General features: G+C 40.5%; 5 protein-coding genes across 5 annotated transcripts in view; 3 read left to right on the plus strand and 2 right to left on the minus strand.

Moving 5' to 3' along the window:
* Positions 1 to 13,306: 13,306 nt before the first annotated feature.
* Positions 13,307 to 17,554, minus strand: gatm (glycine amidinotransferase (L-arginine:glycine amidinotransferase)). Its single transcript, XM_085356769.1, has 9 exons — positions 17,429 to 17,554; positions 16,354 to 16,572; positions 16,056 to 16,251; positions 15,746 to 15,936; positions 15,385 to 15,522; positions 15,008 to 15,172; positions 14,846 to 14,909; positions 14,625 to 14,741; positions 13,307 to 14,510 (listed from the first exon to the last, which is right to left on the minus strand). The coding sequence occupies exons 1-9, from the start codon at positions 17,495 to 17,497 to the stop codon at positions 14,398 to 14,400; spliced, it is 1,272 nt and encodes a 423-aa protein (XP_085212895.1). The 5' UTR covers positions 17,498 to 17,554; the 3' UTR covers positions 13,307 to 14,397.
* A 5,172-nt stretch (positions 17,555 to 22,726) lies between these two features.
* On the plus strand, positions 22,727 to 37,889 carry LOC146639958 (long-chain fatty acid transport protein 2-like). The gene is made up of 10 exons (XM_085349167.1): positions 22,727 to 23,223; positions 26,982 to 27,191; positions 27,275 to 27,433; positions 28,692 to 28,816; positions 33,970 to 34,164; positions 34,434 to 34,524; positions 34,662 to 34,860; positions 36,834 to 36,931; positions 37,014 to 37,144; positions 37,254 to 37,889. Exons 1-10 carry the CDS (start codon positions 22,746 to 22,748, stop codon positions 37,428 to 37,430), a joined length of 1,863 nt encoding a protein of 620 aa, XP_085205293.1. The 5' UTR covers positions 22,727 to 22,745; the 3' UTR covers positions 37,431 to 37,889.
* LOC146639959 (uncharacterized) lies at positions 23,573 to 26,497 on the minus strand. The gene is made up of 2 exons (XM_085349093.1): positions 25,726 to 26,497; positions 23,573 to 25,608 (listed from the first exon to the last, which is right to left on the minus strand). The coding sequence occupies exons 1-2, from the start codon at positions 26,029 to 26,031 to the stop codon at positions 24,046 to 24,048; spliced, it is 1,869 nt and encodes a 622-aa protein (XP_085205219.1). The 5' UTR covers positions 26,032 to 26,497; the 3' UTR covers positions 23,573 to 24,045.
* A 4,571-nt stretch (positions 37,890 to 42,460) lies between the features above and the next one.
* On the plus strand, positions 42,461 to 47,383 carry LOC146639960 (long-chain fatty acid transport protein 2-like). The gene is made up of 10 exons (XM_085356780.1): positions 42,461 to 43,017; positions 43,320 to 43,529; positions 43,641 to 43,799; positions 44,013 to 44,137; positions 44,507 to 44,701; positions 45,518 to 45,608; positions 45,684 to 45,882; positions 46,120 to 46,217; positions 46,451 to 46,581; positions 46,672 to 47,383. The coding sequence occupies exons 1-10, from the start codon at positions 42,552 to 42,554 to the stop codon at positions 46,843 to 46,845; spliced, it is 1,848 nt and encodes a 615-aa protein (XP_085212906.1). The 5' UTR covers positions 42,461 to 42,551; the 3' UTR covers positions 46,846 to 47,383.
* Positions 47,384 to 64,308: 16,925 nt separating this feature from the next.
* LOC146639961 (long-chain fatty acid transport protein 2-like) overlaps positions 64,309 to 70,941 on the plus strand; it is a 7,379-nt gene continuing 746 nt past the window's right edge. The window contains exons 1-9 of the mRNA XM_085356791.1: positions 64,309 to 65,224; positions 65,527 to 65,736; positions 67,342 to 67,500; positions 67,714 to 67,838; positions 67,994 to 68,188; positions 69,262 to 69,352; positions 69,428 to 69,626; positions 70,457 to 70,554; positions 70,787 to 70,917. Of these exons, the coding sequence (XP_085212917.1) occupies positions 64,675 to 65,224; positions 65,527 to 65,736; positions 67,342 to 67,500; positions 67,714 to 67,838; positions 67,994 to 68,188; positions 69,262 to 69,352; positions 69,428 to 69,626; positions 70,457 to 70,554; positions 70,787 to 70,917 (1,758 nt within the window). The 5' untranslated portion in view covers positions 64,309 to 64,674. The remainder of the gene's footprint in view (positions 65,225 to 65,526; positions 65,737 to 67,341; positions 67,501 to 67,713; positions 67,839 to 67,993; positions 68,189 to 69,261; positions 69,353 to 69,427; positions 69,627 to 70,456; positions 70,555 to 70,786; positions 70,918 to 70,941) is intronic.

Here is a 70,941-nt window from a genome sequence, read left to right on the forward strand (position 1 = left end):
AAACACATTTACAATTTTTAATACACAGGAAAACGCTTGAATGCACATAATGAAGTTGAAGTCTATGCAAATATGTCTGAAAACACACACAAAACACACTAATGTATATCTAAATCCATTAAAAGGCTCTGTAATGAGAGATTATCACACTGACCTTGTTGCTGATAATGAAATGTTAAGCGACCATGGGGCGATTTTTTTACATTTTTGGTTAATATGATACACATTGTGCCACATAGTTTATAATAATTTTTTAAAAAGTAAGACCAACTATCACAACTTTAAAGAATTTATTGCGTTGCTTAAAAAAAAAATCCAAATATGTTTTTATATTTATTCTTTTATTCTCACATTTTACACTTTTGGCAATGTTTGTTCCTGATGAGCTGTTTTATTTTGTGAAACTCATTCGCTCACCTCTTTGGCAAGCTTCACTAACTCCGCAGCACTCCACAAAGCATATTTAGGGACTAAAAAACAAAAACAAAAAAAATGCAACAAATGTCTGCTTCATCCTGAAACCTCAAAGAGAACAATACCTCAGGTTAGCGCGAAAGGCCAGTGACCCCACGACCTCCCACTGAGCGTGGCCTAGTTCCTTTGAATTCAGAAAAGCAGCAAAATTGCAATGCTCTGCATGGAAATGTGTATTTGCAACAGGTCATATATTGTAGTGACTGTGCCCGTTGGTCTGAAGAGTCAGATTTCTAATGGCTTTCAAATCATTCCCTCTTCTGTCTCTTAGGCTTTGTGTGTATTCCTTCTTTAATATTTCTATTAGATAACTTTAAAATACTCAAGTACTTAAAGGCACCCGACACAAGAATATCATGACCATAATATGGTCTGGTACTTGTGTAGGACTTTTTCTACTCAATTTTAGCATTTCATTCACCAAAGTGCTTTTTTCGATGCCTAATTATGTTGCCGACATGGTGTATCTGATGCCCTCGTGTTGGCTTTGTTCCTACATCATCATAATAATGTTGGTCCAGGATCAACATCGCAACTTTACTGACCAATCATGTTGTTGTGATGTCATAACTTTGCAGTGTGTGTGGGGTGTGTGTGTGTGGGAGGGGGAGTATTTACGTGTTTTCTTTATTAAAAAAAAAAAAAAAAAAAAAAAAAAATATAAATATATATATATATATATATATATATATATACTCAACAAAAATATAAACGCAACACCTTTGTTACTGCTCCCATTCCCCATGGGATGGACGTAGAGACCTAAAATTCATTCCAGATACACAATATAACCATCCCTCCCAAACAGTGGTCACAAATCAGTCCAAATGTGTGGTAGTGGGCACATCTGCCATATTGAGATAATCCATCCCACCTCACAGGTGTGCCACATCAGGATGCTGATCTGACATCATGAGTAGTGCACAGGTGTACCTCAGACTGCCCACAACAAAAGGCCACCCTGAAATGTGCAGTTTTGTCTCACAGCAAAATGCCACAGATGCCACAAGCAATGAGGGAGCGTGCAACTGGCATGCTGACAGCAGGAATGTCAACCAGATCTGTCGCCCGTGCATTGAATGTTCATTTCTCAACCATAAGCCGTCTCCACAGGCGTTTCAGAGAATGTGGCAGCACATCCAACCGGCCTCACAACCGCAGACCTCGTGTAACCACACCAGCCCAGGACCTCCACATCCAGCAGGTTCACCTCCAAGATCGTCTGAGACCAGCCACCCAGACAGCTGCTGGAACAATTGGTTTGCACAACCAAACAATTTCTGCACAAACTGTCAGAAACCGTCTCAGGGACGCTCAACTGCATGCCCGTCGTCCTCATCGGGGTCTTGACCTGACTCCAGCTCGTCGCCGTAACAGACTTGTGTGGGCAAATGCTCACATTCGATGGCGTCTGGCACGTTGGAGAGGTGTGCGCTTCACGGATGAATCATGGTTCACATTGTTCAGGGCAGATGGCAGCTGAGAATGTCCCAGTTCTTGCATGGCCAGCATACTCACCGGACATGTCACCCATTGAGCATGTTCGGGATGTGCTTGACCGGCGTATACGACAGCGTGTACCAGTTCCCACGAATATCCAACTACCTCGCACAGCCATTGAAGTGGAGTGGACCAACATTCCACAGGCCACAATTGACAATCTGATAGACTCCATGCGACAATGTGTTGCACTGCATGAGGCAAATGGTGGTCACACCAGATACTGACCGGTTCTGGGTCCCCAGACCCCCAATAGCGCAAAAAACTGCACATTCCAGGGTGGCCTTTTGTTGTGGGCAGTCTGAGGTACACCTGTGCACTACTCATGATGTCAGATCAGCATCCTGATGTGGCACACCTGTGAGGTGGGATGGATTATCTCAATATGGCAGATGTGCCCACTACCACACATTTGGACTGATTTGTGACCACTGTTTGGGAGGGATGGTTATATTGTGTATCTGGAATGAATTTTAGGTCTCTACGTCCATCCCATGGGGAATGGGAGCAGTAACAAAGGTGTTGCGTTTATATTTTTGTTGAGTGTGTATATATATATATATATATATATATATATATATATATATATATATATATATATATATATATAAAATCTGGTTTGCTAGTGATCATTTTTTGAGAGCATTAGCTAACCTCTTGGCTGATGCTAACCAAATGCTAAGACAATGTCACTGGTCAGTTACAATGTTGGTAACTAACACTAAGACAGGGATATCAGATGCACTGGGGGCAACTCGTGATACAGTATCTTACCCAAGGATACTGTGAAACATAGGCTAAAGAAGACGGGGATCAAACTATCGACCTTTTAATTAGCAGACAAGCCCCTTTCCTATGTTGCCCCTGCAAATCCTAATAATCAGAGGTGTGGACTCGAGTCACATGACTTGGACTCGAGTCAGACTCGAGTCATTAATTTTATGACTTTAGACTTGACTTGAAAAAATGTTCTAAGACTTGTGACTTGACTTGGACTTTTACACCAATGACTTGGGACTTGAATTGGACTTGAACCGGTTTACTTGAAAAGACTTGATATTTTACCCCAAATATAAAATTTAACATGCATATTATATAGAGATTGAAAATGTGACGTCATTCACGGGTAGAACCGCAAAGGATTCTGGGAACTCGTGGCAAGCGGTACTAGCGCACGCAGGCTTTCAATTAAAATCAGTCACACAGCGATAAAAAGAAACACAAAAATGTCAAGAAGCCGTTGTATTATTAACTGCAATAGCCGGTCGCATGACAGCCACGGGAAGCCGACGGGTAAAGAGATCGGTTGTTATCGGATTACGTCGTTGAAGAGAAATTGTTCGAGCCATGTTTCCGAAGTAACAAAGACGCGACTGGATTGCAGCCATTCAAAGACCAAATATAACGTCCCAGAACACTCCAGCTCACAGGTTAGTCTGCTCCAAGCATTTACACGAAGGTCAGTCTGCTGTTGTAGTTAATGCGTCATTTTCATAACATAATTGGTGATATAGGTTACAAGCAAGTCTGGCGCTGAACAGAAATTGTCGCGCTATGCTCCTTTATTTATTGTGCATAAATAGTAAATTATCCTGACACAATATTGCGTTTCGCTTCTGTTATTATGGTACACTGATAAAAACATATACTTTTATTCACAGGATAAAACAGGTTTTTTGTATCACCAATTGTCCAGTACGATTACAGCATACAGTATTATTGTCACTGCTACATTTCTGTGATGCTACCAGAAATTATTTCCACTACTAATTAATTACCGTTGAGCTCAAAGGTCCTATTAATAAACGGTTAAGGAATGTGTATTTATGACGACAATTTGTGAGACTGGTAAACTTATGATACGTACGATGGTCTTTCGTTCTACACGGTGCATTTCAAGGTCCTGCACCCATCTGTCGGTAAACTGTACCTGGGCTTGTTGCAGTGACCTGAAGTTACTAAACTTCATGAGTGTGTGCACTCACTCCAAGAACCGTATAATTATAAATATGCATATAAATATGCTAAGATGAGATAGCTGACTTCATCCAACTAGCAAATGTTGTCCAGGCTACGTTGGTGATACAGTTTTTTTTAATGTGTATGATATTTTTGTCATGCGATTTTAAAGCTGGTCCTACAACCGCATCCAAGAATAACATGCAGCGTATCTCAGAACTGTCGGTGAAAATTATTATTGGAGCTAAGTTTAATTGAGCTGCATTTTAAAGAGGTGCAATTTCACAATTTGTGTATATTTTCTAAGTTCACTATTTTGTCATGTGTTGAGAAAAACACAGATTTTAAAATTACATGGTCTAATATTTACATTTAGCATAACTGCAACATTATTTTTTCTTTTTTTTTTTTTAAAGACTCGAAAGGACTTGAAATTCAAAGTTTCAGACTTGTGACTTGACTCGGACTTTTACACCAGTGACTTGAGACTCGACTCTGACTTGCCTGACATTACTTGAGACTTGACTTGAGACTTGAGGATAAAGACTTGAGACTTACTTGAGACTTGCAAAACAATGACTTGGTCCCACCTCTGCTAATAATAGCATAAACCCATGATGTTTAATGTTTTTCATCATTATTCAGCTACTGAATAAGGGTATGATATAAAACAGTAAACAGTCTGCCTTGTGTCATAAGCTTTGACTTCAGCTTTTGAACAGCTCTGAACGTACAGCTGGCCAAAAACAGACCTCAGTGCATGCTGGGTGCTCTTCATCAGAGAGATGAGCAGCTAGGGGCTTCTTATAGAATCCGCACAGCCTTACTGTTAATCCAGAGTACAGAGTTCTTTACACCCTTTTTATTATTATTTACGTGTTCTGACTCAGTTTTATCATAGCATATGTTTAAACTAATTTTGTCTCAGTTTCAAGGTTTAGCCTTTCTCCTTTATTTTGAAATTCCCTCATCTTTCATCCATATTGTTTTACTTCCTGCCTTTGTGTTTTTCCCTTCAGCTTTGCTTGTTACATGTGTCTTTTATCTAATCAACCCCTTTGTGTATTCATAGTCCCGCTTCTTGCCCTTTGAACTATCTGATCGTCTTTGTGCTTCTGGTGACGACTTTCAGCGCTTCCAGTCTGTGGTATGTTTAGATTTATTTATTTATCTTTTGTTGTACTTTAGTTTCTTTTTGAACTGGAGGCAACCTACTGCTAGCAGCACAAATATGTCCGAAAATACTCTTAAGGCAAGGCAAGTTTATTTGTATAGCACAATTCAACAACAAGGTGATTCAAAGTGCTTTACAGAGACATTAGAAACAAGAACAAATAAAAAGCATGATTTAAAATAGATTAAAACAAGCAAATAAACTAACTAACTAATTAACAAACAAACAACAAACAACAGTATATAAAATCAAAACAGATAAAATCAGAACAGTAGATAAAATCAGTAGTTAAATGTAAGTTTTGAAATTTAAGCTTAAAGTGTGGATTTGGTGCTTTATTCAAATGCAGCTGAGAACAGGTGAGTCTTCAACCTGGATTTAAATAAACTGAGTGTTTCAGCTGATCTGAGGCTTTCTGGGAGTTTGTTCCAGATATAAGGAGCATAAAAGCTGAATGCAGCTTCTCCGTGTCTGGTTCTGACTCTGGGAACTGATAAAAGACCGGATCCAGATGACCTGAGGGATCTGGAAGGTTCATACTGGGTCAGGAGGTCATTGATGTATTTTGGTCCTAAACCATTCAGAGCTTTATCGACCAGCATCAGAACTTTAAATGGGTACATGGACAGATGGATAAATATGGAACATGTACAATAAAAAGTGGCACTTTCAAAAATCACTTTTCAGGTGATTGAATGAATATATCTCATTGCCGGCTTTTACATCAAACTCTTGCTGAAGTTCGTCAGTAAAAGAGTGAAGACATCTTTTAAGAAAGTGCAAATATACGTTCTTCTGTGATTGAACAAATACTCACCATTTCTAGTAACTACTACAGCAGTATTAAAGGAACGTTTCTGCCATCTGCATGAAAATGATAACTAAAAGAGGAAGAAGAATGAGGAGGAAGAGCTGTCAGTTAGTGTGTTAGTCTGTCCTCAAAAGCTGAAACATTTTTATATTTAGTTTCTTTGCATTTAATCACCACTGACAACCTCTTGCTTCAGACGGAGGGCCTGCAAAAAAGAAGAAGAAAAATCATTGTTTACTTATGTGCAGTGTTTATAAGTGGATAGCTAAATTTAGACGAGATATGCTGCTCTAAATAACAAATGTTTCAGTGGAGATTTGTTGCACGTGAAGAATAAGAAGGAGGGCAGTAGCCAGAGTCCAATGAACTGACACTGTTCAGCTGAAAATGAGCAAGATGCAGACAATAAAAGTATTAGCAGTTGTGCTAAGTTGGTGGGCTCGCAGTACATCATAAGAAGAAGACATTTCCTATAAACCACCAATAGCATCCTTTCAGTAGAAACATTTCCCTATACACACCCATCATTTAAACTGGGTGCCTTTGAGTGTGCCGACTGCAGACTTTATTAAAAAATACTCTCAGATAAACTTGGCTTCACACGTGTTTTCTTAGCCTTAGGAAAGGCCCTGACACATACTCATAATAGTCCTCCCCATGACAAGTAAATTGCGTTCTATGTGTAAAATTGGCAGCGTTCCCCTTTAACATAGTTCAGTCTGTGTCTGTGTTGCCTTTGATGACAGTGAGCTTCAACAGGCTAAAAGCTGTCCCAGAGCCACAAAATGCTATAATGCTAGAACATGGCTGTATTGCACTCTATCACAGATTCAATATTAAAACCATCAATTGCTTTTTGGAGCTTTTTTTTTGTGCAGCATATTATAAGAGTTTGCTCAGTTTCCTTAAGGCATGGCCCACAAACAAAACCCAGCCTCAAATGGTTTACAGCCTCAATAAAAAAAGGAGAAAAAAAAGCAATGTGAAGAATGTAAGTGTTATATAAATCTATGTCAGAGATTTGACAGATGAGAGCACATAAATGAATCCGGTGACAGATCATGCTCAGTTCTTTATAAGCTGTCAGTAACAGTGGCTGCATTATTCATGAAGAGATGACATGTTTACTTTACCTTATTTACACTTCTCTTATTTATGCATGTTTGGCTCTCAGTTATCACCATTGTACTTTGTGCTGCCACATGCTTTAGCCGGGACATCGTAGGACAGTGAGGCTGTCATTTCTTTACGTTTGCTTCACTGTTAAACTGCGTGTTTTGTCTACATGCTAAAGTCCTGAGGTTGTCAGCGACTGTGCGTTGCTCAAGGAGCAAAATTCCTTTTTGCATTTTATATCTGTCGAGTTAACTCATCTTAGACATCATGTGATTCCATTCAGCGTGGTAGCACACTCACTGGCCACTTTATTAGGCACACCTTGCTAATACCACAGCTCCCTTTTGGGGTCAGAGGTGCTTTCATTCTTCACGTCAGAGGTGCTTTCATTCTTCATGCTACAGATTTAACAAAGTGCTGAAAACATTCCTCAGAAATATTAGTCCACATTAGCATGATAGCATCTCACGGTTGCTGCTGATTGAGATCTGGTGACTGTGGAGGCCGTTTGAGCGCAGAGAACTCCTTGTCATATTTAAGAAACGAGATGATTTGAGCTTGGCGACATGGTGTGTTATCCTGCTGGAAGCAGCCATCAGAACATGGTGGTGTATAATACTGGCTATACAGTAAAAATGGCGCTATATGTTACTAACAGGGCCAAGGTGTGGCAAGCAGCAATCCCCGACACCATTACACCACCATCACAATGCCATCAGACCAGGCAACATTTTTCCAATCTTCAGTTGTCCAGTTCGTAGCTTCAGTTTACTGTTGTCATCTGACAGAAGAGGCCGATGTGGTCTTCTGCTGCTGTAGCCCATCTGCTTCAAGGTTTGAGGTGCTGCATGTTCAGAGATGCTCTTCTGCGTACCTCGACTGAAACGATTGCTTATTTTCTTGTTCCTGTCTGTACAAAACAGTCTGGCCATTCTCCTCTGACCTCTGGGATCAACAAGGCATTTTTTTTTCTCTTTTTAAGACCATGTAGATGTGTAGATGGCCTTGTGGGAAAATCCCAGCAGATCAACAGTTTCTCTACCATGCCACATTCAGTCACTTAAATAACCTCTCTTCCTCATTTTGATTCTCAGTTTGTACTTAAGCATGTTATCATGACCATGTCTGCATGCCTGGGGGAACTGATTTGCTGCCAAGAGATTGGCTGATTACATATTTTCATTAACAAGCACTTGAACAAGTGTACCTAATGAAGTGGCCAGCGAGTCAGGCAGTAACACCAAGGAAACCTCTGTTACTCTAACCTTATTGATATTTTGCAGCTTTTTAAAACTGATATATCCATGTTATATTCAAGGATTGAGACACTAAGGTGCATTAAGTAAATTAAAACAACAACAATAACACAGAGTTAATAATCACTTATATCAATCACCGGTTTCTGAATAATAGACCAGCTAGCAAAATTGTTGTGAAATTTTATTTCATAATTCATTTCATTAGTTTTCATAACGGCATTACATACTTACACGCCCCTCAAGCAATGATTTATCTCACAGTGACGACACTAAAGCGACAACACACCATAACATTAGAGGCGGCTCCTGTAAGCAAAAGAAAACAGGCTAAAAAAAAATATGTTAAAAACATAGTCTGACATTTATGTTTATCTTTCGAGATAAGTTTAAAGTTGGTCTAGAATACCGATGAATGAAAATGAATTTCTGCCCAGTCATGTCAGTGATTTGATTATTATGACATAACATTTATCATTTCAAATGGGAAGTGTAGCCTTGCAGAGGTTACTTTTTGGAGGCTTTGTAAAGTGTGTAAAAGATGTTAAATAAGAACTGAGAATTGCTCCACTTGGGCCATATGGGTTTACTGCAACTGATTTCATGCTCGACATTACTTTGTGTAAGTGCCTGATATCTGCTGAAAGGCTGTGCGTTTGACTCTAAAGATTTATTCCACGATTCTTCCTCTAGGAGGCGCCAAAATGATTAATTTTCCAGGATAATGTTCATGTTTTCTTAACAAACTATTTTAGTTTTTAGGACATCAAATCAGAATAGGAAGTGAGAATCTCTCCAGACCAGTTATTATGTCACTTTGGGAGTGTAGCCCAAATATTTAGATAACGTATTTCAGTTGGCCAACTTTTTACCACAAGTGAAACATTTTTAGGGATCTTTTGGTTGTCTAGAGATTGGAAAGTGCGCTCTGTTGCTCTCTACTGGCAGCTCCTGTAAAATAAGCATTTAAATGAAACTGGTTACGTTTTGACCCATGCAAGTTTCCAAACAAAGCATGAATATTATCAGGCAATAATATTAAAAAGGCAGAGGAATAATGCTCAGCTGCATCATGCCTCAGGTGATTCTGAGACAGCTCGGCGGCTGCGTCTCAGGATGTTCAGATGCTGAGAAAACTGCTTTATCATTTATTGTCTTCACGTGTTGTACTCGCAGAATCTTTGTGGTGAAAGTGAAAGAAGTTGTTAAAGCACACCTTTAAAGCAAAAAATCTTTTCTTCTCCAGGTTAAGGACAGTTTTCTGAATGAATCCTGTTCTTTATAGTCCATTTTATAAATTCTCCAGCATATCAAGCAAACCAACTTCCTATATAAAAGAAAACGCAGAGCGATCACAGCTGGCATCCTGAACCATGGCTTAATGATTTACATTATGGGGGACTTCATTTACGTCCCCCAAAAATGGACACGGCCTGACGAAACATAATCAGGCTCACTGAACAACATGCTTATGTACTTACAGCCGGTTCACTGGTGCGAGCGCTTTAAGACATTGTTTTGACTTCTTTTCATGTGCAACCTTGAGCCTATATTTAGACTGTGCAACCAAGGGCTGCTCCTAAAGTGCTTCAGCTTCTCATGGTCACATTTGTCATTCACACGTGAAATTGGGTATAATTCTCTATATTAACATGTTCATCCACGCATTAGTGTTTGGTTGTGTCGGGGCCATCGGATGATGAGAAAAAGTTAAAAGAAGGTAAAGTTAACTAAAAAGGTGAAAACAGGAGAGTATGCAACCTTCTTAGCAAGCTTTACAACCTTCTCGGTTTGTGCATTAGACAAATAAGGGCCCCTCAGAGCTGAAAACACATTGAAAAAAAAAGCTGTGCTGGCTGCCACAGAAGTGGGTTTCCTTGCAATGCTGTTGTTTTGGTTTTCATCTTTCCTCTTGTCTTCATCGGGTAACGTGTCATGTGAGCCTGATTAAATGCTTTCACAATAAGGTTGTCCAATACACCACTACTACGTGTTGCTGGAGTTTTGACCTTTTTAGACTTTCTCCAGTCTGCAGACACCTTAGAAGCATGTAATCGATGTGTGTGCGTGTTTTCCTGAGCGTGCACGGCCACCTGAAAAAGTTACTTTTTACTCAGCCTGACCTCTGCAGTGTTGCCATCCATTATAAGTAAGAGTTATGCATAGTATTTATGGTGATGCAAATCCAAAAAAGTACTTTAACCTGTTAAACCTGCTATCGGCAGAGACAAGACGCTTAAACCACCACTCAAGTGACATGAGATTTGCTGCCTCCCTGTGTTATTTAAGACCACTTTTTTCTCACATTTTACTTTAAAGTCGCTGTTCAGATGTAATAGTGTTAATACTTATATCTATCCTGATGGACCAGAGACCATTAGAATATGTCATATATTCCTGATATTTTGTACTATTTACACCACTGTGGATACCCCCCCTCCCCCCCATGCTCCTGAGATATCTTACATTTTCACTGCTTTATGTATTTGACGAGTATAAACTGAGCAGCCGGTTGTTTCTGAGCCTAAACTCGTCCTCAGATAAGAGGAATTGAGGAGGTGAGTGTTGTGCTCCTGCTTACAGTGAAGCCTGATCATTACAACATCCCAATCAATTCTCCTGTTTGGAGACAGTTGCAGTGGCAGCTGCACTGTTGCTCAATTAGGCAGCTGTACAAACAAGCAGCCCATCTGCACGGGTCTACATAGGATCAGAAAAAAAGACACACAGTTGAGCAGCTGCATAGAGAAGTGACTTGGCTCGAAGTAAACCTCTCCTGTTATAAAATATGTGTGTGTCTCACCACAGGCACCAGGTCCAGCCTGATAGTTTGATCCAAACCACATTGAGACAAAGGTGAATCAGTTACGAATCCAACATGATTGACAAATTAGTAAAGTCAGAAAGCTGGACATGGTCAGGATATGTCTGTGGATGGTAAACAAACTGTTTTTTGTCTTGTCTTTGTTGTCAAACGCAGCGGTTCCTAAAAATGTTAACTAGATTGAGGAAATTGAGGATTTAGCCTCCTAACAGCACAATTACAGCAACTGCCAAACATCAAAGGAGATTACTTGAAGATCTTTAATGGTGTTCAGGGTCAGCATCAAATGACTTCAGATTGAGGTGGTCCTGCCATCTTGCACGAGGTGGGAAGAGCACAGACATGGTAAAGGCTGCACATGCCGTGCTGAAACAAAGACTGAACAGTCTTAAAGTTCGAGAGTAATAAATGTACTTAGATTGAAAGTGAGGGTGTTTTAATCACGAACAGCAGTTGACGACCTGGAAATGTGATCCTGCTGCCGCAGGCTGTTAGAGCCAAGCACCTGATGTTCTTTGTCACTATGTCATCTTCTCAGTGTAAAAGTAATGCCTTAAATATCTTGCATGCTGAGGAAAACAATTTCATTTGCTGAAATTGGCCATTACATATTTAATTCATGACTTGTTCTACTTTGCATGCAGTGGTATCCATTTAGCTAAGATCTAAAACTTCTTACACAGTAACAGCATTGTTCAGTCCCATAAGAAGAGCGCGGAGAGGTGAACACATTTTAAAACACCGGCTTTTTATTTGAACCCGAGCGAAAAAAGAATAAAAGAAAGGAATGAGTTAATTACAAAGTTTATGCAATATTAAAAGACAAAACTGCAGTTAACAGAAGACAGTGCCAATGTCCACAAACTACAATGTTAATCTAACATGCTCATGGTTATATTCCAAGATTCTGCCTTTTAAATTAAGGTAAATGAATAAATGACTAAAGCAGATATTATCATGTTTTTTTCCTTTACAGTAGTTTCTATTGGCAGTAGTCAGGTTTACATAATAATATATGATGCAATGTTCCACTCACTGACAAATCAGCCTGGTTAATGTTTACAGACTTAAAGGTGTTACAGTAAATGTGGTGCCACATGCACTGGAAACTGCGGTGCCATTTATCAAACAGATGAAGGGGTCCCAGGTTCACGGGTTTGTGTTACCCTTAGTGGCCCTCTTTGCTCAAGCTAATGTGTGATATCAGCAGTAACAAAGTACGCATGTGCTCCAGTACTGCATGTAACTACAGTACTGCATGTAACTACAGTACAGTTAAAAGTTTGTTTTTGGAGTTTTCAGTTTTAAGTCACTTTATGCTCCAACTATGTTTGAGAATCTAACCGGTTAAAGTTTCAACTCAAAACACAAGAGCACTTTTTAAACTGCTTGTGTGTTTTGTAACATCGTTCAGGACCCTGATGGCATTAAAGCCGCTAACACATTAATCTGTGGTGAACATGTAAAAGGGACCCATAGTACGGTACAAGGAGTACTCCATGCTGAGAATAGTCCTATAAATTCACTTATGTAAAAAGATTTTTTGCAGAACTTTTATTTGCAGTGAGGCATCTTTAACTTGTATTACCAAAATACCAGTCAGCTTTTACAGCATGGGCTCTTGACACTGGTGCAGTGGACGGTTGATTAAGATATGCAATACTGCAATACTCTCCAGTTTATAATCGGAGGTACCGGTATATCAAATAAAATATAATGTATAATTAAAATGGAGTTTGCATGCTCTCCCTGTGCCTGCGTGGGATTTTTCTCCCACAGTCCAAAAAATATGCTCAAGTTATCTTAATTTGTTATTATCTAAACTGCAGGTGTGAAGTTGTATTTTTACTCAGGTGTAAATAGAATTTGTATTCTATTTTTATCCTATTGTATATTTTATTCTATTTTATTCTACTGTATATAGTATTTTATTTTATTTTTATTCTATTCTATTCTGTACAGTATTTTATTCTTATTGTATTCTAATTTTTGCTATATAACTTTTGCACTGTCCACTTCCTGCTGTGACAAAACAAATTTCCCACGTGTGGGACTAATAAAATATCTTTTTTTTATCTTATGTGAGAGCGAATGGTTGTCCAGCTCTCTGTGTTAGCCCTGTGACAGACTGTACCCTCATGATGGATGGATGGATGGATGGAAACACAAATACAGAATCACAGCTGTGTCACACAACTTGCTTTAATTTATTAACATTGCACATTACAAAACACCACTAGCATTCCTCTGCTGAGCCACAATGTCCCTTTAATTTATTGTTTCACAATAAATATCAAGACAGGCTAATGCCTTACATCCCACCCTGTCAGCGGCAAAGGAATAAAAAAACAGAAATCTTCACAAGAAAACATCTTCCATCCTGAAGACACAAAAAGCAGCCAAGCAGTTTTAGTGAGAATGACTACTAGCATATAGCTGGCCCAGATTTGCAATAGGAGAAAACAGCAGAGGAAAAAGGTATACAAAATCTGATATGGATCACATACTTTCATGCATTTGGGAATTGTTGGGAAAATCCAATAAAGAATACGGAAAATATAAACAGAACATTTTTCCCCTCTTTCAATAAACTGAAGTTAATATTGTTTAATGACCTACGTAAAAGTTGTGTACATTTATTTAAATAAAAAAATGTTTTGGTTTCTTCTTTTTGAAAAAGGTAGGATTGTGGTTTTGAGGTTTCATGAGGAGGCTTCCCTCCTCCTGTGCCCTAGTCTGATGACATTCACATACCAAATTGTACCTTGTCCTCAAAGCTTTGGCGTTTGATGTAAAAGCCATAAAAACTTCAACTTCACAACAGCCAGGCCAGAAATGCAGTTATTATTGAGATCACTGATTCAAGTGATGTTCATTTTTTTGCTATTGAGATTATCCAGTATATTCTAATTGTCTCCAAACAAAGCTGTCTGCAAAGGCACTGTGATGTGCAGCAATGTCAAATCAAAACAATCCATAAATATTCGTTTACTATATAAAGACACAATCCGGTAAAGGCTTCGGTGCCACCTGTCTTCGTTATTATTATCCATCATTTGTTTTTGCCAGTTTAAAGAATTAAAACTTTGAGTTTCAGCAGGCGACACCTGAATACACATTTAGAAAAAGATAGGTTTAAAGATCGCCTTTTTGTTTAGGAAAGTTTCAGCCTTTGTTGACTGATGGGTTAAAACTGACTGATAATAAAAAATGGATTATTGCAGTGATTCCGGACTGAGGCTTTATATTCAAAGCTCAATAAAACTGCCTGTTTCTGGCAAGGCTAGTGAAAGTAGGACTGCAGGGTACCACGGCGGCGGACATCAGTTGTCCAGCAGTGGAAGCCACCACCCAAGGAGTTGGCATGGCGAATGTTCACCTTTATGGTCTTGATACCTGCATTTAAACACACACACACAGTTATGGAGCATTTTTTCTTATTTTTTGCTGAAATTGAGTTTACTAAAAATAAATAAGGTGGTGAAGGTGGGGGTGCTTATAGAGGCTCACCGAGGTTCTCAAACATTTTCTGAATGCTGGTTTCATTGGCGTCAACCATGACACGCTTCTCATCCAGCATCAGGACATTCATGGACAGCCATTTGGAGGACATCCACAGTGGGTGGTCTGCTCAGCAAGAGAGTGGGGTTTTTTTCAGTAAAAAAAAATAAATCTAAATATCATCTTTTTTTTGTGAGTGAAAGAAAATAATTTTTACTTTGAGTACCCACCATCGGGAATCAAAGGTATTGGTGGTTTTACAACTGTCCAGCCAGCCTTCTTGAACATGTCTACCTGAGGGAAAAGACAAAGAGCACTGGTAAGTTTGGGCCACTCTGTGGTGGTGGTGTGTACAAGTGTACCCAGAAGAGGGCAGCACAGCACTTCAGTACCTGGCGACATGGGCGATCAGGGTTTGACAGCACGAGTCCTGGCCCGATGATGTTAAACGTGGCATCAATGTGCATGGGGTTAGGGTCTTTGAAGGAGATTATGTGGACCTTGTAGGTTGGTGCCAGATGACGGCGCATCCACTCAATTCCCATGTAGTTTGTAACCTGAATAAAAAGCAGTGTGAAAGGAGAAGTTTCAGGAGCTTATCCAAGCTTCACATTCATATTCAGAGAAACATTCTTTTTTTCTGTAAGTGCAATGGATAAAAGAGAGATCTATATATGCGTGTGTGGGGGTTTATTGTGCATTTTACTACCATTTCAGCAGAAGATATCACCCATAGGATGTCATAAAATAAGCAAAATATCCTTCATACCTGGCTCCTCTGAACAAAGAGGTCCGTCCCAGCTCGAATAAAGTCAGCAGCATCGAAGCAGGGCTCGTGCTCCGTGGTCACAAACTTCCCCTGAGCAGCTAATTTGTGCCTGTCTTCCACTGTGCGGATGGGATAATCCTGAAAGGCACACATAAAAAGGATTTACACCCGTTTTGAGATATAGGAATAGCCTGCTGTCACACTATCATGTACAAAGCAATAAAAAAGTTGATGCAAAGAGGTTTGGTTTGCTATAAAGAACATAGACAAGCTGTTTAGGTGTTAATGCAACTTTGACTTAAGTCCTTGCCTTGAGAAATGACCACCTGGCTATGTTATAGCTCCCAAACTAAGGCCTCACCTGATCATACAGATCGTCGGCCATGGTTGGTTTAGGAGCAGTGGTCCACTTTGCACCTTTTCTGAAGTACTCCTTGATTAAAGGTCTGTAGGCTCGGTACTCAAAGAAACGAGCCCTCCACGCCATAGGAGCCTCGATGATCTCGTTTCCCACCACTAAAAGGATGTCTCTGGGCATGGCCGCATACATTCCTACAAGAGGGTCAACAGCAGAGAATTACTTTACAATGACTCATTTATAAACTGCAGTGTGATGCATTAACACCTTTATGTCACACATATTTGTCACACACATATTTCTGTCTTTTTACCTGATGAGGTGAAGTCTGGTGTTTTGTATTCCACAGACCAGTCGACGGGTTCTGGCCTCTTCACAACGACGCCCTCGTGACGCAGAATATTGCACATTTCTTCGATCTCAGCAACTGCTTTTTTCAAGTGGTCCGCAGGAAAAGACCAGCCCCCATACTTCTGGTAGAAGGGCCAGTACTTCTCATATGTGTTAGCCTGATGAGAGGTTTGTAGCATAACAACATGGAGTCAATCTGACAGCTGAGAGAAATGACAAGGATGCTTTGAGTCAAAGCATCTTCTGACAGCATTGCTTACTTTCACTTCCACAGTGAAGGGAGGCACGTGGGCATTTTCAGCTCGCCCCACAATCACCTCCTCCAGAGGGTCCCATTCATTGTAGCTGCAGACTGGGCATTCCTGAGGAACCGGCTCAGTAACATGTTCCTCTTCAACTACATGCTGTGGCTGTGCAGCTGCTGCACTTGAAGTGCTTTGCAGGGTCTTCTGCACCCATCCGTTCAACGCCCGGCCAAGCTGATGGAAGTGAAAACACATTAAGATTTTTTTTTGTATATATATTTTGCTGAACAAAAATTTCATGTACTTTTGCATAAAATCTTTGGATTTAATAGATCTTGTTTTCCCCTTTTGGATCAGTTCAGTACATATTTACACTATGTGCAGTAACAGATCGGTCTACATGAAGTTCCTATTTAGTGGTGTGTTTATTTTTATTTCAATGCCCCCAGCTCGCGTAGAAAGCGGCTGATCTGTGTGTTAACCGATAACACATTCAGGCTCCTTGGGTTTCAAAGCGAAAAAGCTTCCGTGAGGTTGATTGGTTTGGTGCCAAAGTACACGTTTTATTAAGAAGCCTTATCTCCACCGATAGCCTCTACAGTGTGGCCTCCGCTGGCTCGGGAACAGCTTCAGTGTCACTGAGTTTGAGAGCGCATCTGTGCCAAACAGCTGTTCACTGTCACTCAGGCAACCAGAAAAAAAAGCTTTGTCAGCAGTTAAGAAAATCACGCCAGTCACTGGAGGAAGATTTCTTGGAAATAATCGGTGCAATTACGATTTATGCACTGGATTAAAAAAAAAAAAAAAAAAAAAAATCCCCTCAGCTTCAGTTCTGCAACACGGTCTCCTCCAAACGGGGTCATTATGACTGCTTCGGCGCTTCTAGTGTTAATTAGACAAATAACAAATGAACAAAGCAATGAAGTGCAGCGGCAGATGTGAAGAGAAATGCCAAATTTAATCATATTTTCACAGTTTATTCGCTTTGACTGACTTGTGCTTTATAACAAAAACGCTGCTTAAGAGAAAAGAGAGAGTGAGCGAGCGCGAGAGAAAGACACAGAAGACATTAAACCACCGTAATACCAACCATTGCTCCGATCAGATGGGCAGCCTCGGCCCCCCTGCTACCTCCTCTCAGGCATCTTACTCGCAGCATTGTCCAACGTAATAGTGAGTGTGTCAGTGGAATCAAACGGCAGCGCAGGATCCACTTCTCAGTATGCTCATGAATGAAGACTCCTCAGCTCAAAGCCAACTTTATAGCTGTGGGACTACGTGCCTCTTAGGCCATTGGTCGCTTTTGTGTTGTGGGGGCAACGTGACTTGAGGAAAAACGCGTTTCTGAAACACAATCCCTTACGCCAGCACATTCTTATCAGGTGGACCAGCGCCGTTAAAAGTTTCCGCGAACATCTGAAAAGCGCTATTTTGACTACAGGCTTGTAGCGGGTTTGTGCATGATGCAAACTTGTTATCTGTAAAAATATAGATTCTCATGTGTGAGCATTATTATGATTTTAAAAAAGAAATGAAAACGATTTTTGGTACTGCAGTGCAGTGGGGTGCATCTTCTTTGCTTCGGCACACAATGCCTCAAAAAACAAATAAAGCAAGCAGCCCACCACTGATTTAAGATTTTATTCAGCTATTAAACGAGGGTTAAAATGATTCTCCTTTTAAAGATCTTTTAACCCCGCTTATTGTTCCAATTACAAAATAAAGGCACGAATAGTGAAAAGTATTTTAAATTAAACAAAGTGAAACTAGTACGTTGTTGCCAGCTCTTGAGAGCAGTCCTACTCTTAGCGGCTAAGAGGATTAAGTTTGTCGCGCATGCTCTATAAACAGGGGTGCACATAAGTGGGCCGCAGGTGCGCATTCGCTGTCCAAATAAAAGACGCGCACCAGATAAGAAGTTGCAACGCGCGTTTGCGTACATATAAAAGGCACTGTTTTTGTCCGCTAGAGTGGGATTTTCAAGGCATATTCTGCACCACATCATTTGTTTGAAGCCAGCTTACCCCCTGCAACTTTTCCGAGAACACGCGCTTCTTTTGCGGTTCGGACTCTAACTGCGAGTGTGAATAGTGGACCCAGGTGCAGACATTCTAAAACTCAAACTTAACTGATGATGAGCTGTTTATTAAAGCAGACAGAACAGTACAAAATAAAAGGGCAAAAACAATGCAAACTAAGCAATAACCTAAACTGGGTAAACTAGAAAGGAAGCACGAACTATGAAAAACCCTGGCAAACAGAAAAACAAAACTCTAAACATGGCAATGATAATGAGCGCATATATATGAAAACCTGAACGCAGGACTTGGCATGAGAACAACACAGACGATCCGACAAAGACTGAATGAGAACGCACAGACTAAATACACACAGGAGGCTAATGAGAGAAGTGGGAACACATGGGGTAAACAGCTGACACACATGAACATAACGACGTCCCAGTGGAAGAGTAACATTAGACACGATGAACAAAGGAACACAAGACCTCTTCAAAATAAAACAGGAAACATAAGACGCAGACATGACAACCTGAACTTGACAACGTAAGACAGAGACATGAAACACACGAAGGGCAAGGGAGACTTAACAGGGGTGGAAGACACAAGGGGAATCTAATAACAAAGAACTAGAACAACCTAGGCGTGATAAAAAATGAACTTAGAAAACCTGAAGGGCTTAAACATAAACTAAAACTCAAAACGCTGGGTCAAAAGACCCAGGATCGTGACGCAAACGCACGTACACTCCTGTCTATAAAAGCAATAAAATTGCAAGATGCCTGTTGAGATCAGTATCAATCAGTCATTCACAAAGCTCCTAAAAGTGTGAAAACAGGAGATGGCATAATCAAAGAGGTTGGCTGGGTCACCACATGCTTCCCTGGACTGTGCTCACACGAGTTTCACAACCTGGAGACCTCAGTGACCCCGGATATTACCTCGCTCTCTAAAAAAAAATGAAAATCTCTGGCTGATGCCCAAAGGATATGCTAAGATGATGCCTTCAGATACCCACCCCAATCCCCTCTATCCCTTTGAGACAGCATCATCTACCAGTCTAAAAAAGTCACAGACAATTTTGTGACAAGGTATTAGAAATGCATTGGCATGTCAGGCTCCATTCATGCATTCATTATCAAAAAGGTGAGGGAAAGCACTGAACGAAGCAGATAAATACACAGCTGGTGTACAAAGTACAGCGAGTCCCTGAAGTCTGCCTTATGGTACAGGAGAGGTAGTCTAGCACGTACAAACTCAGGAACCTCAGTATGGTCTTTTTAAAGCATGCCGGTTATCTTTAGAAGGCTTTTGTACCTTTGGACAGACCAGCCCGCACACTAGCGTAATACATACCAATCAAGTATTTCTTTTTCTTTTTCCCTGACCTCATTACCCCTTTGTGGTTGTCAGATGTCTGTCTGACCTTGGTACCTTCATGTACACATAATCCCATCATTGATTGCTATTGTACATACTGTTCCACTGTACCTTTTGATCATCAGCACAAGCAGACACACTGTCTGTATCTTTGAACTCCTCCAGTAAACACCCCACCTCGACAAACTTCAGAACAGGACTTTGGTTTAGTTGCCAAAAGTATACAGAAATGTTTCTTTACCAGACTCCTTAAAAATGTAGCAATCCTTAATATCAATCCACATTTTCTCTGTGCAGATAAATTGATATGATTGTGATAAAAAGACGACTGCAGACTGTAGCCAGCCTAACTAAACAATGACTGGATTGAGTTTTACCAAAGTTCTTCTTCAAGAAAGTCATCTTGGGGAACATATTTTGAATACCCTATTTAAACAAACTGTAATCCTCTGAGGTCGAGGGTTGAGGTTGACGTTTAGGCAAACTGTAAACAGTTTCTAATGTGTTGCCATTTTTTCATCTCCCATGATTGATGATGATGATGATGAGCCCATGAAAACTTTGGAAAACAAGTTTCAAAAGGCAAAAATTCCATTAGTTATTAGGGCTTAGGGTACTTTTTATCATTAAAGATGCCAATGAAATAAATAAATGTCATATAAGTTATTAAAAATATTTTTTAACATCTTCTTTGGCATGAAAACATTTCCCTTAAAATCTTTACTCATCTTTTACATGTTCACAAATCTGCACAATAGAGCCAAATAAGAGTAACCAGCAGCATAAGAGTGTGAACATTATTTAATATTCAGTTGTGATTTCAATGTTTATGATGTTTATGAAGTTAGGGGGAAAGTAGAGTTATTCCCTACCCAGTTCTCTTTTATATTTTTCTATCTTAAACAAGATGCTGGAAAGTGAAAGCTTCAGCAGCAGCAGACTGATGACAATGAATGAAATTTGAATGCCAAAAAAGAAAAGAGCGCCACCTGCAGGAATTTTACAACAGTTTGCAAAAATGTTCAGACTAAATAAAGAAAAATCCACAACAGTTACAACACAGACCGACAGAGAGCTGAGTGTTTAAACTTTATGTGCATGTGTGTGAGTATTTTTGTATGAATATGCAACCATTAGCATGCAGCATGTTGGCCACAGGACCAGAGGCAAAGATTAACAAAGTATCAAATATCAGGTCACATAAGATAAAGATTCAGATAAGCAATATACCTAATTTTATAATAATACAGCAACTATAAAAGACTAGACTAGTCGTTCCCCAAACGTTTTTCTTTTAGCAATCAGCAGTAAATGAGTGTTCCTGTCACAGGCTGTAATAAAAAAGGACGTAGTCACCTGGACTGGAAGTTCAACCAAATACAGGAGTAATTTATACTTGTATTGTTTCTGAAGTATGGAGGATTGTTGGGAAATTAATGCATGTATTTACAAAAATTACAATTTTTTTTTTTCAGTTAGGAGTACCACCTGGAAATTTCAGAATTTTGAGTTTTTGGTTTAGACCATATACGGGGAGAAACAGATACTTTGTGTTTTGGTGCAGCTTTTATGCTCAATCCAGCATAAAAGCTGGTTTTTCATGACATATAAATGTTCAAACATTGCCATGAATCAGAGATGGCGAAGGAGAAGTCCTGTGTTGATTTGAGATGGAATGACCCAATATTCTGTGAGCAGAACAAGGATTGTGTCACTCATATACTCACTGGCCACTTTATTAGGTCCATTTTGATAGTAAAAGGCTGAACCCCCTTTTTTGCCTTCAGAACTAACTTAATTCTTCGTGACATAAACGAAGGTGCTGGAAACATTCCTGAGATATCCTCATCCATGTTGACATGATAGCGTGACATAGTTGCTGCAGATTTGTCAGCTACACATCCATGATACATATCCCATACCATAACACCACCAGCCTGAACTGTTGATACAGGCAAGATCCATGCTTTTATTTCATTTAATCTAAATTCTGATCCTACAGATTGACTGCAGCAGCACTCATCGGACCAGGGAACATCACTCCAGTCTCTGCTGACTTCTGCTGCTGTAACCCATCTGCTTCAAGATTCAATGTGTTGTGCATTCAGATGTATTATTCTGCGTACTTTGGTTGTAATAAGAGTTTGTTTGATTTCCTGTTGCCTTACGATCAGCATGAAGCAGTCTGGAAAGTTTTGTCTGACCTTTGACAAGGGTAAGGTATTTTGGGCCAGAGAACTCATTATGTAGTTCATCTTTTTGAACTATTGGTGTAAACCCTATAGAGAGTTGCATGGGGAAATCTCAGTAAATCGGCAACTTCTGAAATACTCAGATCAGCCTATTTGACACCAACAATCATGACACATTACTTTTCTTCACTATGCTGATTCTGAGCTTGAACTTCAGCTGTCTATATGCCTAAATGCACTGAATTGCAGCCACGTGATTGGCTGATTAGATATTTGCTGGTGGGCGTACATTCATCATGTGACTCCATGGATGGCGCTTAAGCCTTCATTGATAACTCGAGTTTAACCACCAAACTGAAGGCTATATAAACAAGTGGTATAACTTTATTTGACTCCTTGACTAATGATGAAGCTTCAGTCAGGATACAAACCTTAAACTTGACATCTACCCAGTGAACACCATCCGCTCAAACAAGATGTTATGTTGTGTAGCACGTACCCACTTCACCCCTCACATGCCTCGTTAGAAACGCCCATAAGACTTTGTTATTCTCCAAAAGTTGCTGTCAGTTGTCTGTCAGCTACAATCTAGAGAGCACGTCCTACTTCGCGCGTTTCATTGGCGTCTCTTACAGTAGCTGCTGCTGCGGCTCTCACTGACGTGATTCCAAGTACTTGTTTTTCTTATGAATCTTCGCATTCTTTGAAACAAACGCTCCGCCCCACTCAGCAAAACCCTCATCTGCAACACTCCCCATTTTGCAGCAGGGCTTCACATTTTTCTGTCCAAGCTTTAAAAAGAGAGAGAGAGGTCACGATGGAAATCTATATTTCAATCATTTTAGCAAGTCTGCTCATCATACCGTTTGCACTCAAAACCTTTTCCCCCTATGTCTGGATGGACATCGTGTATTTCGGGGATCTAGTGCGTATTTTGGTAAAGTTTGTAGCGAGGCGCAGAAGGAGACCTCTCTTCTTTGTTTTGGACCGTTTTTTGGAGCAGACCGAGGCGCATCCTGACAACACGTTCATAGTGTTTGAAAATGAAAGCTACACATACGCTTGCACAGATAAGAGGAGTAACAAAATTGCAAACGCGCTACAGTCTCACGCTGGGTATAAAGGTGGCGACACCGTCGCGCTTTTTATGGGGAACGAACCCACCTTCTTGTTTACCTGGCTGGCTTTGGCTAAACTGGGCTCCCCTGTAGCTCTCCTCAATCATAACATCCGCACCAAGTCTTTGTTGCACTGCTTTAATTGCTGCAAGGCTAAAGTGTTGATAGCAGCCGCAGGTATGCCTCCATGTGCTTGCTTCAAAGCTGTTTTTGTTGTTGTTGTTTTTTTTATTTCTGCTTTTTCAGAAGCTCAAATAGTGTAAACCAACCTTTTATCTTTTGATCCACATAATTAGGTATTCAGTACAGATTTTGATTAAACCTAGCTGTAACTTTGAACTTGTGGAGTTGGCTTGGTTTTCCTTGCCTCCAACAAGGCTTTGCAGTAGAGGTGAGATCAATTCATATATTAATAGTAGGGGAGACCGGGGATAGTTGTAACATTTTTGACATTTCTGTCTGTAGCTTGGAGCTCTTTTAAGGTAGTGGATTCAAAATTTAATGCAAAGTATTTACATGTCTCTGCTATTAAATAGTGCAGCTATTTTCTCTGCAGCACAATTACCCATTGCATGGTATGCTCTCAAACACAAAGAGTGAAATGTTACAATTAACCCCATAGTCTGGGTTAGTTGTAACATACCCCGGGGTGAGATGTAACACAATGAAATAAGGGTACTGACAAAATCTTAAGATGTAATCTATTTTATTCAACACCTGAATGCACTTATAAACATTTATGTAGCTATTTGTGTGTTTGTGAGTGTGTGTAGGAGTGTGTGACAGAGTGCAGAAATATAGATTTTGAACATACTGTAACAAAAACTTTTCACCAACTGAATTTTTCAATACTTTTGGTTGGCCTTCATTGAGTCTTCATTGGTTCGGTGGGGATTATAACCGACAACTCTTGCCACATTTGAACATAATAATTAACCTGAAAAAATGTAGCTGTGCACCAGCTTCATCAAATGAACTGTATGTGTTTCTGTCAAGTTTTTAATCACCATCAGAATCACAGTGGTGACAGATGTATGGCTGTCCTGGAGTGCAGGCCTCATGCGCCCACAGTGCACAGGTCAGGCACTTAACCCAAGCTTCTTCTGGCTTTGAGTTATTGAAGTTTTCCATGCACACAATACAGAAATTCTCATCAGCATCTGAGGAATCTGTGTTGTCCTGTTCAGTGTTTTTCATTTTCTGATTTTTCTTTCGTGATGTGGAAAGCTTGGATTGTTTTAGGTTTGTGGGAGTGGATTTGCCTTTTTTCTGGCACAGCCTCTTCTTTGGAAAACTTATTTTCCTGCTTCTCTGTTCTGCCTCAAGGGCCATCTTAACTGGTGTATCAGTGAGTATTGCTGTTTGTTTCCTTTTTCTTCCCGTTGAAGGGGTTTTTCTAGGTCCAGCTTTTGGTAAGGGTCGCACATCTTCTGGGTTAAAGCCCAAGGAGGTCTGTGGGTTTTCATCACAGCCTGATGAGGGAGCAGCTTGGAGGTCAGTTGGGAGACTGGAGATGTGAGCATCTGGAGGAGTGGTCATGTCGTCAGCTGTAGGACTGGTGAGATGAGCAGCAATAGGAGCAGACTGTTGGTCAGCTGGAGAAATGTCCATATGGACTGCTGGAGAAGGACGATCTGTGACCTGTGATGGAGCAAAGTCACTGTCTTCAAATATGTTTGGATTGTATGGCCAAATTCCACAGCACTGGAATCCAGCCTGTATATTCTTTGGTGTAGCTGCTGCTGGAAGTGCCGTCCTGATAAGACCTGGTATTTCATATATTGTCATGGTCTTTCCTGGATTCATTCTCATCCAGGAATCACTTGCACTGTTCACCATCTTTTTCAGTGGGCCATAAACACTCCTGTCAAGTGGTTGGAGTTTGTGACTGCAGTGAGGGGGAAATGTGAGCATCACAATTCCATTGCTCTTGCAGAAGTCAATGGCTGCAATTGACAGGTGTGAACTGTGGTTATCCATGAGAAGAATCACTTTTTTTTCATTGCTGACCTTGGTGTGGTTTGCAAAGTGCTTTAAAAAGATGAGGAACTCTGTTTCTTGCATCCATCCTGACTTATTTCCACTGCCAATACTTCCTACTGGCCCATCTCTGACAAAGTGGTCTGTATAACGTATGCGTGGGAACACAAACATTGGAGGAATTGTGTTGCCAATGGCATTAACTGCACATGCAAGGGTGACCAGTGAACCTCTCTCTGCCGATGTCATTGCACCAACTTGTTTAGTGCCATGTTTTGCAATCACTCTGTCCGGGGTTTGCACAGTTGTTATGCCAGTCTCATCAATATTCCATATGTCATTTGCTGTTAAGGTGTGTCTCTTTAGCACTTCATCAAATTTTTGGAAAAACATTGCTACATTGTGTTGATTAAAACTGGTGGCCCGTGCCAGACTTGTAGCCTCAGCACTTCTAATGGACAAAGTTGGGTTTCGTTTCATGTAGGCTGAGAACCAGTCTGGTCCAGCCCTTGAGAATTTGTCCCATGACTTTGGATATTTGCATCCATGTTTCACTGCAAGCTGATATGCCAGTTCTTTTACCTGTAATTTTAATCACGAAATATGTTAGTATTTCTGATATACTATATTTTAAATTGCTACCATTACAAATTTCTAACTTTCCCTTGTCTTATCCTTTATTGCTTCCTATCTGCTTACCTCACGTGGACATAGTCCATAAAATGCATCTGCAGCTCTCATCAGGTATTCTGTTAATTCCTTCTCTTGTTTATCAGTGAAGACCTTCTTTCCACTATGGTATCCTACAGGTGGGAGTTCCATTGATCCCTGCTCTTCCAGCTTCTTCCTCTCTTTACAAAATCGGTGCAAAGTGACATGGCAAATGCCATACAATTTTGCCACAGATCTGGTGGACTTTCCCTGATTTCTAACATCATTTGATGCTCTCTCCAAAATACTGAGTGGCACCCCTCGGTCAGTCTGTCTTTTCCATGACCTAGGCATACTGTAATTCAAAGAAAACAAAAAAATATGAGTTAAAGTAATAGTGGGGTAAGTTGTAACATTTGCGTGGTTGTTACAACTAACCCAGGCTGTTGCTGTTACAACTGACCCAGACTCCTATAGCCACGATCTAGTTCGCATTACAGCTAACACCTAAAACATTAGCACTAAAGACATGCACAGAATATATCCCCATAGACATACAAATAACATAATTTAAGTTTGATGAGTTTAACTGCAAAGCAGTTAGTGCTATTAGAAAATGAAATAAAGTCAAAAAACTTACTTTTTGGCATACAAATTAGTTTTTTTCTTCTAAAATTGTCTGTGTTTGTCGAAGGGTGCTGATTTTTCACCAGTGATGGAAGAACTGAATTGCGCATGTACCGAGTGAATCACATGATTTGAAACTTAGCCCTGATTGGAGAAATTAAAAGTGTTACAACTGACCCACGTTACAACTATCCCCGGTCTCCCCTACTGATACCAACGCTGATATTGGTCTCTGATCGATACTAGTGCAATAGGATTGATGCTTTGTTTCTATCCACTTCAGCCCTGAATTATGTGAAATGAAGAAAAATATACATCAAATGTGCTGGAAAACCTGGCTATTTTATTTGTAACCTACAGCACTTTTAAACAGAAGCTGACTTGAAATGCTTTAGAGACAGGCATGTTTACAGTCCAGGGCTAAAAAAAACCCCAGTTTCAAAACACGTGGAAAGCTGAAAGGTCTGTTTTGTTGTGTTAACTTATTATTGTGAAAATTAGAACCATTGAAATTTGTTCAAAATTTGCTAAATTAAAAGTTGATATCAGTATTGGTATCAGGATTACTGGCCCTGTGTTTGCTTGGAATCAGATCGATACCAAAGTTTGCATTATTGCACGACACTGCTTTGCTTGTCCTGCTTTGCCTTATGAATGTGCTTTATGTGCCTTTCCAGAACTAAAGGAGGCCGTGGAAGACGTGCTGCCCTCCCTGATAGAGCAGGGTGTCACTGTCCTCCTGATGTCCAAAAACAGTGACACGCCTGGAATCCAGAGCTTCTCTGATGAAGTCGAGAAGGCATCGGATGACCCCATCCCTCGATCCTTCAGGTCACACATCACATTCAAAAGTCCTGCAGTTTATATTTACACTTCTGGAACCACAGGTACGTGGCAGGACTTTGTCCTGTTGATCCCATTAAAAGTGTCGTTCAGTTTCAGAATTTTGCGGCTTGTTGTGTTTCTGTAGGTCTTCCTAAGGCAGCTGTGGTCAACCAGAACCGCATCTTAACAGCTCTGGCTGTGTTGTCATCAAACGGGGTGGTATCTAGTGATGTCTTCTATCTCAACCTTCCTCTGTATCACACAGCTGGATTTGTTGTTGGGTTCATTGGCACGATTGAGACAGGTGAGGTGACTGAGCAGTAGCTGTGAGTTAAAGTTAAAAATAAGACTTTGTGAGAGCTGGGTTCATCCTCTACTGAGATAACAAGCGCTGTTTAGTTACATACATTTCAGAGTTTGTCAAACAACAGAGACATCTGCTATGTACAGAGGTCAACGTCACTTCTATTATTGACCTCAGGAAATTCCTATGCTGTCAGGGGAAGAAAGATATAGTAAAAAAGCTGTTGTGCATTCAAATTCAAACTGGAGCACAGCAAGAGAAATTGAATCTGCACTAAGGGCTGCACCCCTGTACGACCGTGAGTCCATGAAGTGGACTGCATTTGGGCTCCAGATGTAAGCCAGTAGTTTTTAATGCAAACAAGTCCAACAATCCAGATTGGTTTGCAAGAAAACTGGTTGCAGGTAAGGCATTTTGTATGTTAAAATCAAGAAAAATGAAGCAAAACCTGGTTTTATTGTACAAAAATGATTGGATTCATCTATAATTAGAGTAGGCCTTCACACAAACTTAGTGCATAAATGTAATGGACAGTTTTTCGTCAGATTCAGGTTCACATTGCTGCCATAAAGTACTGACACACAGTAGAATCTTTGTCTCCATGTCTGATGATTTTATAGTTTTAATCCATGGATTAAGTGATTAAGAACATTCTCTTACTTGTGCTGTAAAGCTAAATAAACCACCCAAATCCCAAATGGATTAGCTAAAACAAATGCATCATCACAAGCAGTTGATTTCTCTTGAACCACAAGTAGACACTGACTGCGCTCCCTGAAGATCATGCAGATCCATGAAAGCTCCTCACGTGAGCTGAGAGTACACAGCAAAAAAAAAAAAATATATAAAAGTATAAGTGAACTAATTTCTACTGAAATAGAAGTGATCTCCCTGCGCCATCTCTCTTTCTTGTTACCCTGGTAGAATCCAAGTGAAAGAGTCTTTTGTCACTGTGAACCTGTAATCTGAACAGATCCTATGAAACAGCTTTTTTTCCTAAATAGGCTAAAGTTCACAAAGCTCTTATATGTTTGACTAAGCAGCCACGTTGCACACTTATTAGTAAAGATTCAGCACTGCCCCGGGCAGTCACTGTTTTGTTATTTAGCACACGCAGTTATGCGGCACTGAATTTAATCCTATTGGATTAGATGGAGTCACTATTTCCATAATGACTTAATTGCCTCTCATTTCTAGATGAATTTGCATGCATGCATTTATTTATTCAAGTGTAATAATGTAAATTTCTGTCTTGAAGGATCAACTATAATTCTGAAGAGGAAGTTTTCTGCCTCTCAGTTCTGGGATGACTGCAGGAAACACAACGTGACTGTTATCCAGTACATTGGAGAGGTGATGCGTTACCTCTGTTGTGCACCAAAGGTAAAATGATTCTAATAGGCGCCCACTTGTAACAGTTAGAATGTAACCGTGCGTTTGCAGTCAAAGCATTTTGAAGACTTACAGTATTGTGTAACTAGGACACAGACAGAGTCCTTGTGATCGTTTTTGTTTTCTTCCTGTGCAAAAGTCTCAAGCCACCAAAATGATTAGGTGCTGCTGAATAGGTGTATTTCTGATTTTTGCGGTGATGATTTTCTGTTGGCTTCATCGGGTGAGGGCCTCCAGCTCGCACTGGAACGGTTCGCAGCCGAGTGTGAAGCAGCGGGAATGAGGATCAGCACCTCCAAATCTGAGGCCATGGTTCTCAGCTGGAAAAGGGTGGAGTGCCCACTCCGGGTCGGGGATGAGTTCCTGCCCCAAGTGGAGGAGTATCTTGGGGTCTTGTTCGCGAGTGATGGGAGAAGGGAGCCGGAGATCGACAGACGGATTGGGGCTGCAACTGCAGTAATGCAGACGCTGCTCCGGTCCGTCGTGGTGAAGAGGGAGCTGAGTGTAAAAGCGAAGCTCTCGATTTACCGGTCGATCTACGTCCCTACCCTCACCTATGGCCACGAGCTGTGGGTAGTGACCGAAAGAACGAGATCGCGGATACAAGCGGCAGAAATGAGCTTCCTCCGAAGGGTGGCTGGCCTCTCCCTTAGAGATAGGGTGAGAAGTTCGGCCATCCGGGAGGGGCTCAGAGTAGAGCAGCTGCTGCTCCACATCGAAAGGAGCCAGCTGAGGTGGTTCGGGCATCTGACAAGGATGCCCCCTGGGCGCCTCCTGGGTGAGGTTTTCCAGGCATGTCCCACCGGGAGGAGGCCCTGGGGCAGACCCAGGACACGCTGGAGAGATTATATCTTTCGGCTGGTCTGGGAACGCCTTGGTGTTCCCCCGGATAAGCTGGAGGAGGTGGCTGGGGAGCGGGAGGTCTGGGCCTCTTTGCTTAGGCTGCTGCCACCGCGACCCGGCCCCGGATAAAGCGGATGAAGATGGATGGATGGATGAATAGGTGTACCTCTCCACACAGATTTGAACCAAAAATATAAAATTTGGATTCATCACTCCATTAAGACTTGTCACCACTGATTTTCAGTCTAATTCTTTTGTAATTTTCCCCCTTTTGACCTTCCTTAAGAATGGCTTCTTGACAGGCACCTTTACTCTGAGACCTTTCTGGTCAAAAGTGTAAAGTGTAAAGTGTGCGTGTTAGTCCCCATAGGGAAATAGTTCCTCTGCATTTAACCCATTCACCCAGTGAAGCAGTGGGCAGCCGCCAGTGCAGTGCCCGGGGAGCAGTGTGTAGGGACGGTACCTTGCTCAGGGGTACCTCAGGGTAGCCGTTCAGTGGAGTCGAACCCCCGACCTTCCGATCATGGGGCGACCACTCTACCTACTGAGCTATCCCTGCCCCGGTCAGGCTTCATTAAACAGTAGATGGATCAACTGAAAGGTCAGATGTACACTACCAGTCAAAAGTTTGGACACACCTTTTCATGTAATGTTTTTTCTTTATTTTCATGACTATTTACATTGTAGATTGTCACTGAAGGCATCAAAACGATCAATGAAAACATCTGGAATTATGTAGTAAACAAAAAAAAGTGAAATAACTCAGAACATGTTTTATATTTTAGATTCTTCAAAATAGCCACCCTTTGCTTTGATTACTGCTTTGCACACTTTTGTCATTCTCTCGATGAGCTTCATGAGGTAGTCACCTGAAATGAAAAGTCAAGGAGTTCCTAGAGACGCTCTTGTTGGCCCTTTTGCATTTCACTCTGCGGTCCATGTTGTCTCATTCCAAACCATCTCCGTGACTGGAGGCCAGACCATCTGGTGCAGCACTCCATCACTCTCCTTCTTGGTCAAATAGCCCTTACAGAGCCTGAAGGTGTGTTTGGGGTCATTGTTCTGTTGAAAATAAACGATGGTCCAACTAAACACAAACCAGATGAGATGGCATGTTGCTGCAGGATGCTGTGGTAGCCATGCTGGTTCAGTGTGCCTTCAACTTCAGTGTCACCAGCAAAGCACCCCCACACCATCACACCTCCTCGTCCATGCTCCACGGTGGAAACCATACATGTAGACACCATCCGTTCACCTTTTCTGTGTTGCACAAAGACACGGCAGGTGGAACCAAAGATCTCAAATTTGGACTCATCAGACCAAAGTACAGATTTCCACTGGTCTAATGTCCATTACTTGTGTTTCTTGGCCCAAACAAATCTCTTCTGCTTGTTTCTTTTCCTTAGTAATGGTTTCTTAGCAGCTATTTGACCATAAAGGCCTGATTCGCACAGTCTCCTCTGAACAGTTGATGTAGAGATGAGGTGCTGTTAACTTGCAATTTCTGAGTCTGGTGACTCTAATGATTTTATCTTCAGCAGCAGAGGTGACTCTTGGTCTTCATTTCCTGGGGCGGTCCTCATGTGAGCCAGTTTCATCATAGTGCTTGATGGCTTTTGCGACTGCACTTGGGGGCACATTCAGAGATTTAGCAATTTTCCAAACTGACTGACCTTCAATTCTACAAAGTATTGATGGACAGTCGTATCTCTTTACTTTGCTGATTGGTTCTTGCCATAATATGAATTCTAACAGTTGTCAAATGGGGCTGTCAGCTGTGTACTAACCTGACTTCTGCAGAACACAACTGATGGTCCATTAAGAAGGCAAGAAATTCCACAAATCACCTGTGAAGTGAAAACCATTTCAGGTGACTACATCATGAAGCTTATTGAGAGGAGGCCAAAGGGTTTGCACTGCTGTCATCAAAGCAGAGGGAATCTAAAATATAAGACATATTTAGAGTTATGTATCAATTATTTCTTTGCTATATAATTCCATATATCTTCCTTCATATATTTGATGTCCTCATTAAGTAGCTACAATGTAGAAAGTAGTAAAAATAAAGAAAAAACATTAAATGAGAAGGCGTGTCCAAACTTTTGACAGGTAGGTCCCATGTTAGGTTTTTTGGTGGATTTTCTTTCTTGTTTCTCATGGGCATCATTTTCAGATAGTTCTGTTGACCTTCATTTGTCCAGTTCCCTCAGATTTTTTTTTTAAGAACACACTGCACACCATCCTCAGATATGCCAAGATTTTAGCTAATAGCTCTTTGGGAATCCCGTTTTGGTTCAACTAAATAAATGGGAACAAATTGTGTTTTGTTTTTGTTTGTTTTTTTGACAGACTGCGAGTAACAAAGTACCTAAAGTTAGAAGTTATTAGTTAGGTTGTTTTGTCTACTCTGTGTAGAGATGATACTGCTTCATCCCTCGTGCTAGGTGTCCTTTTATGCTTGAATGATTCCTATGTCAACAAAAAAACCAAAAGAAAAACAAACAAAAGGAAAAAAAGAGAAAATGGTCAGGTATGAGGACTGGCCTGAAAATAAGTAGAAAAAGCAGCCAACGTCCAAACAAACTATACAAAAATGAGGGGTAGCTCGAGACTTTTGCATAGTACTGTATTCCAGTTTCTCCCGTGTTGTAGAAAAGCCTCCGCAGCACTGTTTTGATAATGTGATCGCTGAAAGTGGCAGAACTCGGCTTCTTAACTGAAACCTTATGAGGGATTTAAGGTGGACTTCTTCGTACTCAGGGGTGTTGAAACGTGAATAGATAAGGCCTTTAAAGTAATATTATCTTGGACAGCATTTATCTGGACTGTACCTGCTTTTAACATTTATATTTGATGCAATAACTTCAATATCTGCTGCTGAAAGTCACATTTGCAATCATTCTAGCGTCTGCAGCTCAAATAAACTCGCAGGAGTCGCTGGCTGGGATGCTTACGGGCACCACGCCTCGTCTCTCTCAGATACTGTAAAACTTGCTCTTCAAGACAGCTGCAGAGGCAGAATACTGGGAACTAGTTGCAGCAAGTTGCTGCTGAGGCCTATCCAGTCAGAGATAACTTTCCAAATCTGTACATTCCCAAAGCTCAGCACAGCTGGCTTACCAAAATAGAAATCGTTAAATCTCAACTATCGGGTTCCAGGTTTCTGCGCCAGTATCTGCGGGGTTCTGAACTGCAGAACAAGAATCAAGCTGTTGTTTAAAATATCACCACTAACTGCATGTGTTTCTGATATTTTCAATATGTATTTGTATTTATTTAGATCTACTGTAAACAGTCGTGTATGCCATTCAGAGTATCCAGTTGCATCACATGAGGCACAGTCTCATTTTACTGCGTGACCCTGCACGAGCCCGATGAGGTGGTTTGTCTTTATCTGGTCACCTCTAGGAATAGATGCTGGCCTTTACTTAAGATGGCCATATCAAGTAACTTTGCATACCGAATCTTCTTGTATCTAATTTAAGGGTCAATTTTATTTCAGCAAATGATATTTCTTAGAAATTACATGTACAGTACTTAAAGTGCCGAGTACTGTTGAATCCAACTGAAATTTTTTTGTTGTGAGTCGGATTCTCACATACTTAGAGATTAGGAATTAAAGGGCTTATTAGATGTCTGATGTCTTTTTAATACAAGACATCAGTGTGCTCATAAAGTGTGCAGTCTTCATTTCTATTCTAAAAGCCCTTAAAAATGTTTTTGATTAGTTTCTTTTGTTTTAGAGTGAGCTGGTACTAGTGCTGCTCTGTGGTTGATACATACATGGTGTATTTATCTTTTTGTATTAAGGGCGAAAGATCATCAAAGATGGCGATTTGCTGAGTGCCCATGGATACACACATTTCTCGGCTAGTTGTTATCTTACCCGTGGGGGGCGACCGTGGCTCAGGGGGCTCTCTGTCCTGGTCGTTGTGTCCTTGGGCAAGACACTTCACCTACAGCCTACTGGTGTTGGCCAGAGGGGCTGATGGCGCGATATGGCAGCCTCGCTTCTGTCAGTCTGCCCCAGGGCAGTTGTGGCTACAACCGTAGCTTGCCTCCACCAATGTGTGAATGTGAGAGTGAATGAATAGTGGCATTGTAAAGCGCTTTGGGTGCCTTGAAAAGCGCTATAGAAATCCAATCCATTATTATTATCCGAAATGGCAACTTTAAAAACAAATTAACTAAGCTCATGGATAGCTTCTTGTATTTTGGATGTTTTCTTGAATTGGACACTATGTATTTCTACTGTGCTTGCAAAAAGACTCACATTCTTTATTTCTTATTTCAAACTACAGAAAGACAATGACAAGGACCACAAAGTAAGACTGGCCATTGGCAACGGCATCAGGGCAGAGATATGGAAAGAGTTTCTTAACCGCTTTGGGAACATTCAGATTCGAGAGTTTTACGCCTCCACTGAAGGAAATGTGGGATTTTTGAACTACGTGGGGAAAATTGGAGCTATTGGACGAGTCCACTTTTTTCATCAGGTAAAAAAAAATCCCAACAGCAATCATTCTTTAATGTTATATGTATGGAACGTTTTCAGATTTACTAAATATTTAACAGATTGTCTATTAAAATAATTAATCTTTGAAAAGTGTGCAAGCAAACCTGACAGATTAGCACGTGTTATAAATTATCTTGATTTTATGAAAGTATTTTCTTTATTGCAAAAAGAGATATTATGTGCGTAGATAGTACTTTTTATGTTGGTTTAATATTGTATTGAACACATATTATTATGTTCGTCCTGTAGAAGCTGTTCCCTTATACCCTTGTTAAGTATGACACAGAGCGAGATGAGCCAGTACGAGATGCTAACGGCCTCTGCATTGAGTCGCGCAAAGGTAAAGAATAACTGCAGTTCTTCTTTCGAATGGCACATCCATCCATTAATTCATCCGCAATGGAACCTGGACTCTGTCCCAGCAGACACAAACTCTCTGCAAGTTACGTGCATCTTCTTCACTTTTCTTTTTTAAAGGTGAACCAGGACTGCTGGTGTCAAAGATTACAAACTTGGCCCCATTTTCTGGCTACGCGCAGAATGAAGAACAAACTGAGCGGAAGAGACTTCACAATGTTCTCAAGAAGGGCGATCTTTATTTCAACACGGGAGACCTGATGAGGATCGACAAAGATAACTTTATTTACTTCCAGGATCGAGTAGGTGACACATTCAGGTACTGAACCCACCATGATTTCATTTGGAAAATTATTTTTGTTTACAGAACTAATTTTCAGGTTCATGCTGAAGCATTAGCCTTATTATTTAATTACAAATGAGACTTCAACAAATGGATGAAACCTGAAGAGGTGGCTGACTTTCCACTGCTAAAAGCATAAAATGCTTAATTCTAACGGGCTTTATTAGACACAGTGAGTGAAATAATTATTTGATTCTTTGCTAAATTTGTTAAGTTGGCTCGTTTAAAAGAAGAAAAAAAAAGAGAAATAGAAGAGTCTCAATTTTTTCATGGTATTTTCATTTTAATGGAGAAACCAGAATACCAGGCAACTATTTAGGGAAAAAAAAAAAAGGTAAAAATTGATTTTCATGTCATTAAGTGAATAAGTATTTCATCCCCAAGCAAAGCATGCCTTATGCCTGAGTTATGCTTCAGCACGTAGTCTACGTCATAATGCCATAACCTTCCATGTAACCTGGCGTGCACCTGCAGTCTTCAGCTTGTAGGGTTTCTGATTACGTCATAAATTACGATGTACTTTTCCTGCAAAAGTCTAAATTGGGCTTTAGTATTTGGTGGAGTAACCCTAGTTGCCAACCTACAGTGAGATGTTTCATGGATGATGAGATCTAGATTTTGTGCCACATGGCCCTGTACATTTGCCCTTCAGTGTGGTGAAGTTAGCAGCAAAACTGTCCTAAAGCATAATGTATCCACCTTCCCTGCTTGACTGTGGGGATGGTGTTCTTTGGCTCAGATTCAGTGTTTCTCTTCCGTCAAACATAACTGGTCAAGTTCATGCCAAAGAGTTCAATATTGGTTTTATCGGCTCACAGAACATTCACCCAAGCCTTCTCCTAGTCATTTAGTCATTGTTTACTGGAAAACTTAAAATGGTCCTGTACATGTGCCTTCTTGAGCGGGCACTGTAGGATGTCAGTCTATTATGGTGCAGTGTGTGACTGTGTTCCCAGATGTCTTCAGATCATTAAGAAGCTCCTCCTGTGCAGTTTTGGACTAATCCTCCACCTTTCTCAGGACCGTCCTCATCCCACAAGGCATAATCTTGCATGGTGCTGCAAATCAAGGACGACAGATGATCATTTCATGTTTCTTCCATTTCTGAATAATTGCAGCAGCAGTTGTCACCTTCTCACCAAGCGTCTTGCTAATGGTCTTGTAGCCCATACCAGCTCTGTGCAGGTCTGAATGATGTCCTTGTCCAAGATGTCATTTAACAGTTCTTTGGTTTTGCTCATGGTGGTGGACAGGTTTAACTGGAAGAATTAGATTCTCTGGACTAGTGTGCTCACACACATAGAACGAGTTGAGATCAGGCGTATGTGGAATTGATAGAATCAGTGTGTTCACTCAATGATGTTCAAATCAATTTCTAACTATTATGTAATGTGTTTTTTTTTTTTTTGTTGCTTTTTTGTTTACATTTTGTCTCTCTACATGAAGCTCAAACTAACATTAAAGATTAGAGACTGATGTTTTTTTTTGTAATAGAGCAAACTTACAAATTCAGCATGGCATCGATTAATTATTTCCCCCCACAGTATATATGAATATGAATGCTGCAAATGATGTTTATTTAAAAAGGAAAAAAGTTGAAACGAAACAATTTATTATCCTGGTTACGTGTTTTATAATCAGCCTTTTGCTGTGAAAACACAACCCATGATTCTTACACAGCACTCTTTTCAAACTAGATTTCTTTTTTTTGTGTTTATTTTAATTACACAACCCGACCGTTAACAGTAATACAGCAGTTTTGTGTTGACAGCAGATTTACAATTGGTACAGTAATTGTTTTATAGGACATTTACTTGTTGAGAAGGTTTGTTCACAATACTTGTCAGGACTTTTTTTTTCTACATGGATGAACTTGCACATTTTAGTTTCGCCTCTGGTATAAAGAGCCCTGCAATAGACATGAAGTTGCAACTTGTGTGAGCCCACAGGTGGAAAGGTGAGAATGTTGCCACGACCGAGGTGTCTGACATCTTGACGATCTGTGATTGTCTCAAAGAAGCCAACGTTTACGGAGTCCAAGTGCCAGGTGATTGTTACTTTCTCTGTATTTTTTCAGCTCACCATGATTTCTATAAGAATATCATCACCACCTTTGTTTTGCTATGTAGGCCATGAGGGGCGGATAGGGATGGCAGCTGTCACTCTGAAGAAAGAAGTCCAGTTTGACGGACGTAAAATATACAACCATGTGGTCAGCTGCCTGCCCTCATATGCACGTCCTCGCTTTATAAGGATGCAGGTAATTTAATTTTCTGTTTCAGTTTAGGATGAAACACCAGGCATATTTTAATTTTTGAAAAGAAACAGAGTAATCATTGATCCAATATTGATGATTTCTTTCTGTGTAGAGCACTGTGGAAGTAACTGGGACTTTCAAACAGATGAAGGTAAAATTAGTGGAGATGGGATTTGATCCAGGACGTATCCAGGACCCTCTTTACATCCTTGATGATAATGCCAAGAGCTACGTACCACTGACAGCTCAGATCTATCATGCCATCATATCAGGAAGCACGAAACTATGAGCGGGCTCTCAGTTTTCACCAGATGTGCAAGCTTTTTGGGTAATTGGTATTTTTAATGAATTAACTTCCAGCTCAGGGAAGAAACACACACTTTTCAATAATGCTCTAGTTGGTTAAATTGCATTTTTTAAGGCAGCACGTGGGACTCTGTGTACAAGGGGCGGGGTTTGTCACACTATAAATGTGTATTTACTCGCACGCTGACTTCTGTTTATGCATGTACTTTTTTTTCAGTGTTGTGTTCATGTGTTATGGTACGACAATTGTGGTGAAGAAACACTATGGATAGACGGTGTAGTTTACATACTTTATTTCATACTTATTTTTTATGTACTTCACAAGAATTATTTGCTTTTCTTCAAGTGATGAGTACCTCATGATCATTTAATACTTACAAAATTATATATTAAGGGGAATGATATTAATGCATTTTATAATAATGTGTCAGTAACTGTAAATGTGCGTTGCTTTCTTCAGAATTAAAGTTAAGCCAGAAGCAGTTTTCGTGCTTGTGCTTGCTCTGATTTTGCTCACTACAAAAATTTCAGATGTGACATGTGACGTGGAACAGTCACTAGGTGGAGACAAACACTGCCTGAGCTTCACTCCTCAGTGTGGTTGAAACAGAGTAGCAAATCAGCAGTCAGTAAATTAACTTCAACATCTAGAATTTACTCCCTTTCCTGACTGTGTGGGAACCACAGATCCTGGGTTATCCTCACGTTCAGCCACAAAATGTGGCTTGGGTTTACCAAATCATGAAAATCAGCACCAGACTAAATGTGGGGGAGGGAAGGAGGGAGGTTGTCTATACACATACATGCATTTCTGCACATTTTTTCTGAAAATGGAGAAGTACCATTTTCAAGGACAGGATGGGTGAAAAAGCAGCCAATGCTTTATTACTGTGTAACTGTTGTGTAATGTTTTTTCTGCCTTATCTGCTTTTATGTTTTTATGATCAGTTGGTTGTGTTAAAGGAAGGTGGCTGGAGAGCCGCACAGGAATCTTTGATGTAAATCCTCTGTTAATGTTTTCAGCTCATTATTTGGCAGCCAGTGGACAAAACCCACTTGACCTACCTGTCTTTGCCAAGTGTGAAAATTGCAGAAAAACAAGACCATAATTATTCCACTGTTCATGTTACTTTTGGAAGCACTGGAGTGCAACTCATGGAGATCAGATAGTCCCGAGCTTGAAAGTGTTGAAAGGGGTGTTACACTTTCAGCTCATCCAGCAAAACGAGCTGTGGTGAGGCATCTAACTGTCCATTTGTAGTTCACAAGAATCACAAATATCACAACTAGTGGTCAGAATTTAACCAAACTTGCTCACATTAATCACCTAATGGGTTCTCATGGACACTGTGCTGAAGCTCAAGGTCACATTTATAATCTGATTACTTTGATCCGAGCCAGAGTCATCGAGAGTTTTACAGGCTTCATACTGACAAAGGTGTTATCCAACATCTGCCACACACACTAAAAGTAACATGGTTCAGACAAGGAGCCTTCCTGACACCTTTCTTTGAGTTACGACAGTAGCATTCCCTGTAAAGCCATTAGATTGACCAGTAATTAACAGATATTGTTAAATAACAGTGCACATAAGCATGTTTTCCGATGTTTACACTTTACACGTTCTATACCTGGCCCAGGTTTCAAAAATCCCTATTGTTTATGCATCAACTTGGTATTCCATTTGAATCATGGGTGGAAGTTTGCATTTGGTGGAGCGCCATTAGAATAGAACCAATGTTTTCAGGAACTCGGGAGTTCCCTGACAATATCATGTTTACTCGTTTTCTAAACCCAGAAAGCACACTCAGGCAACAGTGTGTGAGATGCAAGTGTTTATTTAGAAAGTGCTGAGAGGAACTGAGAATCTCGGAAAAGGCAACACAGTGTTAGTTTGTTCACGGAGATGGACTCATCTTACATCCGGAGAGGGAATATGCTGGTGTGCAGACTAGGTGAAGAATGACCAGGCCATTGAACTTTCAGTTGGTACTGAGTTCTGCAGATAATTGTAAGGCTGAGGTGTTTAGGCACAATACCGGCTGGGACCTGGAAGAGCCATGAGGCTGAACTGGTAAACCCTTCAGGTGAGTGAACATGGTGTGTGTCTGTGTGCTGTAGTGAAATCAAAAACAGTGAGAATACTGAAGAAATACAAAGGCACAGATGGAGCAAATCTACCATCATAGTGGACTGTACGATCTGACTGGGAATCACAACCACAGCCTAATGGTAGATAGGGGTGGGCAGATGGACTGGACTGGTCGCTTTTCTACTCTGAGCACTCAAAGCGCTTTACACAACTTGTGCATTCACACCCATTCACACAAGCACATTGTTCTAAGCGCTTTCTAAGTAGCATTCACACACACTCATACTCCGATGGATGCATCGGAGAGCAATTTGTAAGACTGACCTGATCAAATATCACTGGACTTCTCCACTACTATGAAATAAAACATGTTAAGTAAAAAGTGAATTCTAACAGTTTGAAAGTCCATCCATCCATCCATTCGCTTCCGCTTATCCTTTTCAGGGTCGCGGGGGGCGCTGGAGCCTATCCCAGCTGTCATAGGGCGAAAGGCAGGGTACACCCTGGACAGGTCGCCAGTCTGTCGCAGGGCTAACACACAGGGACAGACAACCAGTCACACTCACATTCACACCTAGTGACAATTTGGATTAATCAATTAACCTATCCCCACAAGCTGCATGTCTTTGGACGGTGGGAGGAAGCCGGAGTACCCGGAGAGAACCCACGCAAACACGGGGAGAACATGCAAACTCCACACAGAAAGACCCCGGCCTGATGGTGGAATTGAACTCAGGACCTTCTTGCTGTGCGGCAACAGTGCTAACCACCGTGCCACCGTGCTGCCCCAGTTTGAAAGTCATAGGGTTATTTTGATAATGCATTTTATTGGCTTATTAACAGATAACACCAGCTAGTTTGTGAAGAACACTATCTCTACTTAAAATGCTTGATATCATCCTATAAAATTATTATTTGAAATGATAATGTAACGGAGCGGAAAGGCTGATTATGCTTCCAAGATGGCTTGTGTTTTTTAAAAGGAAGGAAACCTTCCTCAAAGCGGGCAGAGCAGTGGAGCCGCCGAGGGAAAAGCACACGATACAAAAACTGTAGAATTAAAAATATAATTTATTATATTTAAATAGTTAAAAATATAAAATGAATTAAAACAACCTTGGCCAAGGGAAGACACAATAAAAATCAATAACACACAACATTAAAAGTCCAGTGGAATCCACCACGGCCTAAAAGTCACAGAAAACTAAGAGGTCCAGCGTAGTATTAAAAGAGGGAAACCCAGCGGAGTCCTCGCCTTCCTCCCCGCATTCCACGTCCTGGTGCACTGAAGAAAGGGAGGGGGCGGCAGTCACCATTCCTTTGGCAGTTTACTTTATAAAAAGGATAAGTCAAAGACTTACCCGGGTGGGCAGAGCTCTCAACTCCGCCCGCCGCTTCCTCAAACTGCAATCGGCACCGCGGTCTCACTGCTTCTGTTCTCCCGCAGTGCACGAGCTGGCTCTTGTCGTTATTGCCACCAGACTGCCGCTACGCGTCCCTAGTCGCTGGTCATCTGCCTTTTTTTCCCTCTGATCGTTTCCCCTTTCCAGTCGCTGGTAATCTCTCTTCCCAGTCGCTGGTCGTCTGCTCCATCTGATCATCTCTACTCTCTGATCGTCTGTGTCTTTCCTCTGTCTGTCTCGCATTCTCCGTGTTCCATTTGCGTTGAACACCGGCTCCAAACCTCTTATGTGTCCTTGAGCACTCTGTAAATTACCTTTTCTTTTCTCTCAGGTGTGTCCAATTAGTAAAAACGGGGGAAAAGGCGGAGTCTCTCCAGGACAATTTGCCGGCAACTAAAACATGCAAACTAAATAAAACACTGCACAAAAATATAACCAATGCATGCAATATAAAAAATAAATATGTACACTTCACATTAAAATACAGCACAGCAAAACAACGTCCGTCCTTCCCTGGATGACATCAACAGCATCTTTTTTATTTTAAAATTGAAAGAAAATTATAATTTGCCCCATTTAGATGTTTTAAAGATGGATTGCTCTAATACTTTGACCACCTTTTTTCCCTCGTTCACCACACTGTGCAAACGGTACATGCATCCCTGTGCTTAGCTCGCTTGCTACCAGTGTTGGTCAAGTTACTTGAAAAAAGTAATCAGTAACTAATTACTGATTACTTCCCCAAAAAAGTAATCCCATTACTTTACTGATTACTTATTTTCAAAAGTAATTAATTACTTAGTTACTTTTTAAAAACACGATTTACAACCTGAAGAGGTGATAAAGCGATAGATCTTTCAGCCCAATTCTACTTTTTCTACATAATCCCTCATACAAAATGTAATCAAATGGAAAAGTCTCTTTTTTTTAACTTGTTTTATTAGTTTTAATCTTTTAACTTTATGCATCAAGCAAAAATTTAATTATATGCAACATTCTCTGACTTGAATAAATTAGTTTAACATTTAAACCTATTTTCTGCACATTCCAGCACATAAAATAAAATATTTTTTGTGTTTACACTCACTCTTTCAAATAGATGCAAGTAAAACACAGCAGAAAATAAATAAAGTCAAAGACTCAGCGGTCCTGTTGCTTTATTTTCACATGTAAAGCAGGACTACGGTAGGCGGAGGTTTACCCTGGTGCAGGTGTGCCGAGGTCAGTTGATATATCTATCTATCTATCTATCTATCTATCTATCTATCTATCTATATATATATAAAATTAAGAAAAATATGTATTTAAAAATTCTATTCCTCAGTTTTTTTAAATACTTTACTACTGCTACATCGAGTTCACGTGATTCCTCCCCAGCCAAAAAAAGAAGAAGAAAAAAAAGAAAGAAAAAGGAAAAACGTTAAGAAAGAGACTCACAAATCACAGCAGGCAAAGGGGGGTGTCGTCCCATTTTAACCCCTCGAACTCTCAAACTCGTTCAAAGTTCAGGAGGCGTAAACGGAAATGATCCAAGGGCTGGAGTCCGTTGAAAGGTGATGTATGAATCCAGCAGCAGGTCTGACATATTCGTCTTTTTTAAAAAACAAAAATGCTTGCATATATTTTGTGCACCGCGTTGGCAGTCTTGCCCTTACTGATTTACTTCCGGAATCCTTATTTTTTGAAAGATTTAACATACACATTTATTTCCATTTATGTCGGTATACGCATGAGTAGAATCAAGAAAAAGTTTTACAGTATTTTAGATCGTTTTCTGGACAAAGTGGCGGAGCATCCGCATAAGAAGTTCATAGTTTACGAGGAAAGCTCCTACACGTACAGCCAAGCCGACAGAGAAAGCAACAAAGTGGCCAGGGCTCTGTTAACGCATGCCCACCTCAAGCAGGGGGACACGGTAGCCCTCTTCTTGGGCAACGAGCCGTGGTTTGTATGGATGTGGCTCGCACTGTCCAAGCTGGGATGCACAGCGTCCTTCCTCAACGTCAACATAAGATCCAAATCCCTGCTGCACTGTTTCTCCTGCTGTGAAGCCAAAGTCCTGATCGCTGGCGCTGGTAAGCTGCGTAAATACTGCAGTAAGCTGTTGGGGTTTGTTTTAATGAAATTAACTTTAAACGTGCGCATATCTTTCGTTTTTTAATATCACGTGATCATATTGTCTAATTCATTTAAAAAGATCTTTTTGTATCTCTGACTATTTTTTTTTAATCTGGGAGGTTTGGACTGCACTAAAGTTGCATGGGTATATCTTATTAATTTCACCATCAAATAGATCGACTGTTTATTAAACACACATTTATGTAACCCTGTAATGACTGATCAGCACCTCTTTTCTTTTTACCTCCCTCGCTCTCAGACCTTCAAGGAGCAATAGAGGAGGTGCTGCCCACTTTGAAGCAGCAGGGTATCCTTGTGTTTATCCTCCGTGAGCACTGTCATGTGGACGGCATCGAAAGCCTCTCTGACAAAATTCAGATGGAGTCAGACGAGCCCCTGTCCCGTCAGCTCAGGGCCAGCATTAACATCAAGAGTCCTGCGGTGTACATCTACACATCAGGAACCACAGGTAACCTCGAGGGCTTATCTGGCCTTGACTTCTAATCTATGTTCATACAATTATCATGCAGAGGTTGAGTAAAAGGATGACAATAAAACTGTACTACATCTGCTCTTATAGGGCTTCCAAAAGCAGCTGTGATTAACCATGAGAGGGTATGGATGCCAGCTTTTGCCCTGACCTTTGCTGGTGTGCGCTCAGACGATATTGTCTACATATATCTGCCTCTGTACCACACTGCTGGCTTTCTTATGGGACTTTGTGGAGCTATAGAAAAAGGTAACACATAAAATATTACCAAAAAATAAAACCACAAATCAAGATTTCACCTGAATTTATTGCAGGTTAAACCAACATATACATGACCTCAAACTACACCCGCTTCCATTGTTTGTACTTTGAAGTCCTAAAGTTCGCCTTGCAGAGTTTACAACACTGAACTCTTAGCATGAAGCGGCATATTTGCTGAACTCTGTATCTTTCCATTTTTAGGCACCACTGTTGTTTTGAGAAGCAAGTTCTCTGCCTCCAACTTTTGGAATGACTGTAGAAAGTACAATGTGACTGTCATCCAGTACATAGGCGAGGTCATGCGCTACCTCTGCAACACACCGAAGGTAAACACAAGTTTAAGGTGTCTGTGAAGGTTCTCAGTCATCCAGGTCATCGTAGTCAAAGGAGCTTGCAAAGAAAAGCGTCTGGACTTCTTTAAGTTACTTGAAGACGTTTCACCTCTCATCCGAGAAGAACTGAAGAAGCTTCTCGGATGAGAGGTGAAACGTCTTCAAGTAACTTAAAGAAGTCCAGACGCTTTTCTTTGCAAGCTCCTTTGACGAGTTTAAGGTCATAATTTAGTAATGACGATATTGGGATATGCATTAGAAGCTCAAACTGTTTTAATGATTTCTACCAACCTGCTTCAGTCAGGAGCATTGTTTCTTATGGTCATTGTTTATGTTCTCACCTCTCCTTTGGCCTTCTTTTAGAGAGACAATGACAAGGATCATAAGGTCCGACTGGCCGTAGGGAACGGAATAAGGGAAGACACCTGGGTTGAGTTCCTGGAGCGATTTGGGAACATTTGTATCCGTGAATGCTACGGAGCAACTGAAGGGAATGTTGGCTTTATCAACTATGGTGGGAAAATTGGAGCTATGGGCAGAGAACATTTTCTCTACAAAGTAAGATGTAGATTGGGAGATATAACCATGTGAAAAAGAAAGCACACCCTCTTTCAATTCTAAAGATAATTAGTCCACTCTTTTTTACAACGTCATTCTAGGCTGTTGAGGTTTGGGAGCATTCATTTATGCATTGATCTATTAGGGTCCAATCACATCATTTCAGTGAAGTTCAGGTCTGGGTTTTGACTTGGCCATTCCAACTTTTTTTTTTCTGTAGTTGCTCTAAACATTAAGTCTGAGCTTGAGGTGATTTTACTTAAACGTCTACTCCTGGGAAGACTGAAAACTGTTTTGATCTTTTGCCACTTGTGAATAATCTTCTTACTGCAGAATGATGGATTTCCGATTTTTGGGAAGTTGCCTTGTAACCCTTCCCAGACTGATGTGCAACCAAAATTGCTTCTATAAGATCACTGCTGATGTCTTTCCTAATGGCATCCTGTTAACACAACACTTAAGTGCTCCAGACCAGCAAACTGCAGAAATGTCTGCTTCCTTTTTCCACACACTGCTTCCGCATTTTGGCTGAATCTTTGTTAAAAAGATAATGACAATGTAACATCTTGTGTGTTGTTACTCGTCTGATGTTGTATTTACTTGATTGTAAAACCTATTCCAAACCAGATTAATATATTTTATTTTGTCTTGATGCATAAAATCTTTGAAGTGAAGAGTGGGTGAAATTTCTTTTTCACATGACTTTTCTTGTTTTTGTTTTTTTCAAATGTTTGCTGGTGTATACAGCCTATATAGTATATGCAAATTATATGACTAACTCCTTTTTCTCTTCAATGTATCTGTAAACTGTTTCAGATGGCATGCAAATATGCCCTCATAAGGTTTGACACAGAAAAAGAGGAGCCAGTCAGAGACTCTAGAGGATTTTGTATTGAAGTCCCAAGAGGTGAGCCTGTTTCCTAAAGTGCCGTCTTGACTTTTAAGCTACTACTTAAACGTATGCTGTTACTTTTACTCGCAGGAGAAACTGGTCTGCTTGTGGCAAAGATTGGAAAAAGAACACCCTTCAGTGGCTATGCCAAGGACAAGCAGCAGACAGACAAGAAGAAGCTAAGAGATGTGATCGAGAAGGGCGACATGTACTTTAACAGTGGCGACCTTCTAAAGATTGACGACGAGGGATTTCTCTTCTTTCAAGACCGCATTGGAGACACTTTCAGGTCTGTGAAACATAATAAATGAATTTGACAATCTGGGTGAAAGGTCAGGACAAGGAGTACCAGAGAGTGTTTTTGCCTTAAAGTAGACATGAAACACTTTATTCTGCAATAAAAAACTGACATAGATGTAACACTGTCTGTGAAGCTAGATTTAAAAAAATAAGTAAAGCATTAAAACCTTATTTTGAGATATATCATTTCAGAATTACAGACATTGTGGTATTATATCTGTTACAGGTGGAAAGGAGAAAATGTGGCAACCACGGAGGTGGCTGACCACCTGCTCGCAGTTGACTTTGTTGAAGAGGCTAATGTCTATGGTGTGAAGGTGCCAGGTAATAATGACACTAAAAGCAAGATTATTGTGATGTATGTCTCATAAATATTACAAACATCTTTTTTTCCCCAGAATTCTAAGAAAAAAACTCAGAATTCAGAAGTTTTTTCTTGGAATTCTGAGATTAATCGCATATTTCTGACATACTGAGGAAAAACTCTGAATGTTTGGATTAATGTCTGGATTCTGAGGGTATTTTTTCTTCTTTTTACTTTGACCTTCACTGAATAGGACATGAGGGAAGAATTGGAATGGCAGCGCTGAAACTGAAAGAAAATATGGACTTTGATGGCAAAGCTTTATATCAGCATGTCAAAAACTACTTGCCCAGCTACGCAAGACCACGCTTCGTTCGCATACAGGTAAATAAAGTTCAAAGAATTAATCACATTAAGATATATCTGCATACATCTTAGCAATAATCCCGTAACCATTTCATTTTTCTCTGGCAGGATGCATTGGTAGTGACGAGCACCTTTAAGCAGATGAAGGTGAAGCTGGCAGAGGAAGGTTTTAACCCTGCTCTCATCAAGGATCCTCTGTTTTACCTGGAAGACAATAAGGGCTACATACCCATGACTCAGGAGTTATTCAACTGCATTGCAGAAGGAAGACTCAGGCTTTAAACGAGTTCAGCGCTGATTTTTTTATTGTCAGTCTCAAAAACATTAGTGTTTACATTAATCTTTACATTGTGGATATACAAACATATAATGGCATGCATTTCATTTTTTTATATTTCAACTGTTTAGTCTGAAATACTTTCTTTTTTTTAAAATGATTTTTATATGAGTAAATCCCATATCGCCGACACTGTTATTTGGTGACTGTGTTGGTTGACTGTGTGCTGAAGTAAACTGCTTATCAATCAATAGGTGAATTATTGTGTGGATGTGAGGTACACTTTGTGCTGGTTTTGGGCTCGTCAGAGGAGTTTAGGAGCAGTGGAAGTTTCCAGTGGCGTAGGAGGGGGGGCTGTGTTTGTTACGGCAGAGGAAGACATACAGTTCACTCTTCTGCAGGTGGAGGGTAAGTGCTTTTGAGCTGCTGGAGAAACCTTCAGAGGGCAGCAGAGCTGGTGCCGACCACACGGCACCCACTGGTTACAGAAGCTGGGAATGTATGAAAGTATTGTTGCAAAATATGAGAAGTTGTAGAATAAAAAGGAACAATTTGTAGAAAAAATGTGAACGTGTACTTTGAAATTTCCACCTGTACATATTCTTCTCTACACACTGCACATGTGTTTTAAATGTAGTTACAGAAAAAAATATTCACAAATGTGTTGACTGATAGACTGATACTTTTGCAACACTGTTTGCGAGGAATGTGTTGCAAAACTTGTAACTGAAGGGTGGTCGGGGTTATAGGGGATTGGGGGCGGAGGGACCGGGAGTGGAGGTCAGCCAATGAGAAGGCAGGAGACAAAGAGGCCTCATTCTCTGCTCTGCCACGCTGGATTTACAACCACATAAGTGAGTAAATCAACATACACAGAAATCCCTCATTCCTTATTAGCAGCGGCAGCAAAAACTGGAGTAAAGACAATTTTAGCTTATTGTAACGGTGCTAAGTAGTTTAAATAAATACCAGTATAAATTACCTGATCAGTGTTCTTCCTTGACATTAGCGTTTGTGCAGTTTTTTGACAGACATTCCGACCACGTTCCAGAAGTGTCTTTAGAATGTCACCATCATCACCTTTCTCAGGTCCATTTGGGATTTAAAGGTAACTTAACTCACTCTAACAATAACAAAAACTTTGCACTGAGTCATTATGTGACGTATACGAGTAAAATCAGAACATCTGTCCTCTTTAACTCATAATAAGAATTGAAATGAAGAGAAGATATATAGATATGTATCATTCACAACTCTTCAACTTGTGTTTTATTACAATCTTCTTAATCCTTTGACATCTGGATGTGTCCTTTAGGTCAGTGGCTCTCAAACTAGTGGCATGTAAATACATGTGCGTCATCAAGGGTTGAGCTATGGACAAATATTTAAGTCGGTCCACTTCATCAAGAAATGCAAAAGCCAAATCGGCTAACATTAGAACATATGACATACATCAGTTTTTGTGAAGACATGTGTGTGCCAACTAAGACCTTTTGCACATACAACAACAATAAACCGTGGTTCACTCCTAAACTCCAACATCTTCGTAAGGCCAAGGAGGACGCCTACAGAAGTGGTGACAGGGCCCTGTACAAGCAAGCCAGGATCACACTGACCAAAGAGATCAAAGCAGCTAAAAGGATCTACTCCCAGAAGCTGGAAGAACGGCTCTCAGCCAACAACCCTTCGTCAGTGTGGAGGGGCCTGCAGGAAATCACCAGTTACAGACACCCCCCACCCACTGTTGAAGTAAACAAAGACCTGGCCAACGAATTAAACACTTTCTACTGCAGGTTTAAGATGGACAGACTCCCACGCCTCACCCTCCCCTCCCCAGAGACATTGCTTCAGACATTGACCACCAACACACCTTCCACCTCTCCCCCCTTCACCCTCCCCATTCCAGACTCAACGACCACCACCACCCTCTCCAATCCAGACTCAACGACCTCCATCACACCTCTCACCCCCCTTTCCTTCTCCCTGAAACTCAGAATACACACTGAGGATGTGAGCCGACTATTTCAGAAACAGAAGCCCAGGAAAGCCCCCGGACCAGACACCTCACCCTCCTGCCTCATAACCTGTGGTGAACAGCTGGCTCCCATCTTTACTCGCATCTTCAACAGATCCCTGGAGCTGTGTGAAATTCCCTCCTGCTTCAAACGCTCCACCATCATCCCTGTTCCCAAGAAACCCACCATCACAAGACTGAATGACTACAGACCTGTCGCCTTGATGTCTGTGGTCATGAAATCCTTCGAACGACTGGTGTTAGTCCATCTGAAGGATATTACAGGCCACCAGTTGGACTCTCTGCAGTTTGCCTACTGGGCAAACAGGTCGGCAGTAAACATGGGGCTGCATTACATCCTGTAACACCTCGACCCCCCGGGAACTTATGCCAGGGTCCTGTTTGTGGACTTTAGTTCGGCTTTTAACACCATCGTGCCTGAACTTCTCTCTTCAAAACTCTCTCAGCTCAGTGTGTCACCAGCTACCCGAGTCTGTCCTGTGCTCCTCCATCACAGTCTGGTATGGTGCAGCCACTAAACAGGACAAGAGCAGACTGCAGCGGACTGTACGGGCAGCAGAAAGAATCATCGGCGCCCCCCTGCCCTCCATCCAGGATCTGTACCTCTCAAGAACCAGGAAACGGGGCGGAGGGAGATGGCTGACAGCGGACGAGAGTAGACGTGTATTCGTGAGCTCCCTGCGGTAGGCCCAGGAATCTATCTTTATCCTGACTTGCCCTCATACAATTCCGGACCATAGCAAGAGGCAAAGTTACTAAGGAAACTTCTGTATGGCAAGTTATAATTTGCGACACTCAAAACGAAAGAAAACGGCTAAAACTTCAGGACACCTGCACACATTGGCAACAAGAAATATGGCGGATGGGGAGGAGGAATTGCCAATTAGCAAATTACTCAATGCTATCAAGGAAACTAAAGAGGACCTCACGAAACATATTGACAAAAAAACGGCCGATATACAAGCAACCCTGACGAAAATTGAATCCTCTCTTAATGCGCTTTCCGAGCAGGTTGAGGAGATGGAGGCGCGAGTGAGCGCAAACGAAGACGACATTAAAGATGCACACAACCGTGTCGATAAAATGGAGAAATTGACAATGCAACTCAAAGACAAAATTGACGACTTGGAGAACCGCAGTAGAAGGTCCAACCTGAGGATACTGAACATCCCTGAGCAAGCAGAAGGCTGCGACGCTGTGGGATTTTTGGAGAAATTTATACCATAAATCCTGGGGAATGATAACTTCACCTCACACATTACCCTTGAAAGAGTACACCACGTCAGGAAGAAGTCTGACAGACCACGGCCCCTCATTGCTAAGTTTCTGAACTTCAGAGGCAAAGAGAAAGTCCTCCGACTGGCTAGAAGTAGGGGAGAGATGACGTATGAGAATAAGAAAATATCTTTTTTCCCGGATTACAGCGTAGACCTGCAACGCAGAAGAGACGAGTTCCGTGACGTGAAACAGAGGCTGCGAGAGAAGGAGATTGAATATGCTCTGATGTACCCAGCGCAACTTCGCATCAGGCACCAGGGATCTATCAAAATTTTCCCCACTCCTGCTGAAGCACAACGTTATCTGAAAGATCTTCCGAGTGAGTAGACTAAAGTGATCTAATTTGATTTCAACAAAGCAATTCGCTCTTGTACTCTCAGATGAGAAGCCTTCCACTGTTAACTTTGGGGGTGGGGGCGAAATGAAGGGAAAAAAGACTATAACATCAAGCATTGACATAGAAACTCTCCATCCTCCACTTTTCAGACGAATTGGAGATATGATTTATAGTAATCCAGTATTTGATAACTAATATAAATATTTGCTCGTTTCTCAGTTAAAATAATGTGTACGAATTCATAAAAGTACAGATTTTGTGTGCATTTATGATCATGATATCAACCCCCTACTGGATGAGTGTGATTACATCTTGATCAACCAGTTTATTTGTCCCTTACACAGTTATGTTCTGTATCCGACTGTAAAAATTTAGTACTTTGCTGTAAATATCTCACCAAGAGTGGCTAAAGTTTCAACCTTAACAGCTGCCTGGGCCACCACTATTGTTTAGCTGAATTACCTACCTAATGTGGTTTTGTTATAGGGGTTTTATGAGGCAGGTTTTTATTTTAACGTTTTGGGGTTATGTATGGTCTCTTACCAAAAATTTTACTCATACTTACGCAACTGTTCAGATAGCTCCCTGGTCTAGGCTGTATCTTACTATTATACCCATGGACAGAGCTTCACCACATCGAAACTCAGAAAAGCAGGAATGTGTTCAGAAATCCCCAGAGTTGAATACCATGACACGTACCTGTCCAAGACATTCATATTAAAAAAAAAACTTAAATTAAGGGTCATCTAACTTGTATATCTTGGAATATTAGAGGGATTAATTCACCTATTAAGAGGGAAAAAATGCTGACATACTTAAAGAGGCAGCGTGTAGATGTCGCTTTTATCCAGGAGAGTCACCTCACAGACGCTGAACATTTAAAATTACGAAGAGATTGGGTAGGCAATGTTTTTTACTCGTCATATACTTCCAAAGCAAGAGGAGTCACCCTGCTTATTAATAAACACCTGAACTTTCAACTAAATTCAGTTGAAAAGGACAAAAATGGCAGATTCTTACTTGTAGCTTGTGAAATAAATAGAAATAAGATAACTTTGATAAATATATATGGGCCCAACTACGACGACCCTTTATTCTTTAACAACTTAATAATGAAAGTGGCTACAATTGAGGGCCAGTATATTGTGGGTGGAGACTTTAATTTGGTCCTAAATCCCTCTTTGGATCGGTCCTCACCCAAAACAGCTTCACTATCCAAGGCAGCAACAGCACTGAACCAAGGTATGAAGGATATAGGCATAATTGATGTGAGGCGAAACCTTCATCCAGGCCAGAGGGACTTCTCCTTTTTTTCACCAGTACATAATACACACTCTAGAATTGATATGTTTCTTGTACCACAAAATATGACGGCAACAGTGATAGATTGCTCCTACTTAGCAACTACTTTTTCAGACCATAATCCCATTAAACTTTCCTGGGCTACCAATATGTCGCAAAGTGCAACCCACAGGTGGAGGTTTAAAAATTATATGCTAGGAGACTCTGATTTTATTTCATATATGAACACTAATATTGAAATTTTCCTAGATGCCAATTCAAACTCCTCTTCACATGCCAATATTTGGGAAGCTCTCAAAGCCTATATGAGAGGTATGGTTATGTCATACGGTGCCAATAAGGTTAAAAAGGTTAGAGAGAAGATAACTAAATTGGAGATTGACATTAAAAACTTGGAGCAGGAATATATTGCTACCAAAAAGGAAGAATACCTCAATATATTAACAAAAACAAGGTTGCAATATGATAATTTATGCACCAGCAGAGCAGAAGCAGCCATGGCCAGAACTAGATATCACTACTACGAATTTGGAAACAAAACAAGTAAACTACTGGCCTGGCAAATTAAGAAAGAAACATCTGATAAATTTATACGGACAATATTAACGGAAGATGATAAACTTCTTGATGAATCAGCACTCATAAATGCCGAGTTTAAACGGTTCTATGAAGATCTGTATAAGGAGCAAGGGATCGACAGTACTGCTGCAAAAAGATTTATAGATGGAATAACCCTTCCTAAATTACATAATGAGGACAAAGAACTGCTTGATGCAGATATATCTGAGATGGAGGTTCTTCGAGCCCTCAAGTGTGGATTCCCAGTTGATTATTAGGCTTTTTCTAATAAATTATTGACACCACTTACAAATATGATTAAAGAAGCTTTAGAAAAAAATAAATTACCAGAATCATTGGAAATTGCAACAATCACATTACTGCCAAAACCGGGCAAGGACAAACAGAGATGTGACTCTTACAGACCCCTCAGTCTCTTAAATGCAGATTTTAAAATATTATCTAAAATAATTGCACTCAGATTGGAGGACATTATGCCTAAGATAATAAATACCGACCAAACAGGCTTCATTAAAAACAGACATGGAGCAGATAATGTGCGACGTTTGCTCCATATACTGAACACTGCTCAAAAAAACCAAGACCCACTGCTAATAATCTCCATGGACGCTAATAAAGCATTTGACAGGATTGAGCCAAACTTTCTATTTCAGGCAATGGAAGCCATGGGCTTCGGTGAAAAGTTCACCCGCTATGTTAGGACACTTTTTAATGCCCCCAGAGCCAATATCATAACAAATAATGTGCTCTCAGGCACTTTCTCTTAAACTAGAGGTTGCAGACAAGGTTGTCCAAGCTCCCCCTTGCTCTTCGCGATTGCGATCGAACCACTAGCAGTTGCCATCCGTACTAATATCTGGAATCAAATTTGGCACAAGTGAACGTAAACTTTCTCTATACGCAGATGACCTCCTACTGTATATAACGGACCCTCTTAAATCAATTCCCTCTTTAATGAAGTGTCTTAAAGAATACAGTGCAGCCTCAGGATACAAGTTAAACTATACCAAAAGTGAGATTATGTTATTAAATATACAAGATAGCCGTATTAGAGCTCTTACTGACCCATTACAGTGGTGTAATAATGGATTTACGTATTTGGGTATACAAATTGGTAAATCCGAGGATCAAATATTCAAACTAAATTATATCAAACTGTTGGAGCAAACCAAACTTAATATTCAGAGATGGATGGATTTTCCATTATCTCTTATAGGGAGAATTAATGTTATTAAAATGAACACTTTGCCTAAGTTTATCTACTTATTTCAATGTCTCCCTACAAATGTTCCTAAAAGTTTCTTCAAAGAGCTTAATAAACTCATAACTTCTTTCATATGGCAAAAGAAAAATCCAAGAGTCAAACTCTCCTCACTACAGGCCCCATATTCAAGGGGAGGACTTAATTTACCAAACTTTAGGAACTATTATCTTGCCTCCCAGTACCGATCAATTTGGATCTGGCTACATGCAGAGAGGAGTGAGGTTCGATGGGTTCCAATAGAACAACATGAGGTGAACCCCATACCATTAAAAGATGTTCCATTTTTAGGTACAAAAAAATGTCTATCCAAGCTCACAAACAATTTGATAATATTAAACACCTTCTGTGCCTGGCAGGAATCCCACTCACTTCTGAAAATAAATATCTCATTTCTTAGAAGGACACCCTTATGGGGCAACCCTGATCTCTCTCATCATATTGCTGACCCAATATTGCGGGGATGGAAGGACAGAAATATTCGAACTGTTGCCGACTTATACAATAATGATACATTTATTGACTTTCAACAACTAAAGGAAAAATTCAAACTCCCAGGACAAAGTTTCTTCAAATTCCTACAAATAAGAGATTGGGTCAAAGAGAAATCCAAAGGATTATTCCCCGAGATACCTAAAGAAACTCCTCTTGAAACGCATCTTTGCACCAAACCATGGAAGTCAATAAAAGGAATAGCATCTTCTATATATACTATTATCAATGAAAAGTTACCTGACTATAATAAAGCGTCTATAAAAAGAAAATGGGAGACAGACCTGGGCTATGTCTATGAAGAGGTAGAATGGCACCATTTATTGGAACAGGCACAGACCATGTTAATTTCTACAAATCACAGGCAAATGCAATTTAATATATTTCATAGGATATATTACACCCCTTATAGGTTACATAAAATTGATACTAATTATTCCCCCAAATGTTTGAGATGTAAGGTGACAGATGGTGATCTCCTGCACATGCTGTGGAATTGCCCAGTGATAGAAGAGTTCTGGAGACGGGCCATTGAAATAATCTCAAGAGTAATGGGGATCCAAATTGAACTGGACCCAAAACTATGGATTCTAGGTGACACAGGTTCTATAAATGTGAATTATCATAAGAAATATTTTATTTTACTTGCGAGTACTGCAGTGAAAAAATGTATTTTGCTACATTGGAAATCTGAAAACGCTCCAACACTGAGACACTGGATTAATGAGCTAGCGTCCTACTGCACACCTGAGAAGATATTGCATAGTGTAAAAGGGAAATATGGAACCTTCGAAAAAATTTGGGGCCCCTTCCTGTCAGTACTACCGTCTTTGGACCTAACAGATCATAGAGATGACGCAAATCCCCCTGGGTCTGCCTTGAGTTGATCCCCGGTTAGGCCCTCCTGACTCGATTTCCTGAATGCTGCAGTTTTATCTTGTGGGATGTTGATTCCTGTGCATGAGAGTTTCTATAGATAGGTGTAAATATGGGCTGTCTGGATACACGAATGTGATGAGGTTGAGAGCCATACAGGGGTAAAAGGGTGGGGGGATGGTGGGAGGGGTTCACATGATGTGTTTTCTGTTTTGCTCACTTTTTTTTTTTTGAATTCTTTGTTTTTTGTTTGTTTGTGTTTGTTTTAAATTTCTGTAATTAATATTATTATTATTATTATTATTATTATTATTATTATTATGCCTGTATTTTCTGTGTTTGGTTTTCAGATGTTTGAGGTTATCCTTGAAAGGCATAGATACAAGAGTGTGCACCTGGGAGTGCTTCTGTGGTCACAATGGCCTGCCATGCTGTGGTTATTTGATGATACTTGCTCTGTCCCATAGTTGTGAGTTTTCTGTTTGTTTGTTTGTTTGTTTGTTTTTGGGGTTTTTTTTTGTTTTTTTGTTTGTTTGTTTTTTGCTTTGTGTGTCTGTTTGTTTTTGTTCGTTTTCCAATTTAAAAATGAAAATAAAGCTTAGAGAAGAACCAGGAAACGGGCAGGGAAAATAATCACAGACCCCTCACACCCTGGACACAGACTTTTTGATCTGCTGCCCTCTGGCAGACGGTACAGAAGCCTGCAGACCAGGACCACCCGACACAGGAACAGTTTCTTTCCCCTCGCCATCTCCCTTCTAAACAGTTGTAGTATTCATTCCACCTCATTTCATTTCTGTATTTTATGTATATAAGTTTAGATTTACACAGCTTTGTGTATGTATGTGTGTGGCGGAGGTGTGGTCCCGGGCGCGGCTGCAGGGGAGGAGTGGTGCAGTGAGCTCAACGGGGCGGTGCTGGAGATGCTGGTGAGAACAGCTGATGGCGATTTGGACTGATGGTGGTTTCCTTCCCTTTTTATAGTGAGATGGAGAGGAGCGGAGGGAGAGGGAAATCAGCTGGGACCGACAGCTGTCAGACTGTGTTCAGTCATAAACCAGGGAAAACTATAAATAAATGTGATAAAGACCTGTGTGTGTGTGTGTGTGTGTGTGTGTGTGTGTGTGTGTACGTGTACCTGTGTGTAGTGCATTTCACAATGTGTATGCATGTATAATGTATATATAGACACGTGTGTGTGTGTGTGTGTGTGTGTGATTTAAATTGCTGTGCTTGAGAGTCATCATCTACCGGAACCAAATTCCTTGTATGTGTCTGCACATATACTTGGCCAATAAACACAATTTTGATTCTGATTCTGGTATGACAGTTACCTGGAGTTTGTGTTTATTGAGAATGATGAAGGAGGAGTGAGGGGACTTCCGGTGTCATGGTGGCGAGAGTAGCAGCATAAACAGGAGCTCCTGCATCGATAGCTAAAATAATCCGCAATTCAAGAATATAATCCATTAAAAGCGATTTTCCTCTCAAGAATAATGAGCGGAGATAAAAATAAGAAGGGACGAGCCCCAGGCCGAAGCTTAGAAACGCGACTTGAGAGTAAGACAAATGAGGTTACCGCCGCCACAAGCAGGATCGAGGAGGTGGGGAAACGTCTGGAAAAAATGGAAAGAAACATGGTAGGGAAGGAGAAATGGGACATTGGAGTGAGGGATGCCATTGTTCAGCTGCTGGATAACCAGAGGCAGCTCCAAGAGAAGGTTACGGATTTGGAGGGGCGCTCACGCCGTAATAACATATGGCATCCCTGAGAACATAGAAGGCACCTCCATGCTAAGGTATGTGGAAAGCATGATGATAAAGGAGTTGGGGGACGGCGTGGACTTGGGCAGCGAGAAGAACCTAGGGATAGAGAGAGCTCACCCCGGCAGTGGCGTGTCCAGCGGGGTGGCCTGGGGGTGCACAGGCCACCCCCCCAACCAGACTGGCCACCCCAGGTGCCACCCCGAAGCTAAAACAATAAAATTTAATGAAATATCAAATGTATGATTATGGTTTCACAGTGAAGCTCAGATATCCGAGGGTAAGTGAATGCAGCACCGGATTCTGCACTATGAGCATCATGTTAGCAAAGGTAGGAGAGCCAAGCACGAAAGACAGCACCGCAGAAAACATTTTTTCGGCGAAAGATTAACAAGTTAACATAGCTGGACTAGCCATCGGACATTTGCACGGTGGGCTGATGACTTTTTTTTTTTTTTTTTTTTTGTAATGGCATGAACAATGAGAGGTGGTGGATTGGCCAGATGCTGGCCGATGTGTAAAAATAACTCAGTTGTTTGGTCGTGGCTATGATGGAGCTTCCACAGAAGCAACAGGTGGATGAGGGAAGGTGAGGCAGGAGGAGAGACCCGAGGTGGCTGCCGGTCCAAGTGTCAGGTGAAGTTATGACCTGCAGTCTATCTGGGTCCGATATAAACCAAGTTTAGGTGCAGTTTATTTTCGTTGTGCTGACTTTTTACAGTCAGTTACAATACCTCATACTGCGTGAGCTAGCATGAGGAGTTTCTATACAGCTGTTCGGTTGCTATGATGTTACTGATAGTGAACTTTATTTTATTCATAAGGTTAGTTAGTAGAGTTGCCAACAGCTCCTTAAAAAATGGAATGGTCCCTCATTCAGAGAAAATATTATGCGTTTCGTATTGAGCTGAGAAGAGACGCAGTTTGTCCCGTACTTCAGCTAGGATGGAAAAAGACACAAAGCTGGAGTTATTCTGTCTTTACAGCTGCCTCTCCTGTTGCTACTTCAATCATGAAACTGATCAATGATCAGCTGATCGTCTCTCTTGTTTGTTTATCGCCCACTTTGCGCCAGAAACAGGAAACCAGCGGATGTCGCGGTAAACAACAGCAGCACGTTTAAGCTTGATCAGCTGTTGTTAGAATTTATTTAATATTAATTTCTACTATCAGCTGATGTTTGCTGGAGCCACAGCTGTAAAAGCTGCTGGTCATGATGTCGGTTTGGTTATCTGGTGAGAGGGAAACATGAGGATGAAACCAGGAGATGTCCTTACTGAATCATCAGAGCTGAACAGGTGATGGAGAAATAGGTTTACCCTTTAGGCGACATGAATGAGTTGAAGGGAAGTTATGAACTGTTTCTGAGAGACAAATAACACCAGGATCCTTTTCTAAGTAGCTGACAGCTGGTAACTGTGCAGGGGCGGATCTAGCAAAGTGTTGCCAACACAAATTCCCACCCGAATTTGTGTTGCCACCGACCGTATACGGTCGGGTGGGAATTTGTGTTTCATGTGTTGAAGAGATTTGGGCTATGTGACAGGTTTATTCAATGTATAAGAATGATTTATATGTCTCCAACAGCAAGGATCAAAGTTAATGGAAGCCTCTCAAATCGGATAACACTACAACGTGGCTGTAGGCAGGGCTGCCCGTTGAGCCCGCTGCTCTTTAACCTTTTCATTGAACCGTTGGCTCAATGCATCAGGGAAGAGACTCGATTGGAGGGGGTTACAACGGGGAATGTGGAAAATAAAATTTTCTTGTATGCAGACGACGTGCTGGTAGCGCTAGGAAACCCGGAAGAGGGAATTTCTCTGCTTATGGAAATACTGGAAGAATATGGCAGACTGTCTGGTTATAGACTAAACATTCAAAAAACTCAAAGCTTGACATTCTTCTTTAACCCCTCAAGACAATTGGTAGCAAGATATAGATTCGGATGGCATCAATCTCAAATGGAGTATTTGGGGATCCTGCTGACAAAAGACCTTGCATTGTTATATGAAGTTAATTATAATCGGGTGAACAAGAAGATATATGAAGATCTGGAGAGGTGGGGTCTGCTCCTCCTCGATCTGGGCAGCAGATTGGGATATGCATTGCTCAAGATTTGTATGGGGAAATAAAAGGTCGAGAGTGAAATATGCAACAATGCAGCTGCCTGGTGAGCACGGGGGGGGCATGGCTCTACTGTGCTTTGAGGATTACTATCTGGCTGCCCAGATCAGACCTCTAGTGTGCTGGTGTAACTCTAAGTTTGAGGCAAAATGGAAGGACATTGAGCTTTCTTTGATGGATTTCCCAATACAGTCTGTTCTGGGGTCTCTTGAGAGTTTACCACAGGCATATCAGATGCAAAATTTATGTGTAAGTTTTTCCCTGAAAAAATGGGCAGATGTGATTAAAATTTTTGGTCTTAATAGGGAAATAGGGTTGCTGGGATGGCCAGCGTATCTCCCACGCTTCCTTCCAGCATTGTTAGACCATAAATTCAGGGAGTGGTCCAGGCATGGAATCACTGCGATCTGTCAGATAGTGAAGCATGGGGAGCTGATAAATTTTGAGGACGTGTCAGATTTACGAGATCGGCAGGGAAGATTTTTATCGTTACCTACAGGTTCGGAGCTTCTTCCAGAAGGAAATTAGAATGCTTGACGCAGATGCTAGTGGTGTGATCCAAATATTTATGGATGCTTATGGTGAGAACATTATAAGAGGTACTATAGGCAAAATGTACAGAAGTTTTACAGTTATGAAAAAGACCTCAACAAGATATGTCAGTCATCGATGGGAAAAAGAAGCAGGTATAACTATCTCAGAGGAAGATTGGTTGCGGATGTGGAAGAATGTGTTATCTACCACAAATTCTTTAACATGGCGAGATTTTGGATGGAAGAATTTAATTAGATTCTTCATCACACCAAAGTGGAAATCCAAAATAAGTGGTTCAGGCGCTTCATGCTGGAGGGAGTGCGGGGAGGTCGCTGCAGGTTGCTTCCATGTCTTCTGGTCATGCCCTAAACTGAAGACCTTTTGGGAGGAGACTAAACAAATGGTGATGGATGTGCTAGAAGTAACACTGGACTTCTCCTTTAGTACCATGTACCTTGGGAATATCCCTGAGGATATAAATAACAGAGACTCATACTTACTGAAAATAATTATGGTTGCATGCAAAAAGGCAATTACTAAGTGTTGGTTACAGACAAACTGATACCTCTGTAATGCAGAGAGACAGCTGCGAATTTGTTTGAATGGAACATGCACCTGTGTAATATGTAATTTGTGTAAGTAAAACAAGGCGTTGTGTATTTTGGAATATGTGAACATATGTGAATGTGTTGGTTTCCCTTGCCCTCTTTAGTTCTGTATGTAAAATAAGATGAAAATCAATAAAGAGAAAGTGTTAAAAAAAAAAGAGAGAGAATGATGAAGGAAAACCAAAATGTGCTGTGTGCCCTTAAGTGCTAGCAAATGAAGTAATGAAGCCAGCAAAGCTAAAGTTGCATCTCATTACAAAGCACCCAGAGTTTTATCAGCATGAAGTTTACAAGGGGCTCCTCGGAAAAATTTTACCCAGTGTAAGATTCCCTGGTCCCCCCCCAAAAACGAGAACCCCTCCTTTAAGTTATTGACTCATCTCTCAAAGCACAAAGGCAAAACTGTAATGTCTTCAGCAAAAGTTAAGAGAATATCTTTAAATAGTCATTCAAATAACAATGTAGAAGCTGGCAAAAAAACAACAACATTGTGTATAAATATAGAGCTGTATATGAAATGTGTCTGTGAGTACTTCAAAGTAGTCCAAATACTCAGTGGTCCAAAAGTACACTTAGCAGATGCTGCTTGCTCTTCTCAATGGCACCAGCAGGACCTGGAAGGAAAAGTTTCCTCACTAACAGAAGGATGAATAACAATGACTTAAAGGCTACCACCTGCAAAAAATGTAATTGCAAGAGCAACACACACAATGATATCACATCTAGACATAAATACAAATAAGATGGCTTGAGGAAGGTTGCAGATGAGAGCGGCAATGGATCCAAAGCAGAAGCGTCGGATTATGCCTTCAGGATCAAGGGTGCAGACATCGAAGTCCAGCAGCAGCAGTCAGCATACAGCATTAAGGCAAAAGGTCTGCTGGTGGGCACCTGGGATACCTCACACATCATTAACGACATAGCCAAGTTCAAGAGCTCAAACCAGAGACGCACAGGAGCTGGAAGATGGTACCCTGTACAGAGGCATCGCCCAACAGAGAGGGGGACGCAGAGATGTTACTGATTGACGATACAGGCCAGTGATGCAAAGCAATGCTGAAAGATGCGCTGTTTATTCCATCATACCCCCAAGACATTTTCTTAGTAAAGTCAGCCACTATATTAGCAACAGTCAACTTTAAACAAGGGCAGGACATGTTGACCCACAAGGACGAAACATTCAAACATTCAGTTGTATGGCAAATTATACATATATTTGCAAACTGAAGTTGAGAGTAATGATAAATGTAATGCTTGTCATGACGAACAGGGATGGCATGAGATATTAGGTCATTGCAACTATGAAGATATACTAAGATTTCAGAGTGTTAACGGTATGCAAATTACATGAAAAACTGACAGACCTGATCAGGAATGTGAAGTGTGTATCCAGGGAAATCACAAACCCGGAACAGAAATCCCAATACAAGAGCAAAAGCTCCTTCACAAATGGTACACACAGATTTAGCAGGTCTGATGGCCACTAAATCTATTGATGGGTACAAATATGTGCAGTCATTCACTGATGATTATTCAAACTCAGTGTTTGTATATTTCCTGAAGACAAAAAACTGATACACTGCAAGAAACAGAGAAATTTCTAGCAGATGTTGCCCCATATGGCAATGTAAAATGCATCAGATCGGACAATGGTACAGAGTTCACCTGCAGAGATTTCCAAACCCTGCTAAGGAAAAATGGCATTAAGCATGAGACATCAGCGCTGTACTTACCCCATCAAAATGGTACAGCCGCGAGGGGGTAGTGTACTCTTTTTGAAATGGGCAAGTGCATGTTAATTGAGAGTCACTACCAAAATGCCTGTGGAACTATTCCTATCCAAACAGCAGCTGTAACACAGAACAGATGCTGTAATAAGCGAACAGTTATGGATTTATCAAAAAGGGAGAGAAGAAAACTTAGTCATCTAAATGACTTTGTAACTGACAACAGTGGTAGCAACCATACACTACCATAGACTACTGATAACAGGGCAGTGTGTGCTGTCCCACACACATTTAGAATCATCTAACTCAAAGAACTGGATTAAAACTATGGATGAAGAAATCCAATCATTAAGGGAAACGACACTTTCACCCAAACCACTTCACCAAAGAGGAAGAAAACAGTGCGGGGAAAGTTGGTTTATTCCGTTAAGAGTGACATTGAAGGAAATGACTAATACAAAGCGAGATTCATAGCCAAGGGCTACAGCCAGAAGATGGGGATAGATTATGGAGAGACATTCTCACCAGCAGCTAACTTAACAAGCATAAGAGTTCTGTTACAGAAAGCAGCGCAGGACTGTTACTCCATCAAATGGATGTGAAGACAGCATGTTTACACGCTTCCATCGATTATGAAATCTACATTGATCAGCCAGAAGGTTATGAAGAGGGGTGAGGTAAAAATCCTTGTATGAGTTAATCTGGTTGTAACCGGCCCTCGAGGCCATGAGTTCGACACCCCTAAAACGCAGCCGTGAAGAGAGGATGTAATGTGTGTTAGTGTGTAATAAAATTTCCAAAGAACTTCCGGATATTTTGCCTCTGTTGTCATTTTCCTTCGAGTTGATCGCTGTTGATGCTGCGTTGCTCAACAGCAACGATATCCTAATACTTTAAGGTAATTGTTGTGCATATTGCATAGAACTGAATGTAACTGTATATTATACATTAGATGTCAGATAACTAAATAATTCTGGTTAAATCATTCCGTCAGTGAGACACTTTGATAAGTTTTCACATATCGAGCACCAAAACCTCTGAACTGGTGGACAGAACCAAAGATCATGGATGTAATTGTCAGGTGCATTGCCATGACAGTGTGAGCAGTTGTTAGAAGACGTAAAACCCATCCTGAACATCCATTGACATTTACTGTGCAATCAATGTAGTGTTTTGTATACAAAACACTACATTGATTGCATTTAAAATTAATGCATGCATTAAAATTAATGCATAAATTAATGCAATATATTGCATTAATTTTAGATTGGGATTTCTAATCAATTTAAAGGTTTGCAAGCATATTTGAGACCAGATGACTGATAGATCCGCTTCCCATTTTGCAATAGGGAGGGATATTGGCTCATCTATTTTAGAGAGTGTCTTATGTATTTTAGACAGTAATTTGGGGGGTTTGAGATTAAGGAATTGTACCACACTTGGTGGTGTTTGTAATTCGACTTGATTAGGTTTCAATTTCTTTTTTACTATAGATTTTATTTTTTGATATTCTGGAAATCTATTCTTTTAGATCCCATACTTTATATCTAATCTGTCAAACGGAATTAGTTAAAGAATATGGTAACACCTTTAAGATATTTCTGAAAATGATGATATACATTTTTTAAGTGGATCTTCTTTAGTAATTAAAATTCAGAAACAACACCGAATTATAAGTCTCATGTTTGTTTTTAGTATCTGTCTCAGTACTATCCAATGAAAAAGATAAACCCTCTATATATTAATAATTTGTTTTTCTCTTCAACAGGTCCAGTGATGGTGGAAGATGGTTTAATATATATATAAAAAAATAGACCAAGAAAGGAACCTGTTTTCTGCAAACAAAGTTTTTCTATGACATGTGGCAAATATTTCTTTAAAGTGTGAATAGAAAGTGTGTAGCTGCCGTCATAGGCAACTCTCGCATTTAAGTTCATTTTATTAGATATGTAAGGTTGAAACAATTAGTAGTTGAAATATTAAGAAATAAATCAATAGTAATTCATGTTTTGTTCATTGGATTTATATGTTTAAATGTGTTATTTTTACTAATTGTGCAATTAGATAGGAACCTTTTTCTATAGTTCCGTCTGTTGTTGCTAAGAGGGTATTTTTGGCTGGCACACTCAGCAAGGTAATTGAGACGAGCCACGAGGTTTGCACGTCCACAGTAAGATAGTAAATAGTAAGATAAATAAAAGAGTGCCTTTTTTGGACCTCCCCACGATGTAAGGATTAAAGTTTTATTCCCTTTGAGTGAGGCCAATGAGGTAAATGTTTTCTTTTGTTTATTTTCGTTGTATGTAAATATGCTAGTGTTGCGTGATATTCTAGTGCAATTACCGCAGTGTGAGGTGTAATGTGTATTTTATTGATTGTTTTGTTGGAATGTTTCGCCATATATAATGCTTAGGGGCTTTATTAAGAATATTCATTTAAGTTTGTATTTCTTTTTAGTTCTGACGGCATTGTATCGGCTGTGGTTGGACATCATTACAAGTTAAGGCATGTCGAAGAATCCTGTCCGAAATAAATGTCAGTTAAAACACAAGGAACAAGTTGAGCTTTATTACGACTCGAGGGGAGTAACAAAGTGTAAATAAAATTAAAATAAATGTCTACGAGTGTGTGCCGTGTGTAGTGTAGTAACAAAATCCTGTCTTGGTTTGAAGTAACTATGGGTCATATGAGACATAAGCTATCAATACCTCAGAATGGCCCCTGAATGCCCTAATGTGAACTTGTTGTTAGGAGTAACCAGGTGAATAACATTAAAGAAAAAAAATCAGGCGATATATAGGCCTATGTTTAAAAAATATAATTCCTCGGTTTTTAAATGATTACTACTTCATCAAATTCCCATGACTCCTCACCAGTAAAGAAAAGGGGAGAGAAAGTTAAGGAGGAGTAAACGGAAATGATCCAACAGGTGCTGGAGGCTCCTGAAAGTCGATCGTTTGGATCCAGCAGCAGGTCTGACATATTCCTCTTGATTAAAGAAATGCTTGCATATATTTTGTGCACCGCGTTGGCGGTTTTACCCATACTAATTTACTTTCAGAATCCTTATTTTTTGAAAGATTTATATTGCACATTTATTTCCATTTATGTCGGTATACGCTTGAGCAGAATTGAGAAAAAGTTTTACAGTATTTTAGATCGTTTTCTAGACAAAGTGGCGGAGCATCCGCATAAGAAGTTCATAGTTTACGAGGAAAGCTCCTACACGTACAGCCAAGCCGACAGAGAAAGCAACAAAGTGGCCAGGGCTCTGTTAACGCATGCCCACCTCAAGCAGGGGGACACGGTAGCCCTCTTCTTGGGCAACGAGCCGTGGTTTGTATGGATGTGGCTCGCACTGTCCAAGCTGGGATGCACAGCGTCCTTCCTCAACGTCAACATAAGATCCAAATCCCTGCTGCACTGTTTCTCCTGCTGTGAAGCCAAAGTCCTGATCGCTGGCGCTGGTAAGCTGCGTAAATACTGCAGTAAGCTGTTGGGGTTTGTTTTAATGAAATTAACTTTAAACGTGCGCATATCTTTCGTTTTTTAATATCACGTGATCATATTGTCTAATTCATTTAAAAAGATCTTTTTGTATCTCTGACTATTTTTTTTTAATCTGGGAGGTTTGGACTGCACTAAAGTTGCATGGGTATATCTTATTAATTTCACCATCAAATAGATCGACTGTTTATTAAACACACATTTATGTAACCCTGTAATGACTGATCAGCACCTCTTTTCTTTTTACCTCCCTCGCTCTCAGACCTTCAAGGAGCAATAGAGGAGGTGCTGCCCACTTTGAAGCAGCAGGGTATCCTTGTGTTTATCCTCCGTGAGCACTGTCATGTGGACGGCATCGAAAGCTTCTCTGACAAAATTCAGATGGAGTCAGACGAGCCCCTGTCCCGTCAGCTCAGGGCCAGCATTAACATCAAGAGTCCTGCGGTGTACATCTACACATCAGGAACCACAGGTAACCTCAAGGGCTTATCTGGCCTCGTGCAGAGGTTGAGTAATTGAAGGAGCAGTGGGGAGAAAAGTGATGACGATTCTAATGACTGACAGGATCCCATGAAAACAGCACAATAGTCATTTAGCTTTTTTCATGAAAATTATTAACCTATCACCATAAAAACCCCCTCATTATTTCATCATTTGGTTTGGTCCAGGTGCACGCGCTCCTAATTGACGTCAGAGCGGGATGTAGGATGGATCCGTTAAGAGGGATGTCTGGGATTTTAAAAAGAAAAGAGAGACAGCTGGAAATTAAACTCAAAGCGACGCTCACATGAAAGAAACTGTCTGACTTTCCTTGTTTTAGTTAGCTTACTTCATTTATAAGAGTAAATAATATGTTTGCATTATTTTAGCCAACGTGTAAGGATACAACCAAACTCCTTGTACATAGGTATACGGTGTAGATAAGAAGTGAAATTCGTGTATATCCAAAAAGGTAAAATATATTTTATTTGTATCGGGTGTAAGGCAGCGGTCCCCAACCCCCGGCCTCGGACCGTTACCGGTCCGTGAGTCATTTGGTACCGGTGTTGTGTCAAAAAGTGATTGTCTGCCAAAAACTGATTTCCGGTATTTGCCAAAAACTGATTGCTCGTATTTAAACTGCTATAAGTAACTTGTTGGGCTATAATATGTGAAACATATGTCAAATGCATCCCTTATGGATGACATAAAATCATCTTGAGCCACAAACAACATTCGTGTAACAAGGTAGAAGCCGCAATCAGTTTTTGGCAGTGACTTTTATATAACCTTTATTTATGCAGTTAAAAAATCTCATTAACATTAAAAATGTCTTTTGTAAGAGTAAGTTGGCCAAGAGCACAGCAGAAATGGTAGCAAATATTACAATAGTTCTGTAAAAATATTTAAGTGGGGATAAAGGGCCAGATTGGTTATAAAGTAACACAGAGTTGTAAAGATACGTGAAAAACGGATAATTTTTTAATTCTCTATATAACCCCTTTGTAAACCCTGTTCACCGAAGTCTATTTACGAACATACGTAAAGATATTACACATAAAAAATACACAGAAACATTGGAAATCACTTTTTGGCACAACACCGGCCGCGAGAGTTGAGGCTCAGGTGTGAAATGTATGGTTTTCAGGGTTTTTATCGGTTTTCAGCGTTACTTTGTTATCGTTTTTATCGTTAACTCGGTTTTCCTGGGTCTTTTCACGTGTTTTATGAATAAATCTTTTTTTTTTCGGTACCGGTACTAGTTTTATTTTGTTGTATTTATCCGCGACAACTTAAAGGCCGGTCCGTGAAAATATTGTCGGGCATAAACCGGTCCGTACGTGGTGCAAAAAGGGTTGGGGACCGCTGGTGTAAGGTACCAGTTAGTGTACAAAAACAAAAACCCAAACTAAATAAAAAGAAATTAATGAAATAATCCTATAATGAAAAATATTACAAATAAAAAATCTATTTATCTAAGCAGAATATTGACCCATGTCTGCACAGTGTTATATTTTAGGAGTTTTCACAGTTCACAGTATTAAATTGGTGGGACACCTGAGAATGAGGACTAACTGTGCTACATCTGTTTTTACAGGGCTTCCAAAAGCAGCTGTGCTTAAACACAAGAGGGTTTGGAGGGGAAGTTTTCTCCTGACCTTTGCTGGTGTGCGCTCAGATGATGTCATCTACATAAATCTCCCTCTGTATCACAGTGCTGCTTTTCTTATGGGACTTTGTGGAACTATAGAAAGAGGTAATACATGAAACATTACCTAAAAATAAAACCACAAATCAAGATTTCCACTGAATTTATTGCAGGTTAAACCAACATATACATGACCTCAAACTACACCCGCTTCCATTGTTTGTACTTTGAAGTCCTAAAGTTCGCCTTGCAGAGTTTACAACACTGAACTCTTAGCATGAAGCGGCATATTTGCTGAACTCTGTATCTTTCCATTTTTAGGCACCACTGTTGTTTTGAGAAGCAAGTTCTCTGCCTCCAACTTTTGGAATGACTGTAGAAAGTACAATGTGACTGTCATCCAGTACATAGGCAAGGTTATGCGCTACCTCTGCAACACACCAAAGGTAAACACAAATTTAAGGTCATAGTGATGACAATATTGGGATATGCATTAGAAGCTCAAACTGTTTTAATGATTTCTACCAACCTGCTTCAGTCAGGAGCATTGTTTCTTATGGTCATTGTTTATGTTCTCACCTCTCCTTTGGCCTTCTTTTAGAGAGACAATGACAAGGATCATAAGGTCCGACTGGCCGTAGGGAACGGAATAAGGGAAGACACCTGGGTTGAGTTCCTGGAGCGATTTGGGAACATTTGTATCCGTGAATGCTACGGAGCAACTGAAGGGAATGTTGGCTTTATCAACTATGGTGGGAAAGTTGGAGCTGTTGGCAGAGAACATTTTCTCTACAAAGTAAGATGTAATAATAATACATTATATTTATAGGCACCTTTAAGACCCTCAAGGTCACAAAAAAGTAGCAACAATGCAACAATACAACAAATATTGCAAAATAAACTTTAAACATAAGGTAAATGAGGGGAAAAAAGCCAGCATGAAAGTATGAAAAGTAAGCAAGGTAAAAATAGACCGAGACGGAATCAAGGGTATGCAATTCTGAATAGATGGGTTTTGAGACGTGATTTCTAATTAATGAGAGAGTTTGTAGTCCAGAGATCTGGTGGAAGTGCATTCCAAAGTCTCGGGGCAGAATAACTAAAGACTCTGAGTCCCATGGTAGTCAGGCGAGCAGGTGGAAGAGACCGAAGGGAAGCTGAAGAAGAGCGGAGTGTACGAGGGGATGAGTATGTATGGAAAGATCGGATAAATATGGAGGCGCAGGGTTGTGAAGATGGATAGATGTGAAAAAGAAAAGCACACCCTTTTTCAATTCTAAAGTTACATAATTATAAAACGATAACATTAGTCCACCTTTCTTTATAATGTCACTTCAAGTTGCTTCAGTTGTCAGACAGATGGTCTCACATTTGACTCTAGAATACTTTGGTATACGGAGGAGTTCATGGTCAACTTAATGACTGCAAGATGATCAGGTCCTTTAGCTGCAAAACTAGTCCAGACCATCTCCTCTTCACCATCCTGCTTCACAGTTTTTATGCTGTGCTTGCTTTTCACAAAATATGCCACTGTGTACAGTTCATTTTCCCAAAGGTCTTGTGGTTTGTTCAGATGAATTTTGCAAACCTAAGCCATGCTTAGAAGAACCATGGCTTAAGTCATAGCTTTTTTAGAGAAACCTTTTTTTCACTCAAGTAACTTCAGTCTCAGCTGAATGCAACAACCTTATAAAGAGTACATTTGCATAATGGCTGAAACTAGTGCCACTGGTGGACAATTGGCTGTGAGTCTCTGTGAGGCCAGTGAGCCTTTTTTCAGAGGTTAACTTGACCTCTGTATATGGAGATGTGGCATGATTTATATGACTAACTGCTTATTCTCTTCAATGTATCTGTAAACTGTTTCAGATGGCATGCAAATATGCCCTCATAAGGTTTGACACAGAAAAAGAGGAGCCAGTCAGAGACTCCAGAGGATTTTGTGTTGAAGTCCCAAGAGGTGAGCCTGTCTCTTAAGGTGCCGCCTTGCCTTTTAAGCTGCTATTTAAACGTATACTGTTACTTTTACTCGCAGGAGAAACTGGTCTGCTTGTGGCAAAGATTGGAAAAAGAACACCCTTCAGTGGCTATGCCAAGGACAAGCAGCAGACAGACAAGAAGAAGCTAAGAGATGTGTTCGAGAAGGGCGACATGTACTTTAACAGTGGCGACCTTCTAAAGATTGACGACGAGGGATTTCTCTTCTTTCAAGACCGCATTGGAGACACTTTCAGGTCTGTGAAACATAATAAATGAATTTGACAATCTGGGTGAAAGGTCAGGACAAGGAGTACCAGAGAGTGTTTTTTGTCTTAAAAGCACAACTTAGTGTGACCCCCAAAAAGTTGATTCTGTTAATCTGGATGTAGCGTTTTCAGTGGGAGAAACGTTATGTCACTCATCCAAGTGACTGCACTCAAACCAGCGTTCCTCCCCGTCCAGGATGTGTACATCGTCATCATTGAAAGAGTGTCCACTGCCCTGCAAATGTATAAATCCTGGCAATCCTCCTGGCACTTTACAGCATACACTATATTACTCTGTTTGTGTTGGGGAAACCGATCCGTGGGGTGGACCAATTTTTGGTGCAGCGTGTTTTGGGGTTTAAAAGCCACAGAGACTCAGTGTTTAGAAAAAATGCATCTCAACTGATCCAATACTACTGACACATACGGGATCAATACAGGTTTGCGCTTAGGCAGCAGTTGTCCTTCTGTCTGGAACAGCTGGATGAATGTTTAACAGATTGCTTACAATCTGGGGTTATAGTTGTAAAATAAGGCCAGAAAGTTTACTTCTTCACTTGAAATAGAATTTAAGCTATGGAAAAAACAGTAAAACCCTCAAGTTTAGGATATATCATATATAATTTCAGAATTACGGACACTGTGGTGAGTCTAATCTAATTGCTTTCAGTATTTTATTCTTTATAGTTAAACCTAAACATCTTTGATGAACTATTATCTCAGTGTTTTAGGGAAGTTTGTTACTTTTGTGTGTCCCTGCTGAAAAAAGATACACTGCAGCTGAGTTCTGCAAATACTCTGTATTATATCTGTTACAGGTGGAAAGGAGAAAATGTGGCAACCACGGAGGTGGCTGACCACCTGCTCGCAGTTGACTTTGTTGAAGAGGCTAATGTCTATGGTGTGAAGGTGCCAGGTAATAATGACACTAAAAGCAAGATTATTGTGATGTATGTCTCATAAATATTACAAACATCTTTTTTTTCCAGAATTCTAAGAAAAAAACTCAGAATTCAGAAGTTTTTTCTTGGAATTCTGAGATTAATCGCATATTTCTGACATACTGAGGAAAAACTCTGAATGTTTGGATTAATGTCTGGATTCTGAGGGTATTTTTTCTTCTTTTTACTTTGACCTTCACTGAATAGGACATGAGGGAAGAATTGGAATGGCAGCGCTAAAACTGAAAGAAAATATGGACTTTGATGGCAAAGCTTTATATCAGCATGTCAAAAACTACTTGCCCAGCTACGCAAGACCACGCTTCGTTCGCATACAGGTAAATAAAGTTCAATGAATGATC

Source organism: Diplotaxodon limnothrissa, linkage group LG1, assembly GCF_057381915.1.
Source record: "Diplotaxodon limnothrissa isolate DT_005_m linkage group LG1, D_limnothrissa_male_GT1.1, whole genome shotgun sequence".
NCBI classification, from domain to species: Eukaryota; Metazoa; Chordata; class Actinopteri; order Cichliformes; family Cichlidae; genus Diplotaxodon; species Diplotaxodon limnothrissa.

Excerpts from the sequence above, each read along its gene's own strand:
- LOC146639960 (XM_085356780.1), top strand. The coding sequence starts at position 42,552 with ATGCTTGCATATATTTTGTGCACCGCGTTGGCAGTCTTGCCCTTACTG. Across the intron at positions 44,138-44,506 it reads ACCTCTGCAACACACCGAAG|AGAGACAATGACAAGGATCA; the intron begins GTAAACACAAGT and ends GCCTTCTTTTAG. Across the intron at positions 46,582-46,671 it reads CACGCTTCGTTCGCATACAG|GATGCATTGGTAGTGACGAG; the intron begins GTAAATAAAGTT and ends TTTCTCTGGCAG.
- gatm (XM_085356769.1), bottom strand. The coding sequence starts at position 17,497 with ATGCTGCGAGTAAGATGCCTGAGAGGAGGTAGCAGGGGGGCCGAGGCT. Across the intron at positions 15,173-15,384 it reads TCTTTGTTCAGAGGAGCCAG|GTTACAAACTACATGGGAAT; the intron begins GTATGAAGGATA and ends CTTTTTATTCAG. Across the intron at positions 14,742-14,845 it reads AATACCTTTGATTCCCGATG|ACCACCCACTGTGGATGTCC; the intron begins GTGGGTACTCAA and ends CTTGCTGAGCAG.
- LOC146639958 (XM_085349167.1), top strand. The coding sequence starts at position 22,746 with ATGGAAATCTATATTTCAATCATTTTAGCAAGTCTGCTCATCATACCG. Across the intron at positions 27,192-27,274 it reads TTACACTTCTGGAACCACAG|GTCTTCCTAAGGCAGCTGTG; the intron begins GTACGTGGCAGG and ends GTGTTTCTGTAG. Across the intron at positions 27,434-28,691 it reads CATTGGCACGATTGAGACAG|GATCAACTATAATTCTGAAG; the intron begins GTGAGGTGACTG and ends TCTGTCTTGAAG.
- LOC146639959 (XM_085349093.1), bottom strand. The coding sequence starts at position 26,031 with ATGCCTAGGTCATGGAAAAGACAGACTGACCGAGGGGTGCCACTCAGT. Across the intron at positions 25,609-25,725 it reads ATGGACTATGTCCACGTGAG|GTAAAAGAACTGGCATATCA; the intron begins GTAAGCAGATAG and ends TTAAAATTACAG.